The sequence below is a fragment of the Gobius niger genome (genome assembly GCF_951799975.1).
Source record: "Gobius niger genome assembly, chromosome: 12".
Lineage (NCBI taxonomy): Eukaryota > Metazoa > Chordata > Actinopteri > Gobiiformes > Gobiidae > Gobius > Gobius niger.
This window is the reverse complement of record NC_136863.1, coordinates 21,211,386-21,283,474: the sequence shown is the minus strand read 5'-3', so window position 1 is coordinate 21,283,474 and position 72,089 is coordinate 21,211,386. Positions and strand designations below refer to the sequence as shown.

At 43.8% G+C, this 72,089-nt stretch overlaps 2 protein-coding genes across 3 annotated transcripts in view; both read right to left on the bottom strand.

Annotated features, from left to right (window-relative positions):
* Positions 1-12,779, bottom strand: part of LOC306971612 (A-type voltage-gated potassium channel KCND2-like) — a 57,388-nt gene extending 44,609 nt beyond the window's left edge. Inside the window, exons 1-2 of one of the 2 annotated variants that reach the window (XR_013793464.1) lie at positions 12,317-12,779; positions 10,902-12,082 (exon numbers count right to left, since the gene is read on the bottom strand). Coding sequence is in view for 1 of the 2 variants with exons in the window: in XM_079567947.1 (XP_079424073.1) it covers positions 10,902-12,013 (1,112 nt within the window). In the remaining variant the exon portion in view is untranslated. The remainder of the gene's footprint in view (positions 1-10,901; positions 12,083-12,316) is intronic. The other variant, XM_079567947.1, reaches the window with a different exon arrangement.
* Positions 12,780-41,834: 29,055 nt separating this feature from the next.
* Positions 41,835-69,598, bottom strand: LOC306971131 (filamin-C-like). The gene is made up of 46 exons (XM_079567288.1): positions 69,224-69,598; positions 65,524-65,772; positions 62,890-62,987; positions 60,440-60,590; positions 60,173-60,291; positions 59,957-60,034; positions 59,711-59,873; positions 59,426-59,626; positions 59,174-59,284; positions 58,462-58,599; positions 58,182-58,308; positions 57,960-58,096; positions 57,678-57,871; positions 57,018-57,275; positions 56,578-56,701; positions 55,740-55,900; positions 55,569-55,659; positions 55,309-55,478; positions 55,111-55,228; positions 54,769-55,031; positions 53,939-54,536; positions 53,654-53,827; positions 52,579-52,741; positions 51,571-51,899; positions 51,290-51,413; positions 50,995-51,151; positions 50,718-50,907; positions 50,591-50,614; positions 50,266-50,507; positions 50,076-50,175; positions 49,841-49,981; positions 49,596-49,724; positions 49,337-49,510; positions 49,065-49,229; positions 48,718-48,921; positions 48,245-48,397; positions 48,024-48,146; positions 47,674-47,925; positions 46,862-47,131; positions 46,643-46,780; positions 46,168-46,283; positions 45,145-45,277; positions 44,859-45,035; positions 43,896-44,114; positions 43,286-43,510; positions 41,835-42,288 (listed from the first exon to the last, which is right to left on the bottom strand). Exons 1-46 carry the CDS (start codon positions 69,594-69,596, stop codon positions 42,101-42,103), a joined length of 8,232 nt encoding a protein of 2,743 aa, XP_079423414.1. The 5' UTR covers positions 69,597-69,598; the 3' UTR covers positions 41,835-42,100.
* Between the last annotated feature and the right edge of the window lie 2,491 nt (positions 69,599-72,089).

Genomic DNA, 72,089 nt, shown 5'->3' with positions numbered 1-72,089 from the left:
ATGACAGGCATTCTGGAGCCGGAGCTGTGGTGGGGTAATTAGTCCTTTTACAAGATACAAGCTCGACATCGAAGTTTGATGTTGTTTTAAAGGTCAATTTATCCTTCAGTGTATTTTCGGCGTGTTGACATTACAATGCCATGAAGGGGACATATCTCGCATAGCTGACTATTGTTTTGGTACCTCAGCATGTATGCTATGTTCTGAGATTTGAAATAACCCCTATGTAAAGAAAAGACAGTAATTAGTGAGACACCGGGCGGGGCGGGATTTTGATTTGAAGAGTGAGAAACGATGGGGGGCGCTTCGGCAGTAGAAGAAGAACAACAAAAGTGAAGAGAGCTACTCAAAATACAACTATAGATATCTTTTAGATGAGGGACTATCATAAAAACCTCTTATCCCCTCCTTTAACCAGGCGCATTTTCTCCAGTAAGGCTCAACCCAAATCTAAAAGCTGCTCCACTGGAAGTTACAGCCAATAGGCCAGTGAATGGGCTCATTTGAAAGCTAAGACCTGCAAAACTGATCCTAACTCTGGTTGTCGCCGCGTTTTAAATCCAATTTTTGCTGTGTTTTTTTCATCTCCTTTTGATTGCTTTTTTTGGTTGTGTTTTTGTTGCTCTTTCGTCGCCTTTTTTGTTTTGTTTTAGTCAGATTTTCATCGCATTTTTGTGGCTTTTATGTTGCTTTTTCATCACTCTTCAGTCGTGTTTTTGGCGCTTTTTTTGTTGCGTTTTCATCCTCGTTTTCGGCACTATTTTGACGCTTTGCTCAAGAAGCTGTTAGATTTGGGTAAAGCCAAACTGAAAAACATGTGCTTGGTTCGACTTTAACATTTTCTCCAGTTCAGCTTTAACCTAATCTGAAAACTTCTTCAATGTAAACGCCTCATTTGAAAGCTAAGACCTACCAAAATGATCTCTCCGATTTTTACCCTTGTTTCCATGAGTTGTCGTTGATCTTTTTCTCTCATTTTTTGTCGTGTTTTTGTTGCTTTTTCATCCTCATTTATGCCTCGTTTTTCATCTCTATTTTGACGCTTTTTTTCTCAGGAAGCTTTTAGATTTGAGCAATGCCTGGATACTTGGATAATAAGTCGTCTTGAAGATGCGAGACAGGCCTCGACTGTGACGATGTTCAAATCCAGGCTGAAAGAGGTTCTGTCTACACTTTTAATTCAATTTGAAAATGCTGTCTATGAACTGAAGTTACTGAAGTCATTTCCCTTCTAAATGCCATTTAATGTAGCCTGATTTCAACCCAATCTTCTTGGTCTGTAAAGCAATGAATTTCTTTTTGTGTATAGTATTGTGCTCAATAAACTTGCCTTGACAAACTTGCAAATGTGATCTATTCGAGGGATTGAATGGCCATAAAACACGAAGAGTAAAGACGGCTTCTTTTTAAGTTCACTTTCTTGATGAAATGATTTAGTGACTGCAAGTACAAAAATAAATGAATAAATGACCGGAACACATCAAATCACTTTTATTATGTCTAAATCATTTGGACAAGTAATGCATGGCCTTTATAGAGATTTTTAATGTGCCGCCCTAAATGTCAAAGTAAAAAAGGTGTCACTACTACCCAGTAATGTCTTGTGAACTTGATAATGTGTATAATGCTCTTAGTAGAACATTTCCACATCAAAAATGCACGACATGAAACTAATGATCGCTTGTACAGTTCTGTCGTCTCCCTTTTGGCTCAAAATTTTCAATTCCCTCCAGTAGAGCAAAAATAGAGCAATGATTTATGCGCCACAATTCCATCAATATGTATCGACGTGTTCCTGAACTATAGGTGTCAGAAATCAATTCTTACCTGTCAGAGAATAAACAAATGCTCAATTAAATAGCAAGCGGAAGGATAAACTAATCATGCACAACAGAAACGCTCTTTGCCGATAAATAGTCTGTACTATGATCCCTGATAACTGTTAGGGGAAGAAATAAAAGATATCTATCAGCAACAGTTGATGTAACTAACTGTATAGAAAAGAAAGCCTGGCCTTTTTGTATCAACTGTTGCTCTTCTCTCCATAGACCATTTCTGATAGAACCTCTTAGTGTTGTCTTCAAAGTTACTCAAAACCATATGCTTATCCATTTCTCCTACACCGAACATAAATATTTTAGAAATACAAGTCGCGCCTCACATTCCGGTGTTTCCCGTTCCGCTTGTCAGTGGTCGTGCTGTTTTGCCCGACCGGCCCGTATGTGAGCAGTTAACCTTTCATTTGTATCATTTTCCATTCATAGCTTTCCCAGTCAGACAGAATGAGCTTTCATATTGTAGAGTCGAATTCCAAAGATCATGTGGATGGAGGGAGGCAGTGACAGAGTAATTGCGCGGATGCAGTGGTAGGCACAATGTAAACCAGGGTAGAAGATCCACTTAGTGCACTGCAGAACATTTCAGCAAAGTGATGAGGAGGCATTATGCATGTCTGCCCAGCCATTTCCATGACCAGACGAAGCATTTTCATCTGTATGTTAATGCTGCTGAGTATGTAAATAAGGCGGGTGCTGTGTGGAGGAGCTCTGCTGCTGCTACTGCTCGAGGCTTTGGTTTCATTTGCAGACTGTGTGATCCACTGATCCTGATAGCATCTAAGTTTCTGCGTAGAGAAGGCTGACGTACACTAACATATGGCATTACAATTAACTGAAATGAAATCAAAATGGCAATTTATCAATGTGCAAAGTCGCCTTACTTTTTTCTACAATGTTTGCAGTTAGTACAAAACAAATTGCAATGTATTAAACAAACATGCCCTGTCACTGTATTTCCACCTCTGCAAAAGGCGAGTAATTCTTGTAATAATTTAGCAGTTTGTATTTCAATCTTCTTTTTTTAATTTGAATGTTCTGAACTTGGTTTAACTGTGTGCTAAGAACACAAAAATGTAGCCCTATGAGATATGTTAATAGTGGAAGTCTTTTGTTTGAAGTTCTCCTCGCGCAGAGAGCAGTTTTCTTCGGGGACTCTGGTCACTCTAAAAGACCTAAATTTATAAAACTCTAGATAGAATATAAAAACTGTTGCCATGGCAAATTTGGCAGGTATCTTGCGATTGACTGATTAGCCAAACTGTGACAAAAGTCTGTAAGTTTAATTAAATACAAGTTAAAAAGTCATACAGTTGTTAATTGCACAGAAAAGTCCACCAGTTAGTGAAAAGGTTGTTGTTAAGTATGTTCATCACATTACTATGGTTACACACATTTTAACGACACATGGGTGTCATTTTAACCATGCTGGTTTTTGTACATCAGAAATAAAAATCTGAAGCTTAAAGGCCTATTCATACATCACAAGACGTCTTGTGATGTATTAACTCTATGATTGGCAGACTCTGGAGCTCTGTGGACGCTCGTAGCCGGTCCACCCGCCCCGCGAGGGCAGGAGCCTTTTTGCCCTTTTAAGGAACAGGCTTCGTGGGAAGAGATCAGGCAGCCATGTTCATTTCACAGGCCACACGGGATCATTACTATGAATGGGGCTGAATGGAACATTCGATTATCTCTTCTATCTTGTATCTATGATTACAACACACATTCGCTTTGGTATTGTTTCAATAAGCTTCTGCAATGCCGAACAATCCAGTGTTGCATTAATTTTTCACCAAGATCTTGCATTGCTGAGATCTTGGTGAAGATCTCAGGCTTTGGCCATTGCGCAAAGCCTTCTCCAACACATCCCAAAGATTCTCAATGGGGTTCAGATCTGGACTCTCTTGTGGCCAGTCCATGTGTGAAAATGATGTCTCATGTCCCAGAACCACTCTTTCACAATGTGAGCCTGATGAATCCTGGCCATCAGGGAAGAAGAAATCCATTGATGGAATAACCAGGTCATTCAGGATGTTCAGGTCAGCTGATCTGAGACCTGACCAACTGCAAAAACCCCAGATCAGAACAGTAAGTTAAATCCAAGTGTCTCCAATTAGTTGCATGAGTTCTTGAGATGCCTTAATCTCAAAAATATGGACTGAGTTAGTGAATTAGGTTTCAACACTTCTAGCTCCAAACAGCAGTCTTCGACTACACACCCGAAATATCCTGCTAAAATGTTCAAGGCAGTCATAAAAAGAAGCCTTTTTCACATCACTAACTCATGCAGAGTACTCTTGAACACGCTCCCTGATTTGATTCATTGGCTCTGGCTGGGACAGGCGCTGGTCTGCAACAGCGGAGTCAAGAGGAGCAAACGCTTTCTAACAACAGTGAAATCTCACTGATGTGTTTCCTCACATTCCTCCTTATTTCCTAATGCAGTGACGGCGCATTTGTTGGCGATAACTTTAATCTTGTTCTGGAAAATTCCATTAATCCTTGGTGCTCCTCGGCAATACAAAGAAGATGAAAATGCTGAGCGCTGGGAAAAAACACAGGCCCCATATTTTATGTCCTCACACTACGTTACCCAGCAGCCCCTTGTGCAGAACATGGTAGAAGCCCATCTCACTGCTTAATGCGGCATATTCAAAGGGTGTTAATGAAACCACGCGCACGAAATGAGTATTAGCGGTGCTGCCTTTAAAGATGAGTTGTCAAAGAAATCGAATCAAAAAGAAGGACAGCCGTTTTGTCCTTGCCATATAGATTATTTATCAATCTGAGCGGCCGCAGTGACGCATGCTGCTTTCAGAGTCCGTTCACACACGCAGTACCCTCACATTAACCAACCAGCTGCCCATAATCTGTTTCTCAGTTCAGGCCCACTGACCACAAATGCCTCTTCATTTTTGCCAATTGCATTAGACACAATCCCAAAATAAATCCAAAAAACAACCTGATCAACTTGATTTCGTGCTATGTACCTATCAATTAGTCTACACAAACTTTAGACAAAATGAATCATGTGCAGGCACTAACTTAAGAACAAGCCTGCATTAAACATGAGCATAAATGGGACTTTTTAAATAGGGGGTTGTGCTTTCCCCCCCCCGAGGTATTTAATAATATCCGTATCACTATCTTGGTGGTTAGAAAATGAAATATGGATCTAAAACAGCTAAAACAAAATATCCAGAGCTTTAACTTCCTGGTCCTCTGAGTGAGTTAAAGTAAGCCCCTCCCACCCCCTTCTTCTCACTCCCCTTCGCTATGCAGCCGTTTCAATAAAAAAGGCTCTTTTTCTAAAAATCGAGAGGTGAAGAAAACATTTCCCTGGATAGTTAAAGAAGAACTAAGTAAATCCTTTCCGTAGTCCCTCTGGGGGTAATAAGTATTAATGTGATGATCCGGGGGGTCTTTCATCGCCCCCTGGTGTCTCTGGCCAGAAAACCACAACTGCAACTTTCCCTGCCACCGGGTTGGAGGCGCTGTACAAACTACTGGAATCACAAAGAAGAAGCTAACAGGCTAACGGGCAAAGCTAACTGTGGGCTAGCACCACTTAAACAGCATTTACAGCCAAGATTGAGTGAAAAAATTGATCTCCATCATGTAATTGGATGTACAATATCCCTCTCTCCCTTTGTCTTTTCTGTCAGCGTAGTATTTACTCTCACGGACAATTAATGAGTAAAAAAAAAAACACCTGCAGTGGCGCTTATGGCCTCTTGGGGCAGGAGTTACTTAGTTCTGCTTTAAAGGAATAGGCTACTGTTTTTACATACTGAGATATGTTCTTACCTTAGCTTAGACGAGTTGATGCATAATAAATAATACCTTGGGAGTACTTCAATGTCTGTACCCCTTTTATCCGCTTAGGAAATCATCATGTTTAATTTTGTGAGACTAGACTTGGATCGTGTAACTTTTCATGTAACTGTATTTAAAAAGGGAAAACGTGGAACAGCTTGGTAGCTTCTAACTTCACCCCAGTTTAGAGCTATATACCTATGCTGGGAGTGGCTATACGCTAACAAGTAACAACATTTGTGTTACTGAGCGCACGCACAAAGACCAGACAGTAAGTCGTCTAAGCTCAGGTAAAAATAAATAATTTACAAATAAACATAAGCTTACATTACTTGACCTGAACTCTGAAGGTCGCGCAGATGTCTTTAAAAAATAATTTAAATTTGTCAATTTTTGTATGGTCATTTATTTGATGCCAAACTATACAATTATCACTTACCCGCCACATGCATTACCCCATTAAAGTGAGGAGTACTAATTGGAAAAAACAAGTTAACATATGCACTTAAACCTTCAGGGCTGGCTGTCAGCAGGAATACAGGTTTAACACAAATGGCAACAATGTTATTGACGACGATTCTCAAAAGCCTCGCCTTTCCGCAAGTACGCTCTTACAACTACACCTCTAAAAGCGCATAAAACATTTTAATTATTAACCAGAACATTGAGTACTGCAACTGCTTTTTCCCCTCAAATGCATCAAAATAAAAGTGCTTACGGGCTGTTGTTTTTGTTCAATAAAACTGTCAAAACCTGTTAAAATGAAAGTACAAAGAAAATGACCAGAGCTAGAAATCTACCTTCAAATAGAACGATGACTCAACAGATTGATGCACTAATACACCGATAATAAAACATTGCGGTGTTTTTCCAGAGCCCACCCTTGCGCCACGACCAACACATACAGCGTCAGTAATAAATCTATAATATATGAACAGCTATAAAATCTTAATCAATCATGCAGCCTACATCTCCCCTCTTAAATTCCCATCAGTCTGAAGTGCGGTGAAAAAGGGGGTTCAAATTAAACGAGGACATGCATATCCTCAGCGAAGGGAGAATTTTTTTTTAAAAAAAATCCATCTTTTCCATAATGATCTTAAACTGGCCAAACTATAGGCGGCTCCCTCCCCAAAACCCCTCGCTTTCTCCATTTGCGCGCTCATTTGCATGGATGGGCCGGCGCTCGAGCGAAGCGCATGCGTTGCCAGGTCCCGCTCATTAAGTCACCTGTCACTTCAGACCCATTTTAGCAGCCGCATATTAGAATCACCTCTTGTCCCAAATTAAGCAGCTGGAAGGGGATCGTGCCTTGCCTATACCTCCAGGCTAATGGCGACCTACGCAAATGTCCCATCGGCCACCTCTTCCTCCTGCTTTACATGCAGATGCATCACGTTGCCTCCTAATGGATCGCTTGATTTCACATAATGCGCCTGTACACACACAATGCCAAGCGACGTTGTGCGTTCGCGTCAACGGCCGAGATTATTACGGCCATTGCGGTACATAATCAAACAGGCCAAATGTTCACAGCCACTGTTGCAGGGAGAGAAAAAAAAGAAAGAAAAAAAGAAAGGAGTGGTGTTTGTCTGTGTCGACTGCCAGGGGATTGGTAACTCATCCAACTAAGATTATTATATTAGTGGTTTTCACATTGTGGCACTGTGTTAATCAGTCATCAGTTTTTAGCCTGGTCTTTGTGCGGGAAAACAACTGGCTGTGTGTGCAGTAGTTCTAGATTATTTGTGTGAAAGTCCTGATCTAGTCTAGACCAAATCTATCCTAGATTAGACCTACAGTTTAGCTCAACAGACACATACGAGTCCTAAAAGTGATCATATTTCCTGGTGAAGAGAAATACCTTCTGGGGCGATACTTAACACGGTGTGAAAACCGTCAGTAATGAATGAGTAATTGATATGAAACACATAATCAACACAAAATCTACGCTGCCCTGGCCACCAGCCAAGTTTTTAGTGAGCAGACTTTTGATCACACGAGGACTGAATGTCAGCGGCGGCAGTGAGATAATGGTTATACTTGTACTGGTTTACGATCGCCATGGTGACGCGCCTGTCTGTTAACCTTGTCTGCTCTGTCGTATAAATCCAGCCCTGAGAGCTTTATAGGCCTCACTTGTCACTGGTATTTTGTGGGAGGAGCTGTGCCACAGAAAAACGGCATACCACTAAATTATGCATTTGTCGCATACCCACAATGTAAAGCTGTGTTTGCGGCCGACAAATACCTGCAATCACCAATTAATCACCAGTATGACTCTAATCATTGCTAGTAATTTTATATTTGGATGACTTCAACTCATTCCTGCTACATTCTGGGTACCTGACGAGAATTTTATCAAAAGATATGTGGGTCAACAAGACATAAAATATGCACAAGCGTTACATATTTCATAAAGTTGTTTGACTGTAACAAACTTTATTGAACATGTTCCTTTTAGTAGAAAAGAACTACATTACTCTTTTCTAATCATCGCTAATAAAAGTGATGTTGGATCCACAGTGAAGCTTGGCCTTTCTCAAAGGTATAGGTCCAGTGCCCAAATGAATGTGTGCAGGGTTAAAGCCTGTCCACACTTCCCTTGTGGGTTGCGCTTGACTTCCACCGTTTTCACAGCTGCTCTCAGCAGTGCACTCCATTACACCTTAAATCACTTAAAAGATCTCAAGCACCAAAAAGTCCCTGTGCAGCTAATTCTCTCTGACTGTGGATCATCTGAGAGAAAAAGAGTGCACAAATATAGCAGCATCTGATTGCGGTATAATAAAGTGTGTTGTTATCTTTGTATTGGAATCTACAGCCACCTTAAACGGATCATATTAAATCAAGTCTCAAATGATGCTCTTGGAGCTTAGTGCGGATTTCAGAGATAGGGCAAAAACAGCGCTGATAGAGATCTCTTATTTTAGCACATCTGAAGACATGGTTAGACGGAGGCTGCTCCGCGCAGAGACTAGGCTGCATGAATATGAGCATAAGCGGGTCTTGTCCTGTGTGAGGCGGCAGCGGCAGTAGACAGAGGCGTGACACGCAGCTGCACACTGCTATTGATTCTCCGCTGGTCTCCAGGCTCCTCGCTCTCATTCAGGCTGACTGCCAAGTGCCTCTGAACAGGAGCCCTGCTCTCCCAATGTCTGCACGTCTGCTTAAGCACAATCAATGGGCCATCAGCAGGGGAGCGAGCGCACGCCACTGTCTTTACTTCCACAGCGCGTGAGTCAAGGAAATTGAAAGTATATGTAGTGGAAAGGCATCATGATGCCAGGCCGGCATAAACCATCAATGACTATCCGAATGAAATCAAATGCTTTCAGAGGCTCCAAATGGAGACATAAAAGTCATTCATTTCTGAATCCAATAACTATTTGTTGGATGTCTTTAAATGTTTCTTCACGCTGCGCTCAGAAACAAACCATCAGAAGAGCTCATTTCCCAAGAGAAGATAAGAATCTGCAGGTTGCTGGAGGAGAATAAAACAGGCTACTTCCTTACTGTGTTGTCAGCAGACATACTCCAGCTTTACCACGGCATTGTATTAGAGATGATTTCTACAAATCCTCTCTTCAAACTGATGGATCCTGAGGAGCAGTCGACTTTGTCTCTCAGTGATGGGCTTTCAGCCTCTCCACGGTGGTCCTATGCAGCATTCTGCACCACCGCAAAGCTCTGTACCGGGGCACGTTTGTCAGCCTGTTGTCACAGTTCAAAAAGGGAGGAAAGAAATGGCCCCATTATAATGGACATTTGACTTTTGTTCTCCCTTTACAAACAAATTTTCAAGCCAATCTCAGGAAACACAAAAGGTATTCAGGGACTGAATGCAGCACATATCTGTTGCGCTCCAGAAATAAATAATAAACCTGCCTGCACAGCTCATGTTTCATCTGCACTCATCTGATTGGAGCTGGAGAGACGCTGCATTGGAGACGGCTGCCTCAATCACTGGCTGCTGCATATCACTAATTATGCTCTCATTGGTCATCTGAGGCTGAGAGGTGCTTCGACTCCTATTGAATGAATGCAGGGGAAGCTTCAGGCAGGAAAAATCCACTCACTATCGCTGCAGCAGCCTGATAACAACAGATAGGAAAAAACCCAGACTACCAAGTCCTAAAATACAAAAACACTTGAGATGCAAGAGAAGTGGCGCTAAAGCAATAAAAGACAATAGAACATGAAACATTTTTATATGGGGCATGTTTACGTGAACTGAGTGAACACACATGCTCACAGCGCCTGCAGCCATTTATTTAGATTCTAATTTCTGATGCTTTGACTTTGCAATGAAAAGCTAACACGCTTTCAACAGGACTTCATTTGTGTGTTGTGGAAGAAAGGGAGGTGATGAGGACTGTAGGGTTTGCCTGAGCGCCTGTGTTTACACGGGCAGCTGGGATATTTTTACACACAAATTAGCCAAGACTTGATTATTATTTCTCTCTGTGAATGTGTAGCTGAGCGCCTCAGGCAGCTCAGTGCTGCATCCACTTTATTATAAAGCTATTTACAACATATCCAAACCAAATTGCAGCTACTTGGCTCAAAGAAACAACTTTTCAGCACCTTGGAAAGCACACATCCCCAGAAAGCTGAGAAAGGTAAATAATGATTACAATGTCAACAGCAATAATAATAAGACACATTGAGAAGCGGAGTGTTTGAGTGCGCTGTCAATTAATTTGATGCAATCAACTTAACATAGTTTAATTATTTTTTGCAACATCAGCACATACAGCTGAGATTGTGCATGAGCGTGAAATTAGCAGTTAAATATTTGCTGTAGAGAGAAGAGTGGTAGAAAAAGAGAAGCTTAATAACAGTGTAGGGTTTAATGAGAAGAGAATGCTTCCTCTTAAACCCAGGTGCAAAGACATTGACAGTAACCCTTAAAGTCCCTCTTGCTGCACAGCCTTCAAGCACTTTGATTTGCTGAAGACGCACCACTGACCAATAAAGTACCCCTGTGGTGCAGCATATTACATATTATGCTATACATAATGTTATAACTTGTACTGAAGGTAACTTTAAAATGTACAAAGCACCGATGAGGAAGAATAATGTATAGTATTAAACATAGAACAAATATTTAAAACCAAGAAAAAGCTTTGAGTAAAGATATATTCAAAGCATTCATTATAATGCGTGCATATGGCACGCGCACCGCCCCCACAGACCCTGATAGGACAGTTGTGAAGCGCGTGAGAGTACAGTGCTGTCACCTACCCTAGTGTTGTCATGGTGACGATGGTGTACCAAAACGCGGCGGGGATACTGGTGAACTTGGTGGCCGTGGAGCCTTTCTCTGCATAAAACATGACCGTAGCGAAGATTATGATGGCCATGGTGAGGGAGAAGAGCAGGAAGCCCAGCTCGGAGGCGCAGCTTTTTAAAGTGTAGCCCAGGATCCGGAGTCCCGCGGAATGCCGGGAGAATTTGAAAATCCGAAAAACTCTGAAGACTCTGAGCGTGACGAAAGCCCCGCTCACTTGGTCATTGTCGGTCATGACCAGCCCGATATAATAAGGCATGATTGCCACCACGTCAATGACGCTCATCACGCTTTTCATAAACTGAAAACGACTGGGGGCTGCGATCAGTCGGAGGAGATACTCGAACGTAAATATCATGACGCACGCAGTGTCCAAACAAAAGAAGGCCAGTGCGTAACGATCCCCACAGGAGACCTCTTTGGACCTGTTGGGCAAAGTCCCGCATGGCACCGTCTCCACCACGTTGGCCATGACAGAGATCGCGATGAAGAAGCCGGTGACATAGTAGAAGACCAGGGCTAGTGTGCTGGTGTGAGGGTTTTCAAAAGCCCGCCACAGATACTCCCGGTGCGACAGGTTCACCGGCGTGACGTCATTGCTCGCGTCCATTTCCTCGTCGTCCTGAAGCCTCTCTACGTTTTCGCGCCTCCTGTCTTTGTACTCCTCGTAGCAGCAGTCTCCGATGATCTCGGGGATGATGCCGAAGAAGGCGAGCTCCTCGTCATAGGCGGAGATGCACTCCTGGCGTGGGTAGTGGAGCTTCCCCGTGCGATAAAAATTGAGTATGTGCCTAAAAATATCGGGGTCGCGATCAAAAAAGTACTCGTTTGACTCCTCGTGGAAAAAGAAGTCTCTCTCCGTGCTGCCCAGCAAAGTGTCCGGATACCTCTCCAAAGTGGTTCGCCAGGTCTGAAACTTAGTCCCACTCACGTTGAGCACTATTAGTCCCTCCTGGATTTTCTTCCTGTCCTGGGGGGGTATCGGCATCGGGGTGCTCGCCACGGGCATCCATCCTATAGCTGCCGCCCGGGCGAACGGGAGCCACGCCGCTACACCTGCTGCCATGCTGACCTGTAGTGTTTTAATACGACCCCTCCGATTTACACAGTGCTACGGCCCACAGACGAAACGCATCTGCAGAGGGACAGCAGAGACACTGATAAGAAAACACGCGTTGACTTCAATCACTGCGCAAAGCACTGTTGAGTATCACTCAGCCTCATGCACTGTAGAACTGTGGAAGCTCACTTTGCGGCAGAATATCAATTGGATTTGGTCACCCCCCCACACACACACACAGGAGCAATCTTTCAATAACAACATGCATAGTAAAAGCACTAAAAAAAAACAAAAAAACTAAAAACCTACCTCAAATATACCGCTCTTTAAAGTGCATCCGTAAAAAGAGTGCCTATCCACTAGTAGCTGTTGCAATCCTGACACCCATTCATCTGCCAGTGCACCGGACTAATGAAAAAACTGTGCAATAACGACGCATCAACAAGTTAAACAATTGAGGCGGCAGTTCCCCCACACTGGAGCGGTCATTCGTCCGAGCGCGGTCCTCTGCAAACGCGTTCAGCCGCCCGTCAGCTCTGCGACCGCAAGGCAGCAGCGCTCAAACGTTTTTTTTTTTTTCTCCCGTTGCAGCTTCTCCTCAATAAACTCCTATATTCTGCTCGTCGACTGCAAGACCACCCTCCCCCTCCTCAGCGGCGACTAGGGAGAGATGGAGAGAAAATCGCATGCGGAAAGCGCGCGAGAGAGAGAGGCAGGGAGATAGAGGAGTGGTCCTTTCTGCAACCACACATTCCTCCGCCCGAGGAGGGGAAGTGATTAACGCGTAACGGTCCGAGTGGGCGGCATGTCCAGTCCAAAAAAGTTGGCGCCCACGTTTTAGTCCTGATGGAGTTTTGTCATTTTGAATTTTTTTTTGTATTATTTTTTATTTTTGCGACAGCCAATAGAGCAAGGTGTTTTCAAGTTTTTGCTGAGAGTTAATGTTCCAAGAGATTGTGCACACACATGTTGCTCTGCCTGTCATTTACGCAGATTAATAAATTGCCTTTTCGACAACTGCCCATACGAATTTCTAATACGCAGCAAATCACGATCGATGTTGTTCCTTGGATTCCATCATCCTGCGCTGCTGTTGAGCGGAGTTACACCGCTTCAAAGGTCAACATCATTGTACAGCTCCGCACTACTGACATTTTCCAAAATAACCATAATCAATGGAACGTCTCTGGTGTTTCTTATAACACAACACAAGAGTCTCTGGAGAGCCCGAGGACAGCTGAGTCCACTTTTAGTCATATGTAAACAGCACCAACTATTACTGGCTTTGGACCGTGGCCATATTGGACATGCAGATCGGCTCAATGCAGAAGCAAACACATTTCACTTCCATTTGAATCGTTTTAAGAGCTTCAGCACCATGGACAGTTCCATTATTGGTACGGGTCCCTTTCCTCGTGCGTTTACAGGTTACATCGGCCTCTCACCAGTCACTATTTCATGCTCAGCACAGACACATGCACAGGGTTGGCTAAGTACACACAGCTGCTGAGCTTCCAGAAAATGGATAGTGTCTCTGACCATTAACCCGGCCCCAGCAGAAATGAGGTGGAGATTCTATTCTTTTCGAAAATTTACTGCAGCTGTTGCACTCATCCAAAGTACTGTAATTTGCAACAAGTGAGGAGGACTGACCCGGTGTCGTGTTCAAGGGCAGTGTGACAAGATAAGTGGCGCCCGATGGACACATCAGATGTTGCACCAGTCAGACCTGTGGCCCCATGCTTTCTCTGTCTTCAGCAGGAGCTCTCGACTCACACCAGCCGCAGCTCTGCTGGCACAGAGCCAGGCTTTAGCAGGATGAATGCACGGGACTGTCAGAAGTCCCATTAGTGTATGCTGCGCATGTCAGAGCACACTCAGTGCTCAGTTTGAGCAGTCAGGCCCAGGGGCTATGTATTCATCAGGGCATTTAAATATTCCAGCGGTTGCCAAATGGCACCAAACACAGGCATCCCACAAGAGTTCGATGCCAGACTCACTGCGAGGCTGTCAGAGCACATTGGCCAGAGCATTTTAATTCAAAAAGGCAGCTCAAATTGTTTTGTATTCCGTGTATACTCTTTCAAGCAACTCAAAACATAATGTAAAGGGAAGTCTTTGTGAAGTTTTAATTGAATCTGTGAACGCAAGTGAATGTTCAAAACCTTTGTCATATTGATAAGTTGTCGACAAAGAAACATCTGGATTTTAGTTCACAGCTCATTTTAAATGTACAAGCCAATTTCAGGCTGAAATTTGACCGTCTGCTATTTCAAGGGTTTATATTGCACAATTTCACATAGATGAAAACAAAACAAAAACTCAACTCTTTTTAAATAGTTGCTCCCAAGTCAGCAGGAAATGGGACAAGGTAATCGTATGACATTGGCGTGCACAAGAGGGATGAAACTATCTGAGGTGCTGACATACTTACATACTCAAAAAGCCCCTTTCTGAGAACTTCCAAGGTCGATTCTGACGATAACTCAAAGACATGTGGACAATTGTGGGCATCTTTTCTGTTTATGTGTTTGTGGATTTAGTCTTTGGGTGTAATTAGCAAGTGCCCTCAACAAGGTGAAGCTTTCATTTGTCCTCTGAGATTTGGAAAAATATCACCTGGATTTGAACTCATCATTCCCGGTTTTGTTTAATAGCAATAAGAATAATGCTTGGTAAATCTCTTGTTGCGTTGCCAGATAATGCCTCCTGTTCATGCTAAACAGAAGTGGTGTCGGGGCCTTTCAGATTAGGGTTGTGTAACAGGATGAAATTGGTAAACAGGAGTTTAAGTGTGCTTAGTTTTAAAACACAGTTAACCAAAACAAACATGCAGAAAGCTCGACGATATTCGGACGTTACGTAGGCTTAAGCCGCTCTCATGATCCCTTGACGGCAACAGTCTGTCCAGCCTGTGTAGTACAATAACGCTGCCCACATGAGGTCTGCGCTATTTTTAGGCCGGTCTCGCTGAGTGATAGAGATGATTTAAACAAATGAATCCCTTTCGTTGGAGACGTGCCAGCCCTTGTTAAAGAAGACGGGAAAGGGGGGCGTCCGCTATTTGATACGGGTCATCAACGAACAATGTTAAAAAATATTTAAAACTATTCAAGCGCTTTGGGACGTTCATGCCAGAAATAACAAGAATGAATCATCTCCAGCACAAATGTTGGCATCCGAGTTTCGCCATGGCTTTTTATAGAGTTGTAGGGACTAGTGTTACGTGTGGGCGAGCTGTATTTTCTATTTTGCGGAGACATCCTCACAAGGAAGAGCCCATCACCTTCAAGTCATAAGTCTGCACCTTGAATGTAGAAATTTCCGTGTCTGGCTGATTTACTGAAGGTGCCATAATGTGGGTTTTTTATAGGGCAATATTGTACTGCATTCCAATTAGGTTTCACGGTAAAACAGTAACAGTATTTCATTTACTGGTGAGACTAGGAATTTAATAAGGGCTTCTGTTGCCAAATTGGACTCAACACCTAAACAAAATCAGACTGTTTGTGTCCACGACAGAACTAAAACTGACTTCAAGATCAAATATAAACATTTACATGTATGCATTGACCCAGAAATTGACCGTAAACAGACTAAATCTGAAGCCAACACCATTTCTATGTAAGATTTGTAGAAAATATTTCATAAACACAACCTTTATGAGTCACCAGACATGAGATAAACATGTTCGGATCAAATATTGGTTTTGGAGAGTTGTATTTATAGTGCCCTATTCAAAACACAAACAAGAAAGCATCCGACAATCATTCACTGTCATTTCAGAATCATGAATTGTGATGCCACCGCATTAAATCTTGGTTTTCGAAGCCCGCTTAAAGAAAATGTCAGCGACAACGAAATGGCATTACGCGCCACGTCTTATACGCTATACTGGTTTAACCCCATGATAAACTCCCTTTTTATAAAGCATTTAATGAGATGCAAAGTCCACGACAAACAATAAAAGGGTGATAAACACAAGGCCAATAAGATAAGCAGTAAAATCTTAAAATTAAAACAGCTGAGGGCGAATAAAAATAGGCAAATTACCGATTGGAGGCGATCGGAGGCCTTGAAACACCCGGGAATGTTTTACGGCCCGGTGCTAATGAAGTCGTGAATCCTTCTCATGACCTCTGGGTACAATTGCCTGGTGATATCATCAGGTGAACAGCCTCCGGGTCACCTCCCGCCGCTTCTGCCGCTGTTCCCTCGGCCCTAACGAGTTATTGACCCCCCACTGAGGCGCAAAATAGAGGACTTCCTACATGCTTTATTGCGTTTGGTACGTCTGTGTCACTGTGTCGCTTGGAGTCCTCGTGCGGGCCCCCACAATGCTCTGCTCTGCTGTCTACACACAGTATATAGCAAGAGCACTGCCTGCACATCAAGATACACACAGTAACACGGGGGGATTTGCAGACGCTATCCTTTTCATAACTGGCTCGAGAAACCCAATCTAAAACTTGATTAAGATGATGCTTTGATTCGTTGCTTTGATTTTTGCCCCATTTCGACATTCCACTTCGACATCCTTTATCTACTCATTCATGACAATGGAATTTAATTTTAATATATGCAGTATGTAGTGAGAAACCTTATCTACACATTGCCACATGTTGCAGTATTCAACACGGCTTTTGCGTGTATGAAATAATTTTTCCTCAATGCACAGCCTTTTGGAGCTATTACAACAGAGCACACCAGAGCGCTGGTGTGGAGGGCGCTTTTCTTTTGAGGACTGTGTGACTAGTTTCATCCCTGTCAGGTTTGCTGGGATAATCTGTAATTTAACAACTGCTGCTCGTGAGAGAGCTACAAATAGGCCATATGGGTATACAAGGAGTTCGCAGCACTTGTAACAGAGAAGGCTGCGCTCGACTCTTTTCTTTCTTCTCACCAATTAAAGAGAAGGCACAGCCAGTCTTTTAAATGAGAAAGAATAAATTAGTTCTTCATTGGGCATGGGCAAAATGTGATACATATTCATATCGCTTCATTGTTTGTGCTACAACACAATTTTACAATGAAAATACTCTACATATTTCAATCTATCTATAGGCCATGGAAAAGCTTCATTAGGGCACTCTTCAAGTCATTATTAAATGCCAGGCTGTAACATCTTCCTATAGGCTGTAGTGCAGTAGTTGTCAACTGGGTTAGTGGGGAAATGGGGGTGGTTGGAGGCAATCGCAGCAACTGATGCCACAACTGACACAGAGACAGTCAACTAGACACTATTCACTGCTTTATGTTCATATTATATTGATTAAAATATTGATTAGATCTGCATGAAAATAGATGGAAACAGAAACAATTAATAAACAATCAAGCACATATTTTCCAGTATTTTCCAGTGTAAAAATAGCGACGAAAACGAGGATGAAAATGCGACAAATGAGCGACAAAAACATGACAAAAATGCAACAAAAGAGTGATAAAAAGGGGATGAAAATGTGCCAAACATGTGTGATGACACTGCAAAAAAAAAGAGCAACAAAAAAGTGACCCAAAAACACATGGCTTACAGGCTGTAACCTTTTAAATTTGGGTAAAGCTGAACTCGTTTGAGGCGGGGGTTAGAGGTTAAATAAGAAAAGGAGTAGGAAAAATCGAGACGAGCCCCAAACAAAATTCGTTCCACTATCCATACTTTGACAGTACCATTGAAATATCTATATTTTAAAAAAAAAAAAAGGCAATTGTGACCCGACTAGACTTTGGATTATGCAAATGTTTGAAAAGCCAAGGTACATATGAGCAGGTGACATGCCCCATCACGCATACAGAACGCTCGTTTCCAACCCAAATCCTATACCTTCCATTTTCTTCCCGGCACTAACCCCATCTGACTGAGACAAGTCTTCCTCCCACTAACGCACATTTTATTGTTTTCCACCTCGCTCCTTCTCCTCAAGTCTGTGTGCAAAGTGTCTCTTGTCGGCTGGCGAAGAGGTGTAACGGGGATTAGTTGAGCGCGGGGTGTCTGTAACCGCAGCGCCTATAGCTATAACATGTAAACTGTAATGTGTCTGGGGGTTTTCGAACTAACTCCGGATCGGCGCATCAGCCAACAATCAGCGGAAAGTCCCTTAAAGCAACAAAAAATGCTAATTTGGTCGACCATGCAAATAGATAATGTGTGCAAATTTGCTTTTAGCTTTCTGTAACGAACTAAAGCGAAAATAGAGCCAGTTAAGAAAGAGCAACACGTTTCTTTGGGGCTGAACAAACCCCGGTAAAGGGAGATTGTAAGGTTGACTCCAGAGTTTGAGGAGGATTTTGTCTTTATTTTAAGGGGTGGTTCTTGGTGTAAAACATTTTAGAACTTTTAGTGTACCATACTTATTAGGGAAAAGGCATAATAAAACATAAGCCTTGTCTGTTTAACCTTGCGGTGTGTTTTTGCGTTGGCCTTGCAGCAGAACTGAGTAATACAGATGTGCACGTATCTCCTGGAGTGTAATTAAAACTAAAAGCGGCATGGTGCCTGTGTACAGAGCCCTCATTGAAATAGTAATTCCTTTTTCCAAGGACGACGCTTTGTTTACTTGGCTCATCTGTTGCGCGCTCGATCCCCACTGTGGAGGTGCAGAGCAGATGTTAGGTGAGCATTTCAACCGCTTCTCACTTCTGTCTGTGCAGCCATCGCATTGAAATGTATCGCCTTCTTCAGCTGTGGAGAAGTGATGAAACCTTTATGTCCCAGCTGCCGGCGAAGAGCGAGCTAAAGTAAGGCACAAATTAGAAGCAGTTCAGACCAGGGTTATATTTCACATTAACTAAAGACTTCGCTGGAAAGATGGCTGCTTTGGTGAAGAGAAGAAAGGTGATCGTTTCCTCACTTTTTTGACTGTTCAGTGACTTTCTAATTCTGTAACGCCGGCACAGCAAGTCATCTGTGTCCTGGTGTGCAGCAAATTGCCTATTTTGGAAATTTATTTGGGGATTTGAACCAGCACAAAGGGTACGCTGTCAATTTTAGTAGGACAATGAAGCACAATTTGAGACCATTTTCCAATGTCTCACAAATATGGAAGAGTAAGCAAGTGCTTTATTTGTCATTGTACAACGAAATAGTGTGTTAGTCCTGAGCCACTGCGACTGAGCCGCACTGCCACCATGGGTCAACCTGCTCCGCATGTTTTTGGAGGTAGGTGAAACCAGAGCACCTGGAGGAAACCTAGCTGGCTGCCTTCAGTCTCCTCTGATCCTCTGAAACGGTGCAGCGCCTCTTGGGTTTGTTTCAGAGCATGGTGTCCTGCACTGGTCAGCTCCTACTCCTCCTTCCTCTTCCTCCTGCGCAGCTCCCTCTGCTCCACAACAGTCTTTCACCATCTTCTGGGAAGAGTTTAGCCGTTAATCGTTTTATTCTCCAGTGAACGTCCAATTGCCAGAACAATAGAAGGCATGTGTGGCTTAGCTGTGAGTCTCGCCCGGATACCTCCTCGTTTGTCCCTTTTTTGTTTCCTGTAGCTCCTCTTGTGACGCCTCTACTGTGCTGCAGGTGTGGGGGCTCCTCGTGCCTCTTCAGTGTTTCAGAAATATATATGTGTAAGTCTCAAATGGATTTAGCTGATAAGCTAGCTGTTTGTTTACTTCTAAAAAGCGTCTTTCTTCAGAACCATTTTGGACTCTCCACCGAACACAGTAAAGACGTAGAAAATGATCCAGGAAAGCCATGTGGAACACAGAAACCACAAATGCAGCTTGCAGAAAAAATGCAGCTGTACCGAGAGAGAAGGAGGTGGCTGTTTTCATGTCGCCATGACGCCATGAGTTGCGCAGGCTGGGAACTACTTCTTAGTCTGAGGCTGTGTAGCTGCAAAGTGCACAAGAGTCACAGTCAGTTCATAAATACACGCAGTACATTTATGACTTTGGAGAGAGTTCGGCTCAAGATTACTTCTGACACTAACCAAGAGACTCTGGGTTTTTGGCACACGAAAATTATGTGAGGGTTATTTTGGCAGACTGAGAATTACTTCCAAGAAAGAAAAAAATACGATCTAATCTGCTTCAGCATTGAAATCATATTTCCTGGCAGATGTGGGGCTCTCTTTCTTTGGACCTTGTGCCGAATTTCATTTTAATAAATGTCACTGACTGCAATGTGCTTGGCTGTGACAGAGATCTTCAATCTATTTCTGCTGCTTGCATTCTCCCTCTTGCACGAGTGACAATTCATGAGTGCCGCCATTTTAAACCATCAGTGTTTTCTCCGCACTCCTAAACTTCTGTCTGTCCCTGAAGATATATTAAAGCAGTTTTTAAGCACTCAGCTCTTCTTCACAGGCAGAGACGGTGAGTGAGAGAGTGTGACGCCTTGATAAGCCTAAATTCATATATCATTACTGAGAGGAAGTCTTTGCCTGGTCATTGCCCATTAGAGTTTATGACCCACTTTAGTAAGTCCAATTTTCAAAACTATTTTGTTTGGAGAAAAAAGAGAAAAGCATGCAATAGGACTTTAAGAATTCCCGCCAGAGTCCCAAACAAAGTTTCTGTGCAGGCCCCATGTCTGTGTTGGTATAGTAATATGTTAGATGCTGCTGCTATATTATGACAAGAAGCCATACAATATGACTCTTCTTTGCTGTGTTTATTATTTTACCCGTTGTCGTTGGATTTGCTCGCTTGTTGAGACTCTTGGTTTCTCCTCCTCCCGCTAAAAAGGTTTCCTCTGCCTTAAAGCTGCTCTGCCAAGCATTAGAATTAAAACCTCACTTCTTTATTCATGCTGGCTTTGTTTGCAAGATCCCAAACTTCAAGGCTACTAGGTCAACGCTCTTGTAAGGATGCTATTTTCTTTTTCTTTTTTCCTCCAACACAATCCGCTATTCAGACGCAACTTTTGTACGTATAACAACTCATTTAGCCGTCACACTTCCTCCGAGGCTGTCCAATTAGACCAGAAAAACACTAAGCACTAAACTCCCCGCAGAAGATGTACTGTACTATTAAAGCATTTTCCAAGCACTCGGCTCCAGTGAAGTGCAGGGACAGTGGATGAGAGAGCGTGAAGCTGGATAAGCCTTAATTCCGAGATCGGCATCAGAGTCATTACAGCCGGCCGCCGGTGAAGGAAAGGTCACGAGCCGATTCAGACTAGAGGCGGCCGTTTGTTTGGGCAGTGACTGTGGGGGGAGAAAGAGGGAACGAGTGCGGGCTTCTCCTGACGTCATCGCTCGGGACTAACGTTGGCATTGGCTGGCATGACCGCTGACATTTGCTTTCTCACCATGTGGCCCCTGTACTTTGAGGCCAGATGGCAGAGAAGACACACACACACGCACAGACACACACATACTTTCACACATCGTAGACACACACACAGACTGCAGACAGACAACCAGCAAAGGCATTTACATAAGCAACGCGCACCACTTTCCCACCACTCAGCACCGCAGCACTCGCACAGGGGAACAGCAACAGATCGATTTGTCACCCAAAATAATTTATAAAGTCCTGATAGAATGCCAGAAAGTAAACTTGGGGAAAAGTGGATGTATTATGATTGGAGTTGGTGGGATCGATGCTTCCCTCTCTCTGTGCGGCTCAGGCTTGTTTGTTCAGGGTGAAATATCATCACAAGGCCTTTACACCTCTCCTTTGTCTCCGCACCTGAATTTGTTACTGATCTGTCCACCCCCAAATTTCTTTTGTTCATACATTAGTCACAGCTGACGCTCCAAAAGCAAGACTGGTGTGCGGACCACAGACACATGTTGAAAGATTATTATTTTTGTACATCTCACTGTTAGTTTAAATTTTCATGACTTGAGGCCACCTACGCACCACTGTGAGGTCAGTGACAGACCAACAGCAGTTCACCGCTGGCCCGGCAGCCTTTCACCCAGTGCTTCTGAGGGACAAACTGGCTGTCGTGGACTTTGACCTGGCAGAATAGAGCCTGGACAACCTCACAAATCGGCCCTAGTTTGTGAGAGCGCATGTGGTTCTGATGTCCTAATGTCCAGGGCTACCTCAGCTCTCCACTTGGTGACATTTCTTTGTGGATAACTTTATGAACTGCACAATCTTAGCTAATGATAATAACCTCAACAGTGGAAGTGTGCTAACCTTGAGTTGTCATCTAGCATAGCACGTTAAGTGTTCATGTCTCCGTGTACAAAAAAAGGGTAACTAAATACTTAAAGGAACAGGCCACAGTTTCCCGTACTGGGATACTGTTCTTACCTGAGCTTAGACGAGTTGATGTGTACCTGTCTGGTCTTTGTGCACTCAGTCACGCAAAAGACCAAAGATGTATGGGGCCAAACGGGGCTGAAGTTAAAAGCCAAGCTTCCACGTTTTGTTAGGTGAGTTACACGATCCTAGTATAGTTACACAAAATAAAACGTGTCGATTTTCTAAGCAGATAAAAAAAGGTACTATATTGTAAGGCGTAATAACACCTTAGGAGCACTTTGACATCCGGGTAGGGATGGGATTATCTTGGCCAAAACAATTGCTATTAATGATATTATCACGATATTTGCCTATGGTTAAAACATCACTGAAACTGCAGAAATGATGGGGATTGGGCAATTATTAAATATTCTTCTTCATTGTCTGCTGTAAATGTCATATTGAGTGAGACATAAAGTACGTATTTAAACATTTTGGACTACACTGTTGCCCTCAATACAAAGCAAGCAGCTAATGAGCAGCTCGACACAGAAAATGCCTTTTCTGCAATGGATCAAATCAAAGAATGGATTTGGATGAGGAACTAAACTATTGAAATCTTAAATACTGAGCTTCACTGAGCTCATTCTACACCTTAGGACATTGCTGGAACATGTAGGGGGAGGAAAATACATTATTTTAAACTCCATATAGTCCCTTTAACGATATTATTGTTTATCGTCCCATCCCTATGTCCGAGCAGTAATATCTTCACTTAACTGCATTATACTTGGATGATCGTGTAGCTACTCACGTAACCATATTTAAACAAGGAAAATGTGGAAGAGCTTCCTCACTTCTAACTTCACATTTGGCCCCAGAGAGGAAAGGGGGAGAGGCAAAATGCTAACAACGTCTTTGGTCTTTTTGCGTGACTAAGCACACGCAGAAAGACCAGACAGGTATGCATCAGCTCGTCTAAGATCAGGTAAGAACATATCTAAGAATGGAAAAAACGTGGCCTGTTCCTTTAAGACACCCAGACGGTCTCCTGTCTTCTATGTGCACTCTTTGTGGGTCTACTCAAACTCACGTAACATATAGGAGCATTAATATTTCAAAGACTGGAGCATGAATGACTAAACACAAGAATCGTACCCATTTCTGGAACAAGTTTTGTCACTTTACAGGTTTTACACCTTAATACATGACCCCACAAAGACAGGATATTTTGATGTTTGCAGAGGAAAAAACTGACTGAGGGGGAGCATTGTCTTCATCTAACAAAAAAAACAAAAAACCTCCCCATGTTCCTTCAACCATTTGTTCTTTGTCCCGTGAAACTCGGAAACTGTGAACAGAGCATTTCATGAACAGCTTGAAAATTAATTGTTGCCGTGTTACAGTCCTGCGTAGACACTCGCGTACACTTGGCAAACAAATGTTCAGTCGCATTTAATGGATAATAGTTGCACAAAAGTATAATGTTACAAGCTGCATCAATGACATCTTTTATCGTCTTAAGATTCTGAAACATAATCCTGATGATGTGACTTTTAAAATAAACATCAAGCAAAGTTTCTTTATGTTGCTTCAGGCGTGCTCTTCAATAAAGTAAGTATTATGATTGTCACCAGAGGAGACATTTTATAATACAATCCATCAGGCAAAACACAAGTGCGCACTGAGCACTTTGTAGAGGTTTATTACCCTGGCCTTTTAACCCTGCTGGGCGGAGACAAATCAATTTAGTCCGTTTGAAACTTTTATCAATCACACACATCACACCTTGGGGGGAGACGGAGTGAAAAACAGCCTTTTCAAAATACATCATAAGTCAGATAAGCATCCACGCTTTTATCTAAACCTCCTTTGAGCTACTTTTGTAAAAAATGTTCTTCTCTAGCCTCGCAGGATCAATGCACACTCAATGTGAAAGTGAGCCTTTCCTCCTGCATGCTTCATTATCCCTTATTTACCAACTGAGATTATAAAGAAATTATGCAAGGCTCACCCAGCTGTGAAGTGAATTATTTAAAGACACGAGCAGCTATTTATTTATTTTTTTGTTGCGATTGTATTCACCGGCCGGCTGTTAACGTTAGAGCACAGGGGAGACACGTGTGAAGGCGATATGTCAAGGAAAAAAACGCGATTGAAATTCCAGCCAAGAGACGATTACCCGGACCTTTAAAGAAAATCTTTACAGTGAACAGCTTGATACAAAGATAATGATGTATTTGAGTGCCGGAGAACGAGCGCGACGGCAAATGAAGAGGGGGAGTAACGAGATAACCTGCCTATTAAAGATAAAGGGGCGGTGTCGAGGTCATCCACTCCTGAGCCGCCGCTATTGGATGGCAGTTCAATTTGAGAGGGGCGGACCATCTGGGGAGAGTTTTGTAATTAATCAAAGCACCCCCCCCACACACCCACCACCCTTTTCTTTTAAACCCAACTATTGCACTTTTTTTTTTTCATTTTTTATCTGCTCGTCTCCCATGTGCAAAAAGAGAAAGCCCTCGTGTGATGTGAACCCGTATCTTAATTACTCTCAGATCGCTGATACCCGCACACACTCTGCCCTATCTGCGTGAAGAGACAGAAAATCATTTTACAGCTGAGCAGATAAGTCCCTATGCTCCTTTTAACAGCGCCGCCGGCCAAACGCACATCTGACAGCGCCGTGGTGACAGACAGGCAGCGGAGGGCCGTGTCGCCCCATAATGCCCCAGCTACACACTTGTAATGATCCCCCTCCCTCCTTCAGCGTGATGGATTTCAAATTGAGCCTGTGCAAAAAAAAATATTACCGATTCAAAGCAGACGCACATTGATAATACGTTATTCACGCTGTTGGCGGATGAGAACGGACGGCTTTTGGAAACTTGAGTGAAAGATCATTACGCGGGGAATGTCTCAGCGTGGCCAATGCCCGATTGAGTTTATGCCCTGCTTTGGGGACCAACACTAAAGCCTCTAATTACTGCAACTAATGTGATGTCATGTTCGGATTAATACGGCTTTTGATCAGTTTTGGTTGCGTGCCACTTTTCCGTCTGCAGTAAAATATTATTAGTAAATACATCAAAACAAGCGTCTACTGCCTGCACTCTATATACTCTCTTTTACTGTGAATTAAAAAGCAATGTGTCCATAAAGAGTCGAGCCAAACGCTACAAGGAAGAAGGTCGGGGAGAATTTACTGTAAACATGGGATGAAAGAGCAGTGGGAAATGAAATTAAAACTTAAAATGTGCATTGTGCAGCTTTGTATGTGGAAAAAAAACCTTTGTATTTGTGTGTATTTGACCTTGTAGTGACCCAGCGGGTGAGTGGTCAGGAGAGCGAACTTACTTTCCATTACAGTGGTCTCTAGGACGCTCCAGGATCAGTTGTTTGGAAGGTTTTCAGTGCGGGCGGACCCTCACGCCAGAAAACCTACAAAACAATTGATCCTGGAGCTTTGTACAGGACATGGATGGAAAGTAAAGGCGTCATGCTGACCACTCATACAGCCGCTGGGTCACAACAAGGTCAAACACTAATATAAACTTTGCGTTTTTCGCATAAAAAGCTGCATAATGCACCTTTAAAGGAATAGGAGATATTGAGATATGTTCTTACCTTAGCTTATATGAGTTGATGTATAACTGTCCGGTCTTTGTGCGTAGGGTAGGGTAAGGTATATCGTCCCCATAGAGAAATTTGGTCATGATTTGGTCGCTTGACTGGAGGATTTTAGCCTATTTTGCGCGATAAGGGAAATCTGGAAAACAGGATTGATTTGAAAGACTATTACAGTACTGCACACACCATTTACGAAGACGCGCACATCCGCAATGAGATGGGCGAGGAGCATATTGAGGATTCGAGTTTTTCTTTTTCCCCATGGCGCGCCACGACCCTGTAAGACCAATGTAAACAGTGAACTTCACATGCTCCAGATCAATAAAGCTTCAAATGCCAGAGCAAACGTAAATATTTGCTTTTCCTGACTGCAAACACCAAAGAGGAGTTTGTGGGAAGCGACAGCGTCCTGAGATGACTACAGAAAACATCTTTGTTTAGAGGTATGTGCTCCCAGGACATGAACACAGCTATAATCTTATACCACAGTGCTGTGTCATTGCCGTGTACTACAACTTTGTCTGAGAAATACAGCCTTTATTAAATTACATGGGACTCCCTAAAGCATCTCTCCACAAATTGCTTCAAGGTCAAACTCTGCAAGTTGAAAGTGGACCGGTTTGCCCTGAGCCACTATTTCATACTTTCACATCAACGCATCACTTTGAACTCAGGCTTTCAGCACAACATTTGCACGCAGAATTTCAATGCGCTGCTTGCTTTTTATGACGCAAAAAGAAATGCCTTGTAGGAATTGGAAAGTAATTACAAAGATTAACAAAGATTAACTGAGTGGATTTTGACTGCTGCGGTGGGGTGACATTTAAATAAAACCAATAAGGATCAGGGAAAAGTTTATGAGGCATTAACCATATTTGGAAAAAGGTCAAAGTTCAAAACGATGCAAAATTAGCTATCTTGAATGTAGCTAGTAATGCTTATGGTATTAAGAAAAGGCATTAATGGAGTCAATTGTGTTATTAAGAGGGAGGAACATCTGGTCATTTCAAGGACTCATTTTCAGACTTCAAATTAAAAGATGGGTCCCCAGGCGCCGCACTGCGGTCACCCACCACTCCATTGAAGGAAGGGTCAGATGTGGAGCACAAATTTCCCCACGGAGACAGATTGGATCCAACAGAGTAAAGCGATAAAACAAAAGTGCATGTTTCTCACTTGAAACCAGAGGGAATCAGTGCAGAGAACTCTGTGTTATCTGTAGTATTTTCTGTAGCCGTCAGCAGCAGTAAAAGAGTGTTTCTCTGGGCTTTATCATAGGGTAGCAACACGCTTCTTCAACCAATTGTTGGGCTGAGAGCAGTTGTTGCATCAACAGTCTCTTTCATTCCCATACACTGCTCTCTCTGTTTACGCTGCCCTCTTGTTCGGTGGGATTCAGTTAAAAGTTAAGCCATAAAGGCTTTAATGTATGTTTTATGGCTAATTAAAGATTCCTACTCTCAGGAATCTCTGCCTAAGCTGAATAAAGGTATTGCTTTAACAAACAGAATAGAAACTTTAATGATAAATTATTAAAACTGTGCAAAATCACTATCAGTTGATGCGCATTACAGTAAAGCGCCCCGAGCCGAGTGCCAGCCGTTATCATGTAGAGCAGCACATGCATAAATCCACGCTGTCTTGTTTTGCTGCTAAAATAATTATACAGCCCGTTTTCTGCAGTGTATATATAAACATGCCACATTCAAGAGGAATATTTTGATATGTGAGGCCATGTGTTTCTTTATGAGCATTGGGAGAGAGCGCCAGAGGCCAATGCCGCGGCTTTCAGCATAGCTATACGCCGACAACCTGAGCATGTGCCTAAATGAAACAAGAGACTGAAATAAACACAAGGTGAGTGACCAATGCTGCGCCACAATTTTAAACAGATTTGGACTTTGTGACTCACCTGAGCACACACGGCAAACAGTATTTGAGTTAGCCGCAGTGCGCTTTGGGCCCGAACCGGTGACGGCGAGAACATTTTATTACAATTTTCAGGTCCCCATTACAGACCTTGCACAAGTCTAAACATCGTTAGAGGAAAGCGCTGCAGCGTGAAGCAACACAAACATTCACCTGTAGTTTTCCCTCTAGAAGATGAATCAGCAAGCACCTCTCTAATCACCTCCTTTCACTCTTTCAGCTTGTTACTGGCTAATCGCGCTCATTTAAACAGCTCACATGTGTAATTACAGCAGTCAAACAGTCCCAGGACTAACAGGTCAGCGAGCTTCAAGGGCTGGGGCCATTATGTCAACGTTAAGTTATGATCATCGCTTTGAGCCAGCTGCAGAGATACAACCCTGGGGAACAAATGCCGGCGCTTCTCATTGGGAAATAAAGTGTTTGTGTAACGCGTAACGACACATGTGCGGGGTGTACCCTTTATTAGTAAGATTAGCATAATTGACTATCAGTCACTTATGGCTCATCAGGGGCTTCTGTGTCCCAATCACACCATTTCAGCACAACTCAACCCTCGGTAATGACTGGGATTTTGTGTTTTTGTGTACTGCATAAAAAGTCTAATTGCATTAGAGGAAGCTAATGGTCGTCTTCGTGCAGCCTGAGAGCGGGATTGTTTGTGTTGCCTTGCAAAAAATGAAGGAAAGGCAGAGATAGCTCCATCGAAAAAGTGCTTGTACTTACCTTCCAAAACGCTCTTATTAGGCATGCAGCGGGTGCAATGACACTCAGAGGATTAGCTGCTGCTGCCTCCATAAAGCCAAACCGCTCTCAGGACACCTTCAAGTCGTTCTCACTTTCCATTTAACTCTGTGTTTTCTTTGCTCTCTTCCCTCACTCCATCGCCACGGTCCCGGGAGGTGAGAGCAATCGGCCTGAGCTGTTAGAGAAGTGAGAACAGGGTGAACATAAATCCACTGGCTGTTGCTCGAACATGTGAATGTGCTGTTTCAGGATACACAGACAGACATCTGGGGATGCTATGGTTTCTGTGGGCTATTAACCAATGTTAAAAATCCACTGCAGATATCGCAGCTGGATAAAACCTGTGTTATGGCTGCTTTATGGACTGTACCCATCCAATCAGGGCTCTAATTAAGCACGAGGAGGCCTGCTACACTGCATAATAGAAAGATTATGCTGTTGTTTACCCCATCCAAACGACAGCTCCGTGTTGACTTAGCTTTTTTTCCCCTCACAAGCAAATATTGTTGTTTTTTTCAGTGCCTCCCCGGCTTAGAAGAGTCGTGGCGCGGCAGACCCAGGAGGCTGTACATTCTATTTCATTTCCATTTGAAAAACAGAGCCGGGGAAATGACAAATGTGTGAGGCCGGTTGAGGAGCCTTCAGGGCAGTAATGTAAATAACAGAAATTAATCATCTTCTCCAGAGAAACACGCGCCTCACAGTCACGACAAAGGTCACAAATCTGGTCCCACGCCTTCACATCCTCCAAACAAGAAATGACAGACTTCTGACACGCCACTAATGTCTGTGTGCAACAATATGAGTCTGTGCATCTGCCTGTGCTCCTCGGCTGCTTTTATTTGTGAACGAGCGTGTCAGCCGTGCGCGCCAATCCCCATCCGCAAGTTTACGCACCTATTGTCTGTTTGAGTGAATGTTTGCTGGTCACAGATTGGTAGGATACCTCTTTCATGCTGAACCGTCTACTTTTAGCTGACAGCAAATAGTTGAGCAGAACCAATTTAATCTTGTTTTTCAGCCTGGGTTGACATACGGCGGAATAAAGCAGCGGAGCTTGTCCTAGCTCTCCTCCAGGAGCCAGTCACATGTGGGCAGTGCTACAATGACAATACATGGTAATTGCAATGTGGTGATTTTGAGCGTTATTGGCATCATGGGGATGCTATGGCAACAAGTCATTGTGGCATTACCATAGAGCAGACTGCAGATCCGCTTTTAGCCGACTAACTGCTCCTAGGGAAACTAATTTGCCGCGCTGGAAAATACTACCTGACAGATCGATTCACCAGTTGTACCTGCAATTAATGGGCGATTCACTCTCACGGATAAAAAGGATCCAAGCACTGGCACACACAAAAAGGGAGGAGAGCGCAAATGTTGCCGCTGCATATCTCATAAATGTCACAATTAAGACTAACCACAAGCACTGTGTACATTACAATGCCTCCCGGGGGACAGATTGACATTTGGACAATCATGTCGAGTTTCTCATCATGAAAGAAGTTGGATTTTATGTTCCCTGAAGAGCTGGTGCATTGCAGCATTATCGGGCTCATTTGGAGAGACAGAAGAGGCTATGGCCTTGGAAATAAAACACAGGGCAATGTTATATTCATAGCATTGAGACTAACCCCTAAAAAAAAAAGGCTTTTTCAATGAATCTATACATAGTGCTGGATGGAGGTGCATGGTTCAGGATCTCCAGCTGTCAGGGAAGAGAAGAAAATAGCTTTCATCATTTGGTGGGGGGAGACGAGTGTCGGCCCACAGGGAAGCACATACTAAATCAGTCGTACATTCTCAAATAAATTCATATTGGTGCACACTAGGATTTGACTGCAGGAATCCTCCCTGATACATAACATTGTTGAACCGCTGTGCCTGCCCTGGAGTTCTCCTATAGCACGGAATAAAGCAACGAACTGCAAATCCTGTTCAAGCCCTACAATTCTGCAGCACCCAAACCAGATTAACACGAGCTTTGCGCCAATGGAGTAGTCAATAAAACTTTAAGGCGAAGGACAGTGGATTGGTTTACATAACCACAGCAGCCGCCCAAGAGAGACCGAACGGACTTACGGCCATAAAACTGGGGGGGCACCTAATCATTTGCCCTGTTGCTTATGTTTATTGTTGACGGACAAAATTATGGGATTTTGACTAAGAGGATTAAAATGACAGCAGTTAATGAGACACAGCTGGGACTGGTTCACAACAGACAAAAAAAAAAAATCATTCATTTTCTCCTCCTTTTCAGAGTCGCAAAGCCGTAAACACATCAGCACATACGTTCCCTCGGGCTTTCAAGTCTGTCTTTTTTTTACACACACGCACACGCACACACACACACACGCACCAGCAGCCCGAAGCACGCCGCCACTCACACATGTAACATAATGCCCATTACACAAGCTTTATTATCCCATTGAACCCGGCCAGATTAATTCACGACTTTTTTTCCGCAGGATTTCAAGTATTTAGCCTAACAGGACAACCTGGGAATAATGGCGGGGCTGTGAGCGACTCCCTGACTTCGCTTCTGTAAATTAACACAGTGCCTTTAAGCTAATTTGGTTTCATTTTATTCAGACAGTTATCGTGATACAGGGGGCTCTAGGCAGATGGCACCAGGGGGCCCCAACACACAAAACAGTAGCACATAAAACAAACAAAAAACCACTGCCTTGAAAAAATATTGGCTTTATGGTGCGTTTGGGATACTCTTACTTGAGCAATTATTGCCTTAGGCTGGTTTGCTTGATCTCTTACCTCTTGATCTCTTACCTCAGTTTCATTTCGTTTTCCTCTTACCTTGTGTTGAACGTCCATAATGTGCTTTTGTTCTTCCAGTCTCCATTTCTTTTTGGTGTCCTGCCCAGTGTTGTCCATTCGCCTTTATCACGCACTAAATATTGGACATGACCATTTTGTTACTAGGTATATTGATAATGCATTGTTCAAAATCATTATTGTTTGTTTACCTTGATGTACAAACACTGTTGACCCTTGCATATTAAGATAGCCTATTTGCTTGAGGGCATGAGCTACAGACCGTTTAATGTGATCTATTTATCATGTTCACCTTTGAGTATCTGCAAACATTACAAACTGAATTTATCTTATTCACCCTGGACTAATGCCGTAAAAAATGTATTGGTGCGGTGATTGTTTACGCAAAGGCTGAAGACATGCTAGCAAGCGTTACAGGCTAAATTAAGTGCTGTATTAAAAAGACTGCTGTGCTGCCCTTTGTCATCATTATGTGCAGACATAGTTACAATAAATCAGTACCACCAACATGAGCCAGTCAATGCAAGAGAAATGGGAATCTAGTTCAGGACCTTAGTAGTCTTAATTCATGATTGTACCCTCAGCCTGTAAAGTGATATGTTAGGGCTGCACAATATATCACCCAAATTATAATTATTACAATATTAGGTGATGAAATAACTGTCTACAGCCAACAGGAAAATACCCAAGGGACTTCCATCTGACTGCGATTCATATCTTGAAACATTTCCAGAAGTTTAGTACACATTTTTCTAATCTAAATGAAATATTTGAATTAGGTCTTGTTTTGACAACTTTAATGAAAACGTAAAAACACATTTCTTCGGGAAATTCCACAGTTACCATGGAGATCTGCCATCTTTGCCGCTGTTAGCATACATTTCCATTCCTAACATTATCTAAAAACAGTACAAAAACTGGAGAAAATAGCCTTGGAACAACTCCATGAGCTGCTGAGTTACTCTTGTTAAATACATTTAACACACTGTGATGTCAGAGTGTTTTAACGTGAACAATAACTCCAGTATTTTAACTTTTAAAATCTCCATTAGTTTACAATTGCTGCTAATCCCATAATGCTTAGCGATGTGGCCTCACATTCCCGAACGAAAAGTGTTGAAATCATCCCAGAATTCAAGAGGATTTTTTTTTTTTTTTTAAATCCCGATTGTGCAGCCCATAGACATAAGAAATAGCTATAACTTATAAGGCTGTGTTGAATTTAACCGATTCTGACTTATAGGCTATAAGCGCTATAAGTCAGAATCGGTTCCATTCAATATGGTTGTCACATGGCTATACATAGCCTACATATAGTTCTATGGGTTATACGCGGCCGACTTGGCGATGCCATGGCGACTGGTCCCGTTATATTCATCCGTGATTGATGGCTGTCACATAACTTTGCATCAAAATAGCGGCCATGTGTCTGAAAAGATTTGAATCCTACATTGTGCACTATTCTTGTATTCACCTTATTCCGCCCCGCCCACTTTTGCCACTTTTTGCGTTGTCTCGCCACTTCCGTTGTCCTGACACTTCCGGTCGGGAGAATCAGGGAAAATATTCTCCGCTCAAATCTGATGTTTAGTCGATTGATTTGTGTAAAATGGCCAATGTTCATTTGCACCAACATGTCAACACTGCACAGTTTCTCTGCGCGGCCGAAAAACGGCTTTGTTTTCGTGTAGTAACTGATTTTATTTGGACTTCTCCAGACTCATGTTAACAGAAAGGAGAAAAGGGGCGGGCACAATTCATGGCGGCGCCCACGCGAACATCCGGAATAGCTAACGAGTCCAGTTTTTACTTACTTACTTAGTTTGAGTTCACAAAAGTCACAAAACCCATCTACGGTGCCGCGCGACTGATAACGCTTCTTACCGCGTGACTAATGTAAACAACGACAATTGCTCTGATTGGATAATATTAGTGATTGACAAGTGAGCTAGCCAATCATCTTCATATTCTTAGTAGGGCACCAGTCTGTCCGGAAAACAAGCATGAGCAGAAGTGGGGGGGAAATGGTGATTACAGGTAAATTTAACTAGAAATTTACCTTGAAAAGTAGATGGGCTGTGGCATGGAACCTTAAGTTTCAGTTTAATCGAGAAAGCAATTAGTAAGTAAAATTAAATTCTCCAAAGTGTTTCTTCATTAATGTTAACCAACACTTCTTTCATATATTTGTATAGGCCTGCTAACTCTGCATACAGATTTTCTACATAATATGATTTCATAATAATTGTGTCTCTCTGTTCCTAAGTTCAACATTCAATTAACTGTTCTGTTTGTGTTGGTTACAGCTTCTCCTGAGGCTGGCATGCAGTTTATTTGTCAGCGTTAAATGTCTCTATAAGCTTCGATGTGATATCAAAATGAGGGGGAAAGTATGATGCGATTGGATCTTCAAAAGCACCAGCAGCCTAAATAAGGGGATGGCTTGAATGCACCAGTTCAGGGATTTTCACCACATACATTTTTGTTCTGTGTCTCCCTGTCTCAAAGGTCTTTTCAAACACATCCAGCTTCACTGAGCAGAACGAGTGGACAGATGGCTTGGGTGAGAGGTGAGAGATTTCTTCAGAAGTATTCTATAAGTGTGCTGTGTGGAAGGCTCTGTTTTAGAGGCTGAAACATTTTTGATTTGAGACTTTCTTTGACTAAGCCTAAGTAACCCTGTCGTAGAAGCCAATGCATCAAACTTGTCATCAAATCCCAACTGGCTTTCGTCGGTGTGTAAACTATAGCCACAACTAATGAAGAAATAATGATACTTTTACAGCCATTTTTGTTTGATCTTTTATTATGAAAACACACATTCACTTAGTGGCAACCAGAAACATTAGTATTTTCCCCCTTAATGATCCGCACTGGCCCTTTATTCACCTGGGACTGCATAAGAAATGCATAAACATAGCAGTCCACAGGCGGCTGGTGGTCATAATGTTTCTTTAACCCAAGATCCTTAATAGAGAGAAGATTTGAGAGCAAATATAAATTGCTAACTAATGCATGAGTCACATGCATTTCAGAACATATTTGCAGAGGTTTACACTGAAGGGTTTTATACACAATAAATCTCTATGGAGACATAGAGACATAGACATTTTCTTGCTTTCAGTGGCCATTATAATACCAACATAATTTCAGCCATTGTGGTTTTGCTAAAAATAATTGATAAAATTGTATTTTTAGTTGGATTACAAATGATTGTGGACACCTAGCTTCCCCAGCTGCAGAGTCACCAATGTTCAGAGCTTCCTTGGAGATGCTCTGATCCAACTTTTAAGCCACCACAATTCTGTCTTTTCCAAATGCTTACACTTCCCTAATTTTTCCTAATTGCAGCACCTAAACGGTATAAAATCTTCCCTTTGCTGTCAATTAAAAGTTTCACTTGGCAAATTGAATTGTGATGAGGAGAAAATCTGTCATAATGTCATACCTTATTGATGTGTAGCCTATATATTCAAACACAGTTTTTGCATTGATCTATATTGAAGTCAGAATTTTAAATGATCACTCGTATTCAAAGCTGCTATTGCTGACTATTCCTGTGGGAGACTTCCCAGACCTTCCCTGTGCACCCACATCTCTCACATAAGTAATGACAGCAGTGACAGAGTGTACCATATACTGGGAATGGGATGTCCAGTATCTATAAAACGTTAATGACATTCACTGACATGATTTTCTTTCGAGTGGCCACACACACACACACACACGCACACACACACACGCACACACACACGCACACACACACACACACACACACACACACGACTGGATGCTGCCTAATTGCACTCACAGAGTCGGCAATGAGCCTAATGTGACTTGAACGTACAGGATAATGCAATATGCATGTTAATAAAGAGGCTCTGAGTTTACATACTATTGTAAATAATGTAAGCTGCATTGGTAATGATGAAGAGAGGCTGGTACACAAGGCAGAATGGCTGCTGTAAATTGTGTGCTTTTAGATTCAAACAGCTGGATCACTGGATCTTTCGGGTATCTGCTATATCTAAAAGTGAGCAATTTGATCCAAATTTAGGTTTGCCTCACAGCAAAAAGGTTCTGTTTGGGAATTTTGCATTCCCTGCACAGTCCTAAGCCATCCTGTTTCAGACATCAGCCCAACCATCCTTTACAATCGGACACCTCTCATTTCCTTAACAGGTCCCACTATTTGAATCCTGGACTACTGTGAAGTTTGCTTGCTCCCGGCATTGAGAGGTTTTCTTTGGGTGCCATCCCCCACAAACATCACACAAACATGACAGGCAAATCTCCCCGCTCATTACTGCTCCTGCCCAACACACGGATTCAAACCAGAGTGTCTGACCGTTTGCCTGACCAGACATGAGTTCTTTTCTAATCTATGCATGGAATTGACCAAAATTCCTTACAAAGCAATCGAGTCCTTTAAAATTACAAGCTAAAGATGAAGGTAGCTGTTTATGCTGTTTGTTAAGCCAAGTTGAGTGCTTTACTTGGCTTTGTGTGTTGCCTTGCTTGGGCCATGTGCATGTCTTGTCTGGCTGGCTTACACCTGTTTGTCTTGCCCATATAGAAGACGTTAAAGCTGCCCTCAGCTATGGCTTTTTGATTTTTTTTTGTCAGTAGGTGTTAGTAGTGAACCCTGCTCTGCCCCCACCTCCCCTCCTCACCTGGCTTTGGCCCTAACCCACACCCCTCTCTCACCCTTCCACACGCTGCTCTGGAAGTATTAAATGAGATACGGAAATCTCATTAATCTTGTGTAAAATACACATTTATCAGCGTAAATAAGATATGTGGCAAAGTAAAAAGATTTTAGACATATTATTTGCTGCAACTGCAAATTTAATGTAAGTCTCTCTTTTTGGGGGGCATTTACAACATAATGCTTCAATTTAGAACTAAGTTTAAAGTGCAGAGCTATTTTCCCGCAACCCTTGAACTCCTCACAGCCTCCTGGTGCTTTTTAATCATAAGAAGGAAAAAGACCTGAGTGCTCCATGTAGACATGGACATTTCATGAGGATTTCAGCTGCATCAGTGCAGGTCGGTCAGATGTTTGTCAGTTCATGATCTTTTTGTTAATAATGTCATAATGCCAAAATCTGACTGTTAGCAACTAACTACTGTCTCCCTGCATGTGTTTGTATTTACATGGTGTGGGCGGGGGCGGTTTGTCTGCTTCTGTGGTTCAAAGTTAGCTCGCTGTTTGCGGAGGTGGCGCATCTAGCAATGCAATGTGGAAATGCAACCATGCCAGTCCGGCAAAACGGAGCAGCCGAGGCTAGCTTTAAAATGATAAGGTTAAGTATTTCATTTCTTTTTGTTTTTTCTATTGCATAAGTGATTGTATATTAAAGCTTTTCAAAAGCGTTTGGCACACTACTGTACACTACTGAACATTTATTTCTATAGTCAACTGTTCAAACAGAGTTAAGTTAAAAAACAGCTACTGTTATAATCAAACATTAATAAAACTCACTGAGCCTCACCAAGATGTGTGTTTTAAAGCACAAAAGGCTGCAAATTCGGGTATTCACAGCAGTGGGCTGACTGTAGCTGTGAACATCCTGGTGTGATCTGAGCCTGTCCATCCACAGATCTGCACAGTCTAGTCAGCCTGATGGACAGTATGCTGAACACTGCATCTGTGTGTTCGTAATTAAGACCGTCATTGTTCCAGCAGCAAACAGAGGGCCAGGTCTAATATTTGGAAACAAGTCGGCCTTTCTGAGCTCCCAGGCCATAGCTGTATTTAACTTGGCCTTATGCTGTGGTGAATTAGTAAATTTGCCTGAGTTTGTTGAATGCCATTATGCTAATATTTAGCGGCCCATCTGTAGGGCCCTGGGAAAGACGTGTTTCTGTTTAGGCGGGCTGTTTCTTTGCTGTACAACATTTAACCACCTGTGCACATATTATGAATAAAATGTTACCAGTGACAGTCGCTTGCTCTGGAAAAATATGTTGTAATAGGAATTGGCATATTCAGTGAGATGTGAAACACTGTGGCAATGACCCAGAGGTCCACATCATGGCCGGGTTAAGAACTGATTGAGACCAATGATTTGCCTCTTACAGTAGGAGGGAACAGAAAGTTATGCTACTATTTCAAATCAGCTCGAGTTTCAGTCCACACTGGACATGCTTCAGTGGTCTGAGAAATTACTGAATACGACCCCTTCCAATTTCCCCAGTCCAGGACCAGGCTGTTGGACGCTTCTGAAACAATTACCCAAGGGGCCTGGGTAACCTTGTTTATAGCTCATTGAGCATCTGCGGTTCCAATTCAACACAGGTAATTACTGCATCGTTATCTTCTCTTAAATCTTCACTGAGGTGGTGCCACACAGAGCGCTCTTTGGCTGGGCGTCTGGCCATTTGGACATTGATCGAAACCAACAGCATCAGTATGCCCAGTGTTTCTTGGCCGGGCTTATGTTGGTCGTGCAGGTGTCGGTGACCCGCTGCAGCCTGCTCACCCAGAACACATCAGTCAGACTAACACTCGTCTGTCGGCCCGACCGACCCACTCCATCACAGGCCTCTCTCTCCTCAGTGTCCCGCCCGCTCCGAGAGGACAAACAAATCTTGTGATTTGCCTCTAATCTGCAGTCTCCCCTCAGCGTGTGCCACCGTCAGCCCAGCACATCAAGGACACACTCTCCATAGGAGGGCTGTCCATTAGCGCAGCGTCTTCCTTCCACCACAGTGTGCTGGGACAGGGCATAGGGATACGCTCCAATTAGAGACAGACACGTGGGGACTGTGCCCCTGACATGTCCCTGTTGATCCATGAAAGAAATGTGAACACACCTTTCTGCGAAAAGAAGTCTTCTGTCCTCCGTTCTCTTGCCTGGGGCTGCTGCTGTGCACTCCCCTCATGAAGCCAAACCATTTGGCATCATGCTGTTCCTTTTCGTATGTGATGCTGTCTGGGCGTGCGCCCATTACCATGAGTGACTGGTCAACTCTGGCTGTGTCTATGCTGTGTGGGGAAGACTGTGAGTCTGCTCTTTGGTGCCTCTGTGAAAAAGAATTCGTGGGGTGGTCTTTGGCATGCATCTCTCGTCTGAAGCTTCCATCAACAGAAATCCACCTCTCTGTAGTGTGGCGGCTCAGCCTGTGCTGGGCTGAGGAAGGTTGGACCGTCTTCATGCTTCAAGCATTTGCATGCTGCATGAACACAATCTGCTGACGCCCAGTGGGAGCACCTTCCATCCATTTGCATTGTTGTTTGCACTGCTTCGCAGTGGGAACTAATTTGCGGTCGCTGTCCGACTGATTCTTAATCAGGGCTTGTGTACATGAGAGCTAGAGACACGAGGAGAGACTGGCAACAACACTGATATAAATATTTTATCTGGATTCTATATGAATAAAACACTACATGTTCTTGATTCATCCGCAGTAGCGCACCTTCACTGTTCCCGAGTGGATGTAGCCATTTTAAAGGGAGGAGATCAGTGTTCAGGCATTGGTGAGTCTGCCATGATCAGATTAATCTCTTCAAAGAATCTAAATGCTTCCAATTCACAGTTAAAGACACAGCCAAAACCAAGTGTATTAGCTAGATTGTGCATCAGATCAACTATGCATGAAGCAATTACATATGGAGGCCTAGGGCTCTGATGGAAACTCTATGGCTGAATTCCTCTCATGCTCTCTGTACATGTCCATTCATTAATCTGGCAGGGAAGCCAAATACTCATTTAGCAGTTTGTTTGTCTGTTCACTCAGCCATACACACCCCTCCCCCCTTTCATTTCTTTCCCCCTGCTTCCGGGAGGAACCAACATCTTGTGAGAGCATCTTCGGGGAGTTGAAGAGATTGATAAATAAAGGTCAGAGGTGGAGGCAGAAAGCGTGAGGAAAAGGGGCTTGTGGTGACAAAAGAAGTGAGTCGAGAAATAAACCAGTGGATCCACAGAGGCTTAGATTGATTGGAGTTAAAAGAAAGCCAGCCAAAAATTAAACGGGAGCTGGAGGGGACAGAAAGGGGAGGAGAGCAGAAGTCAGCACGATCAAGCCAACCCATGGAATGAGATTTTCACCCTGAGAACAGCGAAAGCTTTTGGGGGCATGCCTTCTTTGCACAATTTGAGAGTTAACATAATCCAGAATCCAGCACCAAAAAGCGCTGTGTGAGGATAAGGTTGAGATAGATATGAAGACCATCTTAGCGGTATCTGCCCCCTCCCTTTAATTGATCCCTCCCAGAAGAGAATTAATACCTCATTACTCATTTGCCCAACTTGTGTGATTGCTTTGGAGGTTAAACGATACACTGCCGTAATATGTCTGGTGCTGTCATTCGGCGCATGAGCTATTAGATGGTATTAGCATTTAAAATAGATGTGTCAAACTCCACGCCCTGGCACTTCACATGGCTCTTCACGGTTACAATTATATAAAGCGCGGAAAAAGGTTAGTAACTCGTATTACTCTATATGTGCTGTACTGTAACTTGGTTATTCTTATTTTACTGCCAGAGGAGTTAATAGAACAACTAATAATAAGGGTGAGTGTACAGGTGACATCATAACATCCTAAAGAGCCTAAAATTTAACATTGAGGAGGAGGACAGGCCAGAATTTAGTTTGCCTTTGAGCTAAAATGCCGGTGTTTAGACCGGATTTAATGGTAAATACAGGGGGGTCATTTATAAAGCGAGTAGCATGTGCAAAAGTGGAGCCATTTGTGCATTTTTTACTCATGCAGCATTGTCTTATGTAAAAATTCAATTTGTGACCCTAGTACACATCATTTCAGGTGGAGCTTGGCCACAAAATAGCATATTTTTTCCACTTGCACTCGCTATTCAACACCTCATGTCCCCTAACTGCATCCATGTAACCGCACGAAATCAAGACTGACATAGTGTTCAATGTCTTCCCTGTCAGCAAGCATATACCAAGGTGAGAAATATTATTCTACAGCTTGAAAAGAAAAGAAAAAAGTACCAATGGTGCCCTAACAATCCCTAACAAATTCAAGAAAGTCGTGAACACAACCTTATAGAGGGCCATTTCCATACACACATACATATTCTCAGAGTTCAGGGGTGTCAAAACAAACCAATGTCATGACTCATTTTGACTCGTTTGGCTTCTGTTTACATGCTGTGCCACCACACCGGGCACACACCATTCCTGTTGCGACCCTCTGGTGCCTTAACCTGACCCCAAAGTGCCAGTGTATGCTGCACTAAAGGCGTTTAATCCAATCCTTTGTCTTTTTTAAACCAGCCCATTAGTATTATCCTTGATATGATCCACATTTGTGCAGCCGGCGGTAAAAGTGTGTTTGACACTCTCGGTTCTGACTGTTCTCTTGTCTATTTTTGTTTCAGTGTGTTTCTGTGTGCCGAGACTGTCTCCCATTCTTCCATCTGGATTATTTTAAATCCATTCTCTTTCTCTAATCTTTCTCCCTCTTTACTCCCACACTCTCTATGCCCTCTCTCATACATCTCACCCGCTCTTCTGTATAATAATGCCGCTGTCTGTGGTGCTGAGCTGCCTCTATATCTCCCTAAGAGATTCGCTTCTTGGCAGCCGATGGAGATAAACATGTTGCAGTGGACAGACGCTCGGTTCTAGTCCGCGGGAGCAGACTGACGTGGGTGGGTCCTGCCCTGGTCCCAACCGGTCCCCGCGCGTCAGCACCGGGCCGTAGCAGCCGCGGCAGCATGGGCAGCGCGAGCCACTTGACCAGATGGTTGAGACGATTCTACTTTGCGCAACTGCTCGTCAAAAAAAAAGAGCCATTCTGTTCCCCAGTCCGGTCCCCTCGCCTCGGCCGTGGCCCCCAGCAGCATGTCACAGCGGAGGGAAATTAGCACCTAATTATAGCCCAGTCCTCTTCTCTCCTAACTGGTGACGGTGCAGTGTGTCAGAGAGCGCGCGGAGGAGGAGGAGGCGGGGTGTTAGGGTTTGACTCAGAAGCGCACGCACGCACGCAGCAAAGGCCTCCAGCGCGTGCACAACATCACACAGCAGCACCCATGGGAGACAAGCGGTGGTGGCGCGCGCTTTTCTGCTTCCTCGCTTGGCCTTCACTCCGGCCGCAGCATCTACCACACGTGCCGCGCTCCTCACTGATCCATCTCGCACGATTAATTACGCGCGCACGAAGCAAACCCCACGCCTCCGGTTCAAGCTCCACGGGCTCCCACCGCGGTGAAGGCGCTGTAGTTAATCTTTACACGCTGCTGAATGAGGTTTTCAACGCTTGTTTGAGATGTAAATCTAGATGAGAGCTTGAGTTTGCTGCCATCTTGTGATTGCATCTGGACAAAAAAAATGAACGGCGTGTCCAGACTCCCAAAGGTAATGTTAAAACAAATGTTAACTCAGAGGTGAGCATATAGAGAGATGCCTAAAGTCTGTTGAACAAGATCGGCTCAGGCGAATCAGGGCTGTTTCTCAGGAGAACATCATCAAGCGCTCACTACATTCGGTAGCAATGAATCTTTATTAGGCCTGCAAAAATAGGTTAATATAACAAAAGAAGAAAAAAAAAGACTTTCTCATTCTTAAACCATACAAAAGCATACTGAATCAAACTTGAATACAGCAAATTACTCACACATGTCTTCACATAAAACGGCATTACACGAAATGGAAAAGGAAGAATTTCATGGAGAGAGCAGAAATCACTCATGACATCACACATGACGACAAAACTTTGGCACCAATCATTTCGACTTTGTAGGCAAATGTCCTTTAGTGCATTTTGGGCTGACGGGAGGAGGGACACTGATGCTGATCGACGGCTGGTGTGTGTTTGATGGAGGCGTGCGAAAGGTCGAAGAGAAGTGCCTTTGTCATTGGCGTCTAATTGGTGCAGTTTATTTTAAGGTACGGCCACTTTGAAAGGGCTCCCAGGGACGTTGTCATCGCCCCACTTGACAATAACAGTGTAGCTGCCCTTGTCCTTGACGGCGTACGTGACATTGTAGAGCTTGTTGCCCATGTGCTTTACATATACCTCCTCGCAGGGGGCATGGGGGCCGTGCACGCCGACCATCAGCATGTTCGTACCTGGGGGAGAGATAGGGAAATGAGATCGATAAGGTTCACCAGAGGTCTCTTAAAGAAGCGTGTTTTGAAGCCACGCTGATCGATACCTCCTATGTTAATAATGGATTCAATTACTGCAGGTAATGACAAAGCTACAGAGAATCCTCATTTAATTCTATAATTTAGCTCAAGAGCGTTTTAAAGACTTTCTGACGGTTGTAATTTTCGGGCTCTAACTTTTAATGTTGATGATTTTTCTTTACCACAGTATTAAATTTCACTTTCAGCAGGCTGTTACCTCGCACAAAAACCTAATAAAATGAATATTTGGCATCATGTTATGAATCTCTGTGAGACAAAACTATACACAGCAATACATTATGTATGGTAATATAATTAGACTCATCTAGCTGCAAAAGTGCGCCACAAACTCAACACAACAAATAGGCTGAATATAATTTATGTACATGTAACTTTTCATTTAGGAAACGTTCTTTCTGCTCTGGTGTTTCCCATGTTGGGACAGGCACAAAGCGTATCTTGGCTTATAATGTTGAGTGACCTCAAGAAACATTGGCAGCACCTTATAAAAATGAGACAAGAAAATGTTTAGCGTTGAAGAATGCACTCAAAAGAATCACGCTCATTTCTCCAGCCTCATCAGAGTTTGCAAGAGACGACTCAGAGCTGTTATCTTGGCCGAGGTAACACAAAGTACTGACTAATGGGTGCCAATAATCACGGCATAATATTTCCGTTTTTCATTTAAATGTTTTCAATTCTTGTTTTGAACTACAATATTTTTTTTGTCAGCAGGGAGTAAAGTTTTTTTGTCAATATTTTGAGTTTACCTTTAAATGCTCAAAGGAAAAGACAATTTTCTACTGTGTTTTTTTTCCTCATAAATACCAGAACTGTCAATACTTCTTGAGGGCACTGCATGTGGTGGAATAACTACCAGACCATGTAAGAAAATTCACATTAGTAACCAAACCAAGTGCACAGGTTGTCATCTCACCCGCTTTGCTGCAGTCAACTGTAAAATTGTTTTTCTGCCCCACGACTGCCTTGGACAGGCCTGCTCCGCGGCACAGCACCTTGCTGGCATCAGACGCCAATTTGGCTGATGTGGAAGAAGAAGAAGACGAGCTGTACGTCCCGCCCACTTTAGAGGTTTTGGTGACAGTTTCCACTAAAACAGAGGAGGTTTCATGGAGGCTGTGACCCCCTGACAGTCTGGCACCTGCAATAAAAGAGGAAACGTTTAAAGAAATATAATTATTGCCTATCCCAGACATTACACAACAGACAGTATTGACAAAGGTATGAAGTGCTTTCTCAGAGAAGGTTTCCTGCAAGACATTAGCTACGGCTTGAGCTGAAATAAATATACTTCAGACTCATAGGAGCTATGATTTGAATGTTTTGGAGCTAGTTTGTATCAAGTCGTGACAGGATATTTCACCCGCTAAGCCTGTAAAGAACGTTTTTATGTAATACCCGCAGAGAGCATTTTGAAAAAAGATGACATAACATTTATCTGACATCCACACAGAGCCATTTGTTTCATAATAGAGACTTGTCATCTAAATCCACGGATCAGATGGAAGAATGAGTGTGAAACAAACCTGTTATTTTAGCCTTGAATGGGCTGCCAACTATGTGCTGCGGTCCGCCGTACTTGATAGTGATGAGATAGTTGCCCGGTGCCATTGGTGTGTACGCGATCTTGTAGCCTTCGGGACACTCGCGACAGTCCATTTTGACCTTGGAGGGGCCGTCAATGTTGACGGAGAGGGTTCCAGAGCCAGCGTTGCAAGTGTTGACCACAAACTCCAGAGGGACACCTGGGGGAAATGGTGAAAGGTGAAGGTGAATGGGAGACTTTATCTAGAGGAAATCTAGCACAAACTTGAGACTGGATCAGGCAGGCTAAATTCAAATAAATACAAACCATATCTACACCAGAACTGATTTGGAAGAATTGACAGATGAATGTAGAACAGAGGCGTGGCTAATCCAGTCACAATCAGTTTGAACCAGGATAAACATTTCCTAAAACTGGACAAAGCAGTGGTCCAGATTTATATTTTAAGTTTGATCACACCTGTCATAGTTTGTGTCATGTGATTGTGCTTTATGTGCAGTGGGCGTGGTCAGTCACCTCCAATATTGTTTGCTAAAAATTGTACTTAAAATAACCTGGCAACAAAAAAACATAGTCCTCAGGTTTATTGGTTCTTTTGTAATTAACTTTAGGATTAAGTGAAGTGTTGTATGATCAAATGTGGTGCCTGCCTTTTTCATGCTGTAATTTCACTTATTTTACTATGTCCTCCAAAACTACCACATATATCATCACTTAGCACAATTATTCACCAATAAAATGTGCGAGTTTCATCACAGTGGGATCTGTGATGTAGTGAGGACTACATGCTTCTTTACCTTACTGATGTGCAGCAGGGAGGCCATATGTAAAGTGTGCGGAAATTACCAAAAATAGTCACCTGCACCATAAAGGGTTCAACTAGTTGACCCACAAAGCATTGGCACATAATGCGAAACACTGTGTTAATCTGTATCTTAGTTACCTGTGGTCCCGCCTTGCAGCCCGGGCCCGTGCGCAGTAACCATGCCGGGATCTCCGATGAGCCCGAGGTCACCTACGCGCACGTTGAAGGGGCTTCCAGGAATGTGACACCCGTTGAACTTGACGTCAATAGCGTGCACGCCATTATCCCGTGGAATAAAACGAATGGCACTTTTGTCTGCAGACACAAAATGGATAATTGGTGCTCAGTGTAAAAAAAAAAACGACCTCATAATACCTCAGAAGAATCATTATTGGAACTTTTTTATGGCAAATGTGACGCATACCGCCGTCAAGGTCAGAGACGTAGCACTCCTCCGAAGAGCCGGAGGGGGTGTGCACTTTGGCGTCGACCACACCCCTTGCCCCATTCCTCTGCACGATAAAAGTGGCCTCCTGGTTCACCTTCAAGTCCTTCTCCTGGAAAAGATGAAACATTGTCAAAGGGTTGTGGTGTACAGAAAAGCTTTTGTTTGTTAGATGCCATTGCTATGTTTTAATAACAATAATAATAATAAAGCATTTTTATAAGAACAGATTCAAACTATGGCACAAATGATGGCACATTGACACAATTCAGCCATTTATTCCTAATATTGTGGCAAACATAAATGTGTGCAGCCCTAGTCGTGTGCACAAGTGTTTGAACCTCTCGGGGACCTCTTTATGACTCATCATCATGCCTGAGTAAGAATAGACGGGAGTGTGATTGGGTGTGAGAGGCAGAAAAGGTCGTAGTTCAAAGCGAGGCGTTAAATGTTCTAGTCCCGTGAGTCACACAGGAGCTATTGTGACATTGGTCTGATATCACACTTCACCTGACACGACGGGCATGTAAACACTGTTGAAAGTGGCAGCTCAGATGACTAAAAATACGTGTTTTCACAAACGCTGGCAGCTGTAATGGAGCAAATATAACAAGCTATTTCAAATTGTGAAAGAGCCAATATAGTGAGCTGTCACGGATGTGTTTAAAAGATCTTTTTTTTTTTTCAAGTATTAACAACACTTTTTATCTTCTCCTGGCTCAGTAACTGCTGTCTTTTTTTTATTTTTTTCAATATCACAAACTGTGCCCACACAGCACAGCTTCTGTTAGCCCATATTAGCAAGGGACACTTAATCCGCGCCTTCATCACTCGCCAGCTATCACAGAATTACAGCCATTGGACAAACCTCTGATACTGCCATTTAATCACAAATCAAGGGCAAAGTGCTTTTAGGCAAGAAAAAGAAAAGGTTCATATCCAGCTCGCTCTCTGACCTATTCCTAATTCATGTGTCAGTGTGGATCTGGGTCAGATTTTTACCTGAAGGCTGGTGACAGTGAGCCTGCGGGCCTCGTCTGACAGTGTGGCTATGGGCACAATGAATGGACTGTCGGGGATGTGCTCGTTGTTGAACTTGATTGACACCTCGTAGTCGCCTGGGAAAAAGGAAACGTTATTTATTAAACATCAGATAAACTACAAAAAGCACAACCCACCGATAGAGTTTTAGTTTGACTATAATGTTTCTTTTTTTTTCTGTGACAACAAAATAAAATACTTCAGGAACATTCTGGAAAATGCTTTTACAATGATTTGATTCTGGAGCGCCCATTTGGTACGATTTCCCCCCTCCCGCATACATGGTTATTTTTTTTTATCGGATTTAAAAGCGGTTTAGTTCCATCTGCCATTACGCCACAAAAGCAAGCTGCTTTTTTGACATGCAGTACCGTTGGTGTGTGGCCATTGATGAAAATTCTTATTCTTACTATGATTGCACTATGAATTGCTGTACCTGGTTCCTTCACAATGTAAGACACTCCACAAGACCCATCCTTTCTGTCCTCGAAGGAGATTTCAGCTTTACTTGGCCCCTCTACAGCGATGGACAGGCCGCCTGCGCCAGCCTCCCTGGTCCAAATGCTGAACTCAGCTGAAAGCAAGAAAAGAAAACAAATCAATATGATAGATTTAAAAAAAACACACAATCTACTGTATCACAAAAAGTACTTACAGGGTGCTCCGGCTACACCTCTCTCCAGACCGGGACCTCCAGCCCTGACCTTGTGTGAGCCTCCTTCACCCATTGGCCCAACAGTGAACTGGAAGGGGCTCCCGGGAACGTGCTGCCCCCTGTATTTGACATTGACAGTGTGAGGGCCCATTTCTTGTGGGATAAAGCGAACGCTGTAGGTGCTGTTGCTCCCGTCAACGATATCAGCGTCCGCCGTCTTGCCGCTCGGGCTGGTCACCTGAGCCGTCATCGCCTGAGAGCCGCTTTCAACTGGGGAGACAAGCAAGAGGAGTGAAATGTGGGGGGGGGGAAGTTACGTACCGTATGAGTACCCACTGAGTTTAAGGGTCAAATGCAACATAAAGGAGGACTCGAAGTATTTTCTGGGAGTATAAGGAGTAAAAGATGAAGTCTAAACCAGGAAAAAGATAATACAGTATGATGGTCTCCACTAGTATCTAGTTCAGGGGTAAATTCTTCTTAAACTGACCCACCAAGCCGTTTTATTTCAGAATCTATCTCATCAATCAGCGCAAACTCATCCTTCATTCTTTTTTTTGAAATTCTATTGAAGGTCTTCTCACGTTTCATCTAGGCTTCAAACCACTTAATAGCAATTAAATGGGAAAACGCAGGGTGAGATGGCATCATTAAAATTCTGTGCATCTTGTGACAGTAGAAAGGCAATTAGTGGTAGTTTCATCCACTCCTTATGAAGACGAAAGCACTGTGTATTGCCTTAATGATCTGTGCCCAACTAATTGCGCGTTAAAACAGTATTACAAAAACCTGTGATGCTCATGGCGTCTTACCCTCCGGTCTCGCTGTGATTCCGGCGAAACTACCGAGGCTCTCCCTGCCAAGGAAATCTCCGAAGACGTCTCTGAAGGGGCTGCCTCCTCCCCCCACCTGGGTGCTCTCCTCCACTCGGACCTCTCTCTTAGTCTCTCCTGCGCGGGTCTTGCTGATTTCCGTGCGCTCAGTCCGTGTATAAGAAGTGTGGCTGCTTCGTGTAAAAGTTCTTGTGAGTCTCTCCTGAGCGGACACCATCTGGAACCAGTTTCCTACAAATCAAAAAAAGGAGAGTCATTCATAATTCATAGCGCCCGGCGTGGGACGACTTTATTGAATTACATGATTGGGCCTTGGGTTCTCTACTCACCTGGGATCTTGAGGTTAAGCCCACATGTGCTGCCCACAGACGCTATGGAGGAAGCTTGCCTCTTTCTGGTAATACTCTCTTTGATCCTTCCCTCGCCGGTCACCTTCACCGTGAATGGGCTGCCTACATTCAAATGAAGCAATTACAGTAAATCAAACGAAGGTATCCGAGCGACAAGGACATTTGTAAAAAAATATATTTGCATAAAAATAACTTCAAACCTGGGATGTGCTTCTCCGCAAATTTAATGTTAACTGTGTAGTTCCCAGGTTCGGTGGGACAGTACGTGACTCTGCATGTCCCATCTTCCACATCCTCGCAGTTAATATCCACTTTGCTTGGACCTTCAATAGACAACGCCAGACCACCGTAGCCTAAAATATGAAATCAACATGTTAGTATGGGGTGACTTCGTAGGGCTTTATATCTAGTACTGGAATAAAATGTGTTTTGTCCTTCAGCAGAAAAAGACCTTTGTGCACTGTGCGTGAAGCCTTTTTAGGAGGCTAGCTGTTTACATTACAGTGATAGTATTGCTCCCCTGCAAGTCGTGAAAAGTGCTTATAAACTCATGTAATCGCCAGTAAAGTAAGTCAGAGCATCTCCTAAACTGCAGCTTGTGTGGTCAGAATCAAAAGTGGAGAGGCTAGCTTCTAATTTGCACACCAAAGTTAGTATTTTTGCCAAAACTGACCTGCGTTCCTTGTATCTACAAAGAACTCGGCCATTTCATAAGTGTGCGCCTCGATGAGTCCTTTGCCGAACGCTTTGACCCTGCTGGCCTCGCCGATCTCCGACTGACCCACCATGATCTTGAAGGGACTGTTGGCCACATGAACCCCACTCTTCCTCACGCTCACTTCATGCTCCCCAACCTCCTTAGGTGTGAAAGAGATTCCTGCAAAGAAAGTTGAGAGTAAGAATTACGGCTGTGCAGATGATTTTAATTGAATTCTGATTAAATCTATGGCCTGAGTAAAAGCAGCCAGTTGCAGCGTGTTAATGATGCCGTTATTATTTTTGTGATGTAATGCTTCCTACCCAGGTGCCTGTTGGGCAGCCTTTTGAGTAAACACGGCTCCTCGTTTCCTGATGGTGCTCTGATACTGGCAGTCAGGGAGCTAATATCGGTCTCAGCGATCTTCAGTGACACATCAGCCGCTGTGCCCACGTTCAGCTGGGACGTCCTGGTAATGGAGTCGTCCCCTTGACAGAAAAAAAGCAATATTTTGAATGTATCTACTGTAAATAATATTAAATATAAGGATAAGGCAGACTGAAGCAATCTATATGGTAAATAGTTGATTCCTCACCAGTTATCTTAGCAGTGAAAGGGCTGCCAGGAATGTGCTTGTTGTCAAACTTAACAATGATGTTGTAGTCTCCGGGGGCAGTGGGCAGGTAGGAAACGGTGCAGGTGCCATCTTTGTTGTCCTTACAGGTGATCTCTGCTTTGGACGGACCCTCCACAGCCAGAGACAAGCCGCCTAAGACAAATAAGAGCATACACGAGTAAGGAGCAGTGACATCTATAAATATTGTAGAATGCGAAATGGAGTTGTCAAGTCTTACCTTCTCCTGCATTTTTGGTGACCACAGTGAATGTGGCAGACTTGTTAACCATGCCATAGCTCAGACCTGGGCCATAAGCGGTGACTACTCCACTGTTTACAGCATCCACAAAGAACTGCAGTGGGCTCCCTGAAAATGGTGTTAATAGAAACCTATTACTTCTTCATATTTGCCATAATGTATAGGGACACTTTTATGTAGTGGATATTATTTGATTTTCTCTACAGCAGTCCCATGTTGCTTACCTGGAATATGGTTGCCATCATATTTAATGTCCATCTCATGCAGGCCCCTCTCTATTGGCTGGTACTTGATGGTAATGGTGCCATCCTTATTGTCAGTTATATGCGGGCGGGCAGTTTTGCCTGAAGGCATACGCACTTCACCTGCAATAGTCAATGGTTTGGTCAGTGACCTAAATAGAAATATGCAGCGGGTGTCTGGTGCACAGTTTGAGTGTCCTCGAATGAGCACACAGACCTGTGATTTCGCCTTGCTGCGGCGTGAACGGAACGAGGAAATTAACAGGACGGAAAAGAGGGTCCACAGGATCACGGGGCGCGACAGGCTCATTTGTGGCCTGAAAACAAGAAATTCAGTTTGAGTTTAACTGAATGTCAGAGACAGTTACAGCCCTGCTGAAGGAGAAAGTGTTTAACAGTTTACTCACAACCACGTGGAACGGGCTCTTGGGGATGTTCTGCCCCCCGAAGCGGATGGTAATAACATATTTCCCTGGTTCAGGGGCGGTGTAGTAAATGTCAAAGGTGCCATCATGATTCTCCACCACATCCATGTCCAGCTCCATTCCCTGTGGGGTCTGCACCTTACAGGTCACCTTGCCTTTCCCAGCAGCCTTTGCATCGACAGTAATGACCGTGTCCTCGGAGGTCTGCAGCCTCTGAAGGCTCGCTGTTATGGGGAGGAAAGTTTGTTCAAAATTTACTTCATAAATTTACATAAATATTTTAGTTTTGAAAAGTAAAGCAACTTACACATGCCATGCCCTCCAATAGATACTAGAGCAAAAGTGGGAGAGCGTTTAAATATTAATGTAGATACTTGAATGGAATAAATCATTTTTATTTATTGTGATTATTATGCATTCTCATGCTCGCTCACCAGTAAGCCGACACTTGCTCGCATCCCCAGTGGGAAGAGACTGGATGCGATAGGGAGAGTAAGGGATCTCGTCTCCTCCATACTTAATGGTAATGGTGTATGGCCCTGTGGAGTCAGGTACATAAGACACTGTGTAGGTGCCATCTCTGTTGTCCTGGATAGTTGCATTTTTTGGCTTTCCCTCTGGATCCTGCCAATGAAGAACGATGAGTTTTAAAAGCTGCTGACTTACAGTATACCTCAAAAGCACAGTGCAGCAGCAAAGTGTAACTCTTACCAAAATCTGCACAGTAAGCAGTCCCTCTCCAGCATCGCGCGCATCAATGGTGAACTCAACAGGCAGGCTGGCCGGCACACCTTTCGTGTCTAGACCGGGACCACTGGCGCGAACCTTGCTGGCATCGTGCCCGGGCTGAGACATCACCTTGAATGGACTGGAGATGAAGGGCAAAATTGTAGTTACATTACTAGGCCTTCAAAAGACAGACTTCCCAAGTGAAATTGTGCTGAGCTACACTTTCCTAACAGACTTCATATAAAAGCAGTTCGGAGCATTTTCAGTTGTATTGTACCTGTGCGGGACTTCCTGGTCGGCATATTTGACTGACACAGTGTAAGGCCCGTCTTGGGCTGGTGTGTAGTGGACAGTGTGTGTCCCATCGCCGTTATTCTTCACACCAACAGGCTCCATAGTACCTACAAACACAAAAAAATATATCAAAAATATATTCCATTATATAATCAAATAAATGTTTACTTTTTCAATGTTTCAATGTTCGCTAAGTCAACCTGCTATTCACGAATTGAGAATCGGTATCTCATCACATTTTTTATTCTTATGTCATTTTCTTACCTGTTGGCCCGTAGAGTTTGACATCCAGTGGCGCCTGTCCCGCCTGGGTGCTGTCCACAGTGAATGTTTGGGGGACGTGAGCCCTCACTCCAGAGCCCAGTCCTGGACCAGAGCATTTGACTTTGCTGGGGTCCACAGGGTCTTTCACAGGCACACGGAAAGGGCTGCCGGGAATGGGGTGACCTCCGTAGTTAATGTTCACGTCATAGTCTCCGGGCGTGAACGGGACGTACTCCACGCTGCAGCTGCCGTCTTTGTTGTCTTTGCAGGAAATCTTTGCTTCGGAGGCGCCTTCGATCGTCAGACCCAGACCGCCTGTACCAGCACCCCTGTAAAAAAAAATATTTGTGGATTCATAAACTTGTACACAGTTAGTTGTAGATTAATTGTAGTTAATCTGTTTTTAACAGGAATCTACTCCGGACAAATGTTTTTTTCTCTACTTTTTCTATTTTATGACTGAGAGCCAATGGGAATATTACATTATGGACAAAATACAATTCCTCAGAGTTATAGCAACACAGCTGTTAATATCCTTTTAAAGCAGTACTAAGTAACTTGTTAAACTTAAATAGTCCCTCTGGGGGTTATACAAGCGTTAATGGAATGATTAGGGGGTCTTTCATCTCCCCCTGGTGTCTCCGGCCAGAAAACTACAATTGCACCGGGTCGGAGGCACAATACACAATAATGGAATCACAAAGAAGAAGCTAACAGGCTAACCAGCAAAGCAAACTGCAGGCTAGCTCCACTTAAACAGTGTTTACAGCCAAGTTTGAGTGAAAAAAAATGATCTTCATTGTGTAATTGGATGTACAATATCCCTCTCTCCCTTCGTCTTTTGTATCAGCGTAGTATTTACTTTCACAGACAATTAATGAGAAAAAAAACGCAACATGGCCTCTAGGGGCATGAGTTACTTAGTACTGCTTTAAATCATGACTACTTTTTCTTAAAAATCTGTTTCAAATATTATTCTATTTCACTGTTTTCCCTGTTAACACGTACCTTGTCTCCACAGTGAAGCAGTTGGACTTGTTCGTGATCCCTCCCTCCAGACCAGGCCCGTAGGCTCGTACCCGTGTCGGATCGCACCCCTCCACCACAGACACTCTGAAGGGGCTTTTGGGGACGGGCGCGTCATCGTACAGCACCTCTATGAGATGCATCCCTGTGGACAGACATTAGTTCACTGCACATGGCCCTACATAACACTGTTACTTGGCGTTCGCTTGTTATTGCAGAGGCTGGACAAATTCCCTTTTCGGGGAGATAAGCATCTGTTGATAGATAGCGGCACAGTTTGCTGAACCTACTAGGCGTTCCATCTGTTCTCTTTTCATTATTGTGTTAGAACAATTACTGACAAAGCCCCCTCTATAGGCCAATATAGAAGATTCATACCCTCGCCGGCTCGATATTAAAGCGTGACTGCGAGGGGTGAAGTTCTCTATGATCTCTTTGCTTTGTGTTATAGCTTTCTATTAATAACCAGTGTCATTGTTGCTGTGCACAGGCTGCCTTTCTCACACATACCTGGTTAAGAGCCATGTTCCAGCTCCGACTATTTATAAAACCAAGTCTGCCTCTATCCCTGCTCTCTTGCTCCTCACATCATTGCTCTACTGCATCATGCTGTATTTATACCCCCTCACTCACTCTTTCTTCCTTTCGCACTCGCCTGTTTTAGTCCCAGATGGAGCGCAACTCAAACACCTGTTAGCGCCGCTTTGTCTATATGCTCTGATTCAGGCGACGCGATGCAGCGAGGCGGAAAATGTTGTACTTTGTAATACTTTTTGTACGCCTTAAGTCAGAGCAATTGCGAACTAACTTCTTTGGAGAATGTCAATGTTAGAGGCTGTCATTGTCAAAGTTTTTTCCACCAAATACCACAGAATATGTAAGAGTATTCAACATGTAAAGCCTTGCTAAGCCTTGCTACAGTAAAAGACAAAGTTAATAAGCCGGGACATTTCTCGGGCCTAGGGGCGTAACTGTGCCTAAACCATGACAACATAGATGTCCTTGTACTTAGTTACAAGCAGCGAACGAGAACCACTGTATCATGTGATCTTCTTACCGTCCTCAAATGCGGTGTACTCCACTCTGTACGTGCCATCCCCCTTGTCGGTGATGTGGGACTCCGTGTTGGCACCGGACGGATTCATAATGTGGACTTTTACATGATTTCCTCCCATCTTTTTCAGGGCACGGGCATCGACAATGAAGTGGGTAGTGACTTCTCTGAGAACCCCTAGAGGTACATAGCAGACCCTTAATTTGGGATGGAGGGGCTTTACAAAGAGCAGTCAACATTAACTCACTAACTACTCTGCTGTTGCTGTATTTTAGATGATAATTTTACCTCTTGGCTCCACTCCAGGGCCATAGACGTGAACCCCTGTCGTGTCCACCGAGGGCTCGACCTGAAGGACCTTGGGGAAGTGGGGAATCACACTTCCACCATACTTGATCGTGATGGTGTGAGAGCCGTGGAAAGACGGGATGTACGTGACCGAGAAAGTGCCCTCTGTTGTTTTCTGAATGTGCACCTCTGCCTTAACGCCGGTGTCGGACACAATCTCGATGCTGAGCTCTCCCTCCCCGGCGCGGGTGCAGTCCACGGTGAAAGTGGCAGGTTCGCCGGCTTTCGCCTTCTCCAAACCGGGCCCGCTGGCGGTCACTTTGCTGGGGTCGAACGCCGGGCGGATGGCGGCTTTGAAAGGGGACCCTGGGATGTGCTTCTCGGCGTACAGGATGTTCACGGCGTATTCACCGGCCTCCGTGGGCAGGTAGGACACGGAGCATGTGCCGTCGCCGTTGTCCTGGCACTCCATCTTAGCCTCGCAGGGGCCCTCCACTGTCAGACCCAGACCGCCGGCACCTGCGCCTTTTGTGTCGATGGTAAAGGGAGCAGGTTTACCCACGACGCCTCCTTTAAGGCCTGGGCCGTAAGCTCTGACCTGCGTGAAAACAGTCGGGTCAATGTCGAAGGTTCCCAGCCCTTTTTTAATTATTCTTATCTCATTACATAGCACTAAAACTACTCAGACCCTTTCTCTTCATAAGCCTGAGAGTACATTTGAATAGTAATGTATGGCTACTTCCTGACGCCAGTGTATAAATATGTATGTGTACAGTATATGTCGTCAGCTGGGGACTTAGGCATAGTGACAACTTCTATGATCTTTTTACCTTTGAAGGATCAGCAGGCATCACAGCTTCAACTCCAAAGGGGCTGCCCATCACCGGGTTGCCATCATAGCTGACATCAACCTTGTACTGCCCCTCCTCCGGGGGAATGTACTTCACGCTGTGGACGCCTTTGGCTTTGTCCGACTCCATCTTACAGGGAATTGGTCGGCCAGAGGGTGAGGTCATCTTCACGCCTACGTCGCCCTGCCCACCGGCACCCTTTGTGTTCACGGTGAACTCCTGATCCTTTCCGACCTCCACTTCTACAAAGTAAGACATTTCATGACATTTTAATGAAACCCATTGTAACTGAATATGAATTGATGAGTTTTCTGTACTTACTTTTGTCGAGACCTTCGACTTTCACCTTTGTCAAATCCAGCTGAGGAGCCACTGTGATGTGAAAGGGGCTCTTGGGAATAGGATCGCCTCCATGCAAAACTGTAATAGTCATGTTTCCCTACGAAAGCAAAACAAAGTGAAAATAATGCAATAGAACAGCTCTATTGTTAATGTACTTGTAGCTGAGGCTTGCCGTACCTGTTGAAGTGCGGTATACTTGACGGTGTAGGAGTAGTCGTGATTATCAATGATTTCAAAGTCACGAACAGCCTCTCCCGGGGCAGATGCTGCGAAATGCACCTCAGGCTTAGCTTTGCCGGCTCCCTTTGTGTAGATGGTGAAGTGGGTTGGAGTGCCTACTTCTACTCCTGAAAAGCACATAGGAGTGTCACTGATACAAGATGATACGAGTTGATCACTTGTAATTCAACATCTTCTTTCTCCCAGCACTTTCTAACCTGTCTTATTCAGCCCGGGACCTTCGGCTCTCACTTTGCCAGCGTCATGAGAAGGATCCACTTTGACTTTGAATGGACTAACAGAGATTTCCTGAAAGGATTATTATAAAAGCAAACCAATTATTATTACAATGCCACTAGGCTTAGTAAGGCAATAATCTGTGCTCCAACCTGGTCGGCAAACAGGACCATGATAGTGTAGCGCCCCGGGGCGGGGGGAGTGTACTTCACGGTGAAGGTGTCATTGTCATTTTTGATGATGTCAAAGTCGATGTCGGCCTCTGCTGGCCCGACCACGCCCGGAGCACACTTGATACCGATGCTGATGTCCCCTAAGGCACATAGCAATGAGATCAGTGCACACAGGTCGTTGAAATGTGAATAGTAAGAGAGGATGAGTGCGCACAAGTGCCCTTCAGCTGATTTAAAATACATTTCTTTGGATTGGATTTTAATTCAGCTACATGATACCTATGAATAAGCATAAAGTTTTTCCACTAGCTAAATGTACTACTCTGCACAATTAGAGAAGAAAATTGTAAAGACTGTAATTAATCAAGCAGTACCATATCCTTTGAGAACAACTTAATACTTCCTGTGGGATCACCTGCTAACCCTGCAGTACAGACCTCTACAATCACATCCTGAGATGTCTGGGAGTCCTGCAGCGGTTCATATTTCAGACTTCTCTCTAATGTTAATGCTCTGAGACATATTCCTAATGTGCACAGTGAAAGACTTTAATAGTAAATCTAATCACAGCTTCAGTGCATCTCAGGAAAACTGCAATTACATTTGTTTTCAAAATTATGTAGCCATAACTCTATCCTAGTTTTTCAAGTTAAAGCCCAGACGGTACACTGATTAGTTAAAACTAGGGCAAAACTCCCAACTTGAAATAAACAGGACTTAATGAGGACTGCAAATGAAAGTCCGTACCATTTGTAATTTATCATCAGTATTTTGATTTTCTTTGTCTCCGGGCAGCTGCACATTGTTGCGGGCTCACCTTGGCCAGCCTCGCCGCAGTCCACAGTGAAGTATGTTGGCTCGTTAGCCTTGAGCCCTGTCTTCTCCACTCCAGGCCCATAGACCTTGACTTTGTCGGGATGAGAGCCCTCTCCAACCAGGATCTAATGAAATCACACAGCACTTGAGGCACAGGCAGCACAGCCCTCTCACTTTGTCTTTATTTGGTCAAGTGTCATTTGATTAAATTCCTTGAAAGCAATGAGTTTTACCAGAGGTGGAAGGATTCGACCACTTAGGTAGAGGATTATTCTAAGGCAAATCACTATTTACATGTAAAAGAAATCCTAACAACATTCATTTAAGTAGTAAACAGGTCAAAACAGGTACAACTTACTAAAATATAGCTCGCACTAGTGTTAATCATTCCACCTTTTGTCTAATTCTCTAGCCGTGTGTTGTGTAACGGCAGGTTCCTACCCTGAAGGGGCTGTTGGGCACGTTGACGTCGCCCCAGGTGATGATGATGGTGTGTTTAATGGCCTTGACCGGAGTGTACACACAGTGAAACGTCCCGTCTCCCTTGTCAGCGATCTGGATGTTGATGGCGCATCCCTCTGCATCCTGAGCATAGATCTTCAGCTGACCTTTCCCGGCCATGCGTGCGTCAATGGTGAATTCAGTTTGTTTGTGGACAATCACGCCAGCTGGCTTCAGACCAGGCCCAAAAGCTTTCACCTGCAATGTACACAGATACAAAAAAATCAGCTTCTATCCAAAACACATTTTTATTATTTACTTTTGGGTTCCAATAATTGTGCTTCTATCCATGTACTGTAGTATTTATTGTTTGAAGGCACTAATATTTATTTATCTTATATTGAAGTCTTATCTTAAGTTATGACATTTGAAAGTATTTCCGGTGTTTCAGCTTCTTATTTTGTGCTATTTTGTCAATAGATTAAAATTATATTTTGCACACTATCTGCACCCATCAATGTCTGAGCACAGGCACATTTATTTCTGTCAAATTAACTGGAAGCAACAATACACCCTGTTCAGGCTGCTTCACTCATGGTTGAGCATGGACGAATACAAACTCTATTGTTAAAGTTTGAAACCAACAAAAATGAGAATTACTTTTTCGGGGAAGACGTCATTTTCAGCAGGGAGGATGTGTGCCATGAAGGGGCTGTCCTTAATGTCCTCATCATCGCAAATGACATGCACGGCGTAGTCACCGGGCTCAGTGGGCCAATACCGCACATCGCAGGAGCCGTCGCCTTTGTCGTCGCACTCAATCTTAGCCTGGGAGGGGCCCTCAATAGAGAAACCTGAACATGGGAGAGGAAAAAATGCCACATTCGGGTCATGGATTTACAATGCGTCTGCAGCAGCTTGTCAAATTGAAAGAGTTTGTACCCAAAGTGCCAACTTCAGTTCCGATAGCCTCCACCACAAAGTCGGCAGATTTTCCGACCATGCCAGTCTTCAGACCTGGACCCCAGGCTCTAACTTTCTGGAAGCCTGCCGCTTCACCCACCTCCACCTCGAAAGGGCTGAAGAAAGAACAAAGAAATAGCGGCTTGGAAACTTAATAACATACTGGTAATGGTGGATTAATTGTAAGGGGTGGCATCAGACCTGCGTGGGATGGGCTGTCCTCCCCATGTGATGGTGACGGTGTATTTTCCAGGCCTCTGTGGGTAATATTCACACTCATACACTCCATTTCCTGCATCACGCACTTTGACTTGCTCCTCCGCTCCAGCTACAGAAAACACATGGTTTAGTCGAGCTCTGTGTATTCGTGCTTTTAACGCAGTGACAGTCAACGTAACTTTTCTGACAAAAACTAACACACGGCTAAAAACAGAAAGACGGATGAGTGAGGAGTGAAGCATAAAGGAGCTGTCTGACTCACCGGGTCCTCTGACGGAGACGCTCAGTGCTCCGCTGCCAGCTCCCTTGGTGAAGACTTTGAAGTCTGCAACCTCCTTTACTCTCACCCCTTTAGGCTGTAGACCTCTGCCTGTAGCTCGGCAGGCATTCGGGTTGATAGCTATAAGAATAACAAGGTTTTTAGAAAGAGAAGGAATATTTAGCAAGGCTTAAAACGAAACATAGCACTAGCTAGCAAAAGACAGCAGTGTTAGTAGAAAAGATGGGACAATCTTCATTTCAAACAGGACACTTGAAATATTGATTGACGGGACCTGTAAACAACAATGATGCGAACATAACATGTATGCCACATAGAGAAAAAGACATTGACGCATTTGAGAGCATCTGGGGAGTGTCTGACAACATTTCTATCAAAAATGTTGACTGCAGGCTTTATCTGAATGATGCCAATTTGATGCAACAATAAACAGGCACATCAAAGCCCAAGCAACAACATTTAACACAATAAAGAGAACTCGGCGAAAATTGGGACAATCTACGAGCTGTTTGCACAAGGCTGTCTCTGGAGCATGTTTCCCTTTTTATAAAAGTCTATAAACCATCAAGCTGCATGATGCAACAGCACGGAGCAGGCAACCAAGCGCAGCATGGGGCTGCTCGCAAGATACTTCAAGCATCTGCAGAGTTTGTACAAAAATGGCGAAGGCTCCTGCCCAGCAAACCATACTAACTTGGGCGGCTTGGTTTTGTGGGGACAGCCCCCTTCCCACCTCCAGGAGGGGCGCGCATTGACTGAGGTGCTATCTGCAGCGGAGCTCCTGAGGGAGGAGCATTTTGTGGAGCTAGAAATGACAAATAGGGAGGTTATGCTCTGGTGTGGACAGTCGGTCCTGCGGCTGTGATGGATCGACCGCACTGACACTAACACATCGCTAAGAAATCAGATTTGTCTGACAGTAATGTACGACAGACAGATGGCTCACCCTCTGCAACGTTGACAGTGAAAGGGCTCTTGGGGATCTCCTGTCCCGCAAACAGGACGTGGATGGTGTGTGGGCCCTCCAGCACAGGCCGATAGGTGCAGCGGAACACACTGTTGCCCCTGTTTTCTAAAATGAGCTCCACTGTGTCCTGTTTGCCCTGAGGATCCATGATGACCACACTGACGTCTCCATTCCCAGCGCCTGGAGGTCACAGTCAGAGTGTAGGTCAGTTTTCACTCTTCAGTCACATGTGCAACAGCAGGTACAAAACACCTCTGCTCTTACCAGCCGTAAAGATGTCAAAGTAGGTGGGCTTGTTAGCCACATTCCCGGTGGGCTCTAGGCCTGGACCTCTGGCGTGCACCTTGTTGGGGTCACCCACATCTTTAGCCACATTGACAGAGTAAGGGCTCTTGTCAATGTCCTGACCGGCAAACAGCACTTTCACCTATTGGATAAAAGGACATTTGATCAATAGGTGTATGTTGCTCATTTGTAAGCAGGGTTTAAGTATCCTATACGAGGTCTTACCTTGTGGAGGCCCTCGACCTTGGGGAGGTAGGTGACTGTGTATGTTTGATTTTTGTCTCTGTTTGGTTTGACCTTGGCCTATGCGGCGTAAAAATAGAAAAAAACATTGTTAAAGTACATGTTAGGTCTTACTTTGACATTTAGTTATTAAGCACGGGGATTAGCCCTGTCCACTGGGTACATATTTTATAACCGAGTGTATCAGGTTTAACTTGCCTCCTCTTTGTGTCCTTCAGGATCCTCTACATAGACCAGGACCTCACCGCTGCCGGCCTCCAGCGTGTCTACAGTGAACACGGCGGGCTGCAAGACTTTGTTACCATGGGGCTCAATACCTGCAATACAAAAACAAAGACAGGAGTTACCGAATATCGCGTTTTGCCCATTTTGTCATTGACATTTATAAAACTAGGACTAAACCGAGGCACAAACTGAAATGAAAGACAATTCAAGTAGGTTTCCGTGCGTGTCCCTGCAACCTACCAGGGCCGTAGGCTTTGACCTTGTCGGGGAAGAGCTGCTTGGTACGCGTAGGAGCGCCAGGCTTCAGCTTAGACTTGGGGAACTGGGACAGGTAGGTCATGACGGAGTGCTCATCCACATCTGGGTCCACGATCTCCTCAGGGGCGATGACCTGCACATCCAAAAATCATTTTCAAGTTGGTGTATGCATGTCTTGCATTGTTGTCATGTGATTAAAACGTGGTCCCTGTAGACACAATACAGGATTTCAGCCCATTGCCAATTTTACTAACAAAGAAGCGTAACATCAATTTTATAATGAATTATGAATGCCCACATGTTCACGAGAAGGGAACATCTGCCAAATTTTGCATCAGAAAATTCCACCCATTTTAGCATATAATTGAATTCTCAGTTTCAGCCCTGGCATGATGGATGAATAGACAGAGTCAGGAAGTGGGCCCATTGTATTCAGGGACGTCCAATTTTCAGTTTTGAACACATTCTCTTGCCACATTTTTCAACTTTACGCCGATCATATTCACTTTATTTCGACTCTTCATTGAACCCCCTCACAAGCGCATTGCAGCTTAACTTGGATTATACTTTTTCTTTTTTCTTTTTTCATTCTCTCCACCTCTGACTGCTCTTTCGCCTCGCAGCTCTTGTTTGCCTGTCTATCACACTGTGCCACAAAGCCACGCTCTGTGCTGGTTATATTTAACCCCAGGACAGAGGGGTTAAGGATTGTTGCCTGCAATAAGCCAGGCGGGGGGATTAATCCTGAGCCCGACCTCTCCCGCATCTCCTTAGTGCCAGCACAGTGGAATCTCGCCCCCGGCCCCGGAGAGCAACGACATACACCCCCCCCCACCCACCCCCCCCCGCCCCCGGCTATCGCTCCGCCTGTAAGCCTTTTGGAGAACGATGCGCAGTGAGTCTCAAGCAAACGGGGCAGACAACCTGTACGCCAGACCGCATTTCAGTACAGCAATGCGGAGACAGAAGCCGGAGTCCCGCTAGATTCCGTTTCGTATTCTGATGAGCGCGGGGCATATTTACACCGCTGTTTTCCCGCCTGCATCTGACAGCCTGCAGAAATCTCGCACCTCCACACATTTCACAGCTTCGCAAATTTCTCAAAACAATATGAAAGAAAAAAAGAAACTCCTGCCCGCGCACTCTCTGCAAGCTACAATAAAGCAAATGGAAATGTTATAAGCTACAAGAACAATAAATATTTCATGACCTCCTACAGCCTGAGCTCCCCGAGAGGATGCTGCGTATCATAGGCTATACTGTGTAGTGGCACTGATATATGTATATAAGGTAGGGTGGAAATGGGATTTGCGGGTGCTTAAATGTATATATGAGAATTGAAAGATGAGATACAACAAGGTTTAAATTTCCATCAGGCCTGGGGATGAATAAACAACCCATGAAAACGTAACACCTTTTTTCAGTGGTTTTCAAACTGTGGTACGTGTATCACTGGTATTTGGGCTTTGTCTGGTTGGACTCAGGGTCATGTACAAGTTACACTTTATTCTTTTTAATTAGAGATTGTATCATTTATGCTTTAGAAATAAATTAAAGTTTGTTAATGTTGCCCAATTTAAGTCTTGCTTATATGTTTAGAATTGCTGCCTATGTGATTGTCATTTTTGTTCTTTATGAATGCACTTTGATTCTTTATGAATGCACTTTGTATTGCCTGTGTACCGCACTTTGTATTGTTTTACTTTTAAAATAAACTTGACCTTGACCTAGAGCAGGGGTGTCCACATTATGGCCCACAGGCCATCTGCGGCCCATATCCCACTTTTAATTATTTTGATATATATAGAATAAATGAAAATCCATTAATAGAAAGCTGTGATGAAGGCTGTTTTTTTATTTCTACTTTAAAGGGACTAGATGCAAGTTGGTCATTTTATGCTCACTACTGCCATCTCAGGTCTTATGCGTAACTGCAGCTTCTATATTAAGCTTATGCATGACGGCAATTCGAAAGCGAAGTAACAACTTGTTGAGTGACAGTGCAGGATTTTAGAGGCTGTTGTGGTGAATAGGTCTGAGTTCATTCTACACATTAGGACATTGCTGGAACATGTAGGGGGAGGAAAATACTTAATTTTAGCATTTTTAAACCCCGTATAGTCCCTTTAAGCATATTCAATTAAAAAGCATAGCTAACATTTTATTGAATTTGCTAACTTTGATACAATAGAGGTGAACTTATCTATCTGACCTCTACTGAGTGCCGCGGCCCAGTTGTTTGTATATTTTTCTGTATGTGGCCCTCAGTGAAAAATAGCTTGGACACCCCTGACCTAGAGGGTTTGTGATCTCCACTGTCCACCATGTTCTCTAAATGAAACACATTCATGTACTATTGCTTTATTAAGTCGACGTAAATAGATCCAATCATTTAAAAAGTATTTGTTTTATGTTTTTGCATGTGACATTACCTGAGGTACGCCCAACCAGTCGTCAGCCTGTTGCATGGCTTCTCTGGCATTCTCCACAGGCTGGTTAGGGTCCCACTCTGCCCAATCAGGACACAGACCTAACCGGGAACACAGGAGCAGGGTAAACAAGGTTAGATCAGTCTACTCTGCTCTGGGCTATAATAAGCTCACTCAGGCAGCCATTGTTATCTCGACAACACCCTCCTCTCCATCACATGACCTTACCCGGCGCGTTGGGCTCTTGAGGATCCACTGTTGGACAATCATTCAGGGGGAAAAAACGGGAAATAATCTCGACACACACGCGCTGGCACTTTCACCACAGCAACAGCTAGCCCTTCCCTTGTGCTGCTAATGCCCAAATTGGATTAGTGCTGGCTATTGGAAGAGCGGAGCACGCTCAAAAGGCCCATGCAGGCACACTACCGAATAGCCTTATCCTATTATGATTGACACAGAGGCAATATTAACAATTATGAGCGTGCACACTGCTGAGAAGAGGGCTGTCAATCATTTTTAAGAAGACGCCGGAGTGGGCTTAATACTGTACACTGTGGGTGGTCAATTTTCATATTTTACCATGTTATTTTTTGAGTGTGCTTAACAGAATTGTGTTGTATTTTAGCAGCCACTGAATAAAAGGCTCTTAACTTGGTGGTGTCGGTGATAGAAGTAAAATAGTGATGTAAGTAATTGGAGCAACAATGAGTGAGGGGGCGTAAGTTAAATAGTAGTAGTGGCACTTGTAATGTGTGAGCTCTCAGAGTTTCCCATCATAAAAAAGCTTCTAAAGCTCAGTTCTGTTTTGTTTTAGTATTGAGTGTGTTTCACCTCATACCTCAAGCAACAGGCTGGACTTACATTCTTCTAGGGGAGAGGGGTTTACCTTCCAAATTTATTTATTCATTTATTTATGGAGTGGTTTATTTGACTGGGTACACATTCATCAACATTTTTGTAATTGCGTCAGTACTTGCTGTAGAGCTAGTTTTTGCCTGGTATCTCTGGCCAGAAAACCACAATTGCAACTTTGCTTCCTACGGGTCGGGGCCCCAATACACACTAATAGAATCACAAAGAAGAAGCTAACAGGCTAACGGGCAAAGCTAACGTTAATTTCTCAAAAGCTTCTCTTAACTTGTTCATCGGCCTCAATTGTTCAGTGTCTTGCGCGATAGCTATTTTGGCTACAACACAAAAGTATTTTTGTTGCTGACAAATTCTCTTCAAGTGAGAGGTGAAACATCCTCAACGCTAAACCAACACCGTACAGATGACAGCATGAGAGCCTTTGTCTTCATTTAGTCATGTCGTCACCATGAAGTAGAAGTAGTAATTGTTCACTAATTGCAGCGGTAGTATGCATAGTAATTTTGTTAAGTATATCCCTTCCACATGCATGATATATAAACTGTACACATTTTTGATAGCTTTGTTTCATTTTATCTTTGGCGGTGGGGACATGTGGTCAGTGGGTATGATTCAGCGGTACACCAAATGTCATTACCGTGCTGTTTGGCTTGAGTAGATGAAACAGCACCTTGTATGGTCAGCATTGCAGCCTGCTGTTTGAAGGATGAGCCTGTTCAGATCAATGGCTCTTGTAAACAGTAATACACAGTTCTGCTCCTCTGGGTACTCCTCCACCGTTCCCACAGTAAAACGCTGCTAAAAGCGCACTATCTAACAACTGGCACTGACCCAAAACTTGGCCTTGTGATTTCTAGGATTTTCTGACCTGCAGCTCCGTGCATCCTTCAGAGCTCTGTGCATTTTGAAGCCAAGCCAAGGCTATGACAAGAGAGAAAGAATGGTGTCCAAATTTGGGGTTGCTGCAGTGGCTAGGCTATAAACGTTATATATTTGGGCCTCAGGGTGCTGGACGGAGCGGGTGAAAGCTTCAGTCATTGTGGGACAGCTGGCAGGGATCTCCTCCAGGCATCACTGACCCCTCTTTATACCTATGACTCTGCCTACTCTCTCGGGACACATTACTTGTCATTTGAATCTCAATTTTAATGCAGACGTATGTTTCCAGAGTATGTGACAGGGTTGTCTTTAAAAGATGAGGTGTGGAGTAAGCCGAGTGTCCAAGGAAGACGATACCACTTCACAGAAACTCCCTTGACCCCCAACTCCATAGCAACCGATGAAAACTCAAGTACACACTAGTTGTCAGATAGTTATTCTTACTCAGCATTAGGGAGGGGTGAAATGCCCTTACATAATGTTACTAATGTGTTCAGTTATACTTCTTGGACAATGGTGATGCATTAAATAGGGGGGAAATGTCGCAAAAACTTGAGAACTAGATATTGTGTTTATTTATTTATCTATCTTCATGTTCCTGAAATCGCATGATCTTAAAGTGGTGTGTGTCCCAAGCAGTCGCCTCTGCATATCACCCATCCTTCAACCAGTGCCTTTAGGCACTGCAGGATATTGTTCGTGGTGTGCTTAGCCTACTGTGCATGTTTTGGATTGATGGGGAAACCTTGAGAAAACCCACACACACACACACAAAGAGAACAAGCCAACTCCACACAGTGACCTTTAGTTTGCCACAGTTGACATAAACCATTATAGTTTGCCATATTCTGCATCTCCCAGATGATTTCAGCTCAACGCACTCACCAGGGGCGCAGTTGTCCACCAGCGCTCCCAGGGCCTTCCCGTCCCTCCAGTCGCGGTTGAAGTTGGTGATGGGCAGCTGGGGCACCTTGTTCTGGATCCAGCCCAGCAGCCGCTGTTTCGGGGTGAGCTTCTTTGTCTCTTCATCGTCCTCGTCATCCCACATGGGCATAGAGATGGAGTAGTGCAGGATGAGAGTCCAGATAAGACCCAGAATCAGCTTCAGATTTCCGTCCACAATGGCTTTGCTATCTGTAGTTGGACACACGACAAAAAAAAAAGTTAAGAAGGATTTATTTACAAGCATGAAAATGTATTCTTATCTTCAACCAGCATACCAGACCACTCTTTTTTTTATAGCATATGCAAATTGTATACTTTATAGCTGAATTTACTTTTTGCAGACTTTAACCCCTACTTGAGTAAGAATATTTTAATAGTACATTTCTTTCCTTTGATATTAGCATAGATTTAAATTGTGATCTCAATCCATCTAAAGTGATGGCAAAAGTGGCTGACACACCTCAGCTGTCATCTATCACTCCCCCACATTCACCAGCATGTTGAGTTCAGTGCCCTGCCTAAAGACGCATGAGCAGTAGACACACCTGAACAAGATTGTAACTTTGTGGTTACAGAACAACACCACGATGTGAGCCGCTTTTTCTGATCTAAAACTATGTGCAACACCGTCGGCAATATCAATAGTCTTGATGTGCGGAGGAGCTGACCAGGCTATTCTGAGTGGAAATATAAACAATGATGAGTGACTGCTGAGGAGACAAGAATCTAACGGCGCTCGCTGCTCCCCCCCCGAGCCCCTTTCTCTCAGACAGCTGTCCCGGTCCGGACCCCTGACAATCTGTCATCCCGTCACAATGCACTCCCAAGGCACAGACAGCTGAGGATACGTGCAAGTGGATCTCTCTCTGTCTCTGCATAAATACCACTCGGATTTCAATTACACCCAAAAGTAGCGGCCGCGGCAGCAGCAGCATGATAAATCAAACGGACAAGATTAGATTCATTGACAACACGCACGCAACTAATTTCCCCCCAAGTACTCGAAGGAAAAGTTGGTCAAATGAGCATATTTGAATCACTTTCAATTTGGTGTTGCAGGCAGTTACGCCAAACAGCGTCTCCGGAGATCTCACTTCTTTCGCTTAAAAGATGATTGAGGTTATTTAGGTTACGTATCATCATTATCATCCATATGGTCGTGGTTTAGGCCTAGTTTCAATCTGAATTGAACATAGCCCTGGTTTCATTCACATTTGTATTTGATCCTAATTTCCGTTAAGTTTTGTTTTTTGCTATTTTCACAGTATGTCTATGTCGCAATATTTCACCCTCCAACACTGTAATTTACTTTTCCTCACGTCACGCAGGCCTTTTATTTTCCAAGAGCAGCATTTGATGTGTCACTACTTGATTCGTGCAGGCAGGTGGGGACAGGGTCTTGTCACAGCAGGGTTTTTTTATCCGCACTTTGTCCAGATTTAAGGGCAACTGTGCGGGCCAAGCTGCATCTATCAAATGATCTCCAGTTACAAGTTGTGACACATGTGCGACTAAGCCCCGCTGGGTTTTTTTTTTTTTTTTTTTTTTAGCATCCCTGGGTCTGTGTAATGGAAGCGAGGCATTATCTTTTAACAGTATTGACCCAGTAAAGCTGCACAGGGGGAGCGTGCCAGGGCAGGAAGTAAAATGCCAGGGCGTCTATTACTGTGCCCCCTTTCTGTCAAAGCCGTCCGAACCAATGAGAGCGCGAGTCTGCCACAGCACAAGAGGTGACACAGGCACCAAAGCAGACTGTCCCATACAAACATTTAGCACCTTTTAAGACTATAGGGACGTGACCTCCACACAATATCCAAGCCCAGGCTGACATGCTGATATCTTGAGCCTGGTCGTGGTTTGGTCTGGAAGCGCCTGTAGTGTTTAGTTGCTTCAGGTCAGGCTAAGTCCTTTACACATCTGCACATCTGATCGAGTCAAATCTAGTTTGTCCTTTTTTTCTTTTTCTGTTGTTGGGATCGTCATTGTTTGTTGCTCGGTTGCATCTGATTTGAAACTGCGTTCTTTGGTCTAGCTTCGAGCCAGATCACACCTCTTCATAAAACTTTCGGCTGTGTCAGAATCCATACCCAAATATCCCTACTCCTCTCATTAGCTCAGTATTTAACACAACTCCCTTACACTCCGCTGACCAAAGGCCTCAACCACGCTGGGAATTTCACTCAAGTGTGTGGCAGCGTCATTAGTCACTAAACAGGGGGAAAAAATATATAGAGGCATGGGTTTAATAAGTTTTTGCGCTATTGAATTGCGAGCTTGTCCACAACTCTATAATTAAGCAATACATCTTCCTGCCCCAGTGTGTTTCATTTTGGGGGGTGTTAAATTTTTGAAGAGGTATTCTATTCATCCCCCCGGAGTTCACTCTGACACGAATCCACACAAATTTAATGCAACTCCAGCTATCTGTCTCTTTCGCCGGATCCCAGAAGGGCTAATCCCCTCCTCACTCATGTTTGGGGACGGGATGTGTGCTGTCAACAGAAAGCCCTGGTAAGTCGCTTTTGACCTCCGACCTCCAAGTGTTTGTATGTGGAGTCTTACGTGAGCGCTGTCAGCTTGCGCAAAATCCATCTTTTTCATTATCCCAGGCTCACTGAATTGCCAAACCTGAAGTTCATGGCTGATGCACCCTAGGCACAAGTGGGTGATCTCACTGGCACCTCGGCAGTCATTTTCCAATGAGTGCTTTGACCTATGCTTAGTGCAACTTATCACTGACTTGTCAACAGAGAAACCAGTCCTGGATATGACAACCACACCGGGATACAACTTATTATGGCAAGTTGTTATAGTAGCAGCAGTAGGTTGTTGTATGTAGTCGTAGTTGTACTGTAGTAGAAGCAGCAGTAGTAGTATTAGTAGTAGTAGTAGTGGGGCTTTATGTTGTCATGCCCTTCAGATTTGTTGCTGTCACTGTTTATTAATTTGTTCATTTGCTCTCAGGCAATTAGTGAGACTTGTCCCTGCAGCTATGGGCATTAGGCGGGGTACACCTAAGACTGACAATAATTCCTATAAAGGTCAATGAAGAGTAGGGCTGCTCGAGTATTGAAAAAATAATAATCACGATTATTTTTGTCATAATTGAAATCACGATTATTCAAACGATTATTTGTTGCCTTAAAAAAAAAGTATATCTTTATTCTATTTATTTATTAATCAAAACACTACACTACACTTTATGTTTTCTGGACAGTCATAAAAGTACAAATGATTTCAAGTATGCCTTGATTAAAGAGAGGTCCCTGTTTCACACCTGCCCCCTGCTGGCCAGTCCTCACACCTGCACAAGTAAACTAAGCAGTGCGGCCTGATGACATCATCACACAGTGCTGTTTGTTTTTATGTCAGACAAAAGCATGAGCCATGGCACGTGAAAAGCGAAGGGAAAATAATCCCAGCGGCCTGAAATAACGCAAGTCTGCTTTGCAAAAAAAACCCCAAATTGTTAAAAAAAAAAAATGTAAAAAAGAAAAATCGATTTTTTGCGATTATGCTAATTTTGTAATCGTTTACTGTTGTAATCGAAATCGTAATCGAATTTCGATTAATTGCACAGCCCAAATGAAGAGTCACCATTTCCAAAAGAGAACAACCTTAAAACATGCACAGTACTAACCTATAGACACCAGCTTGATTCTCTCTCTGTCCAAGAACTCGAGCGCCACCGACACGTTCTCCAGCTTCATCTGTCTGAAGTTGGGCCTGCTGTGGTGCTTCCTGTACATTTTCTTCTGGCTCAACACCTCCAGGAGCGAAATGAGCTTGAGGCCGTCGGCGAAGTCCTTCTGCAGGTCGGTGACCGTCTTGTTGACGCACTTGAGATGCTCGTTGCACCACCGGGTGAACGTGTTCTGCTGGATCTTCTTCCATGGCGCGTCCTCGGCCAAGTCCTTCTCCGTGGCGGGCATCTCGTCCTCGTCCCCCTCGTCCCCGTAATCCTGGTAGCACTGAGGCGGCAGCTGCTCTTCCCCGTAGTTATTGCTCATCATGATGGCCTTTTTTTTTTATATACTTCGGTGGCACTTGGGTGTTAAAAATGCGCGTAAACTCTTCGCGGCCTGATGGCAAAAGAAGTTCAAGCTTGGGAGCAGCTCTTTAGCGAAAGCCTCTCGGGATTTTTCGGATGCACTCGCGAAGAAAGTTCCTCCTGTCAGCAATATGATGGATTGAGTTGTTCGGTTTGACAACGTCCAAGGTAAGTAGCGCGTCCGCTTCTTTTAATTGGCACCTTCTTGACAAACTTCCAATATGGCCTCGAGAAGATTTTTTTTTGACTTTGTGAAAGAGAGGTGGGTTGAGTAGCACTGTGGTGTCTTCTTGAATGTTTGAGCGCTTCCAGAGACGGGTCTTATAAAGGCCCCGGGGCGCGTCATTCAGCCTCTGTGATCATGGGCTATTTGCCGGTCCATAGGAATACACTGAGTGGGGTCGGTTTACGGGATGCTGATTGGCCCCCGGTCACAGTTGCTTCACGGGCCTTTATTTTTAGGCGCCCCTATTTGGACTGGAGGGGGCAGGGACTTACCGATTGTTGTGAGCGTGCGTCGTGCGTGCTCAGGCGTCGTAGATAGGAAGAAAAAAGTTTGGAGATGTTTGTGACATTTCAACTATAGAGGGATATATCGTCCTTGTGGTGATGTACGAGAGTTTTGCAGCAATCTGCCACTCTTAAGTGAAATATATTGAAGACAGGCAAAGGTCAACAGCAGCATTGGGAGATTTCCACTTAGTCTGAGGAAATATGCTGTAGACGGACGCTGTATGGACTTCATTCGAGTCTGAAACACCTTATAGCTTTAGAGCAGCAATAATGTGAAAGCAGATTCCAATTTTAATTATAATCTTGTCAAAATATGTACAAGCTTGCTTTTTACATTTGCAATAAGACAAGAATTGAATGATTGCTCAATGGATAAATTCACTTGTTACATCGGCTCTAAAGAACACTGCAAATAGACAGGAAATGTGCAATCAAGTAATAGGAACTTATCTGCATGATACAATGCATATAAAAAACTTTAACAATAGGCTTTTAGGGCATTTACCAAATGTTAGTGGGTTTAAGGCTGTTCCCTTAACATTACTTTCTCTCTGTTGCTTCTATATGTGATAAAAAACTTTATTCAAATGAGTGTTTGTGTATGCAGGAGTAAGCAGCGTGGAGTTTCCTTGAGTTGCCGGACTGTCATGGAGCGGTGAGTCAGCACAGCACACTCAGTGACATGAGGTGACACCGCAGCTCTGTCCGTGGCCGAGGTGCTGTTGGGGGTAAGAATAACTGTGACACACGCTCAAGGCACTCGGGGCATTTTAAACCGGCAGCCTCAAGTTCATCTCTCTGTCAGGCAGGGATACTTTGTCTTTTCAGCAACTGTGCTTTTACTTTTGCATCTTTTGCTTAATGTTTACTGGCTTCAAAATCACATTGGTTTATACTCTATATCAACACTGTCCAAAATCCAGTGTGCCAAGGCCCCCCTAAACAAAATCCCTGGGGTCCCCTATCAATATGTTTTCACTCTTCAGAAATATGTAATGATTTTCCTTATAGGTTCATTAGTTCCCCCTGAAGTGCCTCTGATGCCCCCAGGATCCCTGGACCCCACTTTGGGGACATTAGAGGTTTAATGGTGACACGGGTATTAGGAAACTGAAATTCAGCAGTTTGGCATTCAGGGCAAATTGAGATTTTTCTTTTATTCCACTCTTCTAACATTGCTACATCTAGCTTGGTTGTTTCTGCAGCCCCAGATGAGGCGACAGTGGCTCAGATAAGCAGCCGCGCTTCCGTCAGTCTACTACCCCATAGGAAAATATTATATCTTGAAGTGTGAATTAAAAAGTAATGACTACTGTACAGCTCAATCCGAAGCTTTATCCACCTTTTGTTACAAAAAAACCCCCACATCTTCTGCCTTTAGTCATCTTTATGAGAGTTTAAAGTACTACAAACACAATGATGAACTCATGGGTCCGTGCTCAGGTTAGACAACTACATTATCTTTGAACGGTGATTTGAACTCGATGCTTTTACTCTGATGATTGAACTCCTAAATTCTTCCCGGCAATGCACTTTCTTGAAAAGACTGTCAGAAAATATGAATTTTCTGACACAGTGCCGGCCAGCGGACTAAATTAAAAGTGGTGTTGACATGGTAACCACCAGGCTCTCTATTTTTTTTTACCCAACCACAATCAGCTTCTTTAATTAAACCTCCACCATTGGCCTGTCAGGTGGACTTATTAAATATTTAGGACAGGATTTGGGGGACGTGTGCTGGACAGATAGGCTCGCAGCCAGAAGACCTTTGATTAGGTTTCGCTGGTGATCTGTGTCTGACATTTCACCCATTAATGCACTTTTCACTGAAACATCCATAACTCTGACAAAACAAGACAGAAACTCTGAGATTTAGGGCCCTCATAAGTTATGGATGACGTTTCCCCCTCCGTAAATCATCATTTTTTCAGATGTTGTCCCA

Excerpts from the sequence above, each read along its gene's own strand:
- LOC306971131 (XM_079567288.1), bottom strand. The coding sequence starts at position 69,596 with ATGATGAGCAATAACTACGGGGAAGAGCAGCTGCCGCCTCAGTGCTAC. Across the intron at positions 51,900-52,578 it reads TGCTTCACTGTGGAGACAAG|GGGTGCTGGTACAGGCGGTC; the intron begins GTACGTGTTAAC and ends TTTTTTTTACAG. Across the intron at positions 46,781-46,861 it reads AGGTGTAGCCGGAGCACCCT|CTGAGTTCAGCATTTGGACC; the intron begins GTAAGTACTTTT and ends TCTTGCTTTCAG.